This window comes from Perissodus microlepis, chromosome 7 (assembly GCF_051167445.1).
Source record: "Perissodus microlepis isolate ML-2025 ecotype Zambia chromosome 7, ASM5116744v1, whole genome shotgun sequence".
NCBI classification, from domain to species: Eukaryota; Metazoa; Chordata; class Actinopteri; order Cichliformes; family Cichlidae; genus Perissodus; species Perissodus microlepis.
Genome location: NC_140467.1, coordinates 62463360 through 62516264, shown reverse-complemented (window position 1 = coordinate 62516264; position 52905 = coordinate 62463360). Strand labels below are relative to the sequence as shown.

The window sequence follows — 52905 nt, the reverse complement described above, 5'->3', positions numbered from 1 at the left end:
TTTACCACAGTATGGTGGGCAGCATAGAGATCTCTCCTTGTGGTGATGCGGAGTGTAGTCTAGCTGACCAAATCAGTGCTTTTCACATTCATTTAATGTTTATTGTTTCTTTGTTTGTTTTGTCATTATTTTATTTCCACATCTGGACAAAGCCCACACACAGAATAAGTTTGAATGAAATTAACACTGGGACACTAACAGTGGAACACTGCCACCATGCGGGCAAATGTGGAAACTGTGCGAACAAACGTTCACCAAATGACATGTACGACTAGCAGTGGTATCTACCGTGTTAAATATAATATGTTAGTTTGCATATGTGAGCAAGCCCGTGGTAGATATTTTTATTAAATAAGTGAAAAAGCGGAACATTTTAAACCCGAAAGGGCCAGGGAGTCACAAGAAGCGGACTGAATTCACGGTTACACGCGTACTTGTGCTTCCTGTAGGAGACTTGGACGCGGTAGGCACTTTGTGGTCATGTTTAAGAATGTTTTGAGCAGATTGCTGACTGAAACCTTCTTTGTTGAGCGTAATGTGAGAAATACGCCGTTATTACGGAGGGTAGCTGCCGTCTCCGCGCCGGTGAGGAGCTTTACGGACGTGAAGGACGAAGCGCAACCGCCTTTCGACGCCGCCCTGCTGGAGGTCCTCGTATGTCCGCTGTCCAAGAAACCGCTCAGGTAACACACACAGACCTGTGCTCAGGTTACTTACTACTATTTACACGCTCTGGTTTACTCTCACTGTATTCTGCTTTTTTCTGTTCCTGTGGTTCAGCCGTGTTGCTCTCTAACAGGACAAACAGCACCACCTCACACGCACTTTCAAATGTGTAAAACAGTTTGAGCCTTTTAAATTGTTCAGTTCTTGTCCAGTTTGAAGACGCAACACTGCGATGTACTTGCTGATTGGCTGGCTTATTAGGGTCTGTCATTTGCCTTCGCAGATACTTTACATCTGTGAAAACAAATGCAAATTATGCCTGAATCTGATTTAGCTGAACATCTGTGTGGCTCTTGTTGTATTCTCCCAATTCTTTTAATCTTTGGGCTGAAGGAAGGACAATACTCGGTGTATAAATGCTCAATCAACAATCATTTATTTCCATACAATTCAACACTTATGAGCATTAGAACCATCATGATGGGGAGACCTGCCTGCAGAGGGTCACAGCGAGTCTCAAAATGGTGACGGGTTACACAGCCTCTTATAGCTCTTAGCGGCCCCCACCTAGTCGTAAAAGCCTAAACATTCACATTCTTTCTCTGTTACGGTGCCTAAGTTATGACCTCGGCAGTTGTTTCTCTGCTCTCTGTAAGGTGGGGGTATGGAATGTGGTTTATCTCTTCTGCCCTAGACACCAAGTCTCCTGCCTACAACCTTCTTTTTATGATTCAACAATAAAGCATGTCAAGAAAACAGTGTAACACATTCACAGCAGATCAAGGATACAGAGTGATGCACACTTATCTAATGAACTACAAAAATGATTATGTTCTTTTAACCCAAAAGTATGATGGAAACTAAGCTACATACACAGCACACCATCTAAACTAAAGGATAATATATGTCCTACAGCTGTTATCATAATTCAACTACTTTGATTACATATATAAGGTAACATACGATAACAGAATAATCTCACACTCTCAACACAACACCTCACTCACATAGACAAACACAACACCTACGCCAGGAAGCTCTTTGTGAACTACGGCTCAACATTTAACACCATCACCAAACAGACTGGAGTTCAGACTCTTCTCACACTCAAAACAAGCATTGCATGTGTGTGTCATGGTTTTATTAAGTTCACATGAACTACAGCTGCTACTGCTGCTGCATTCACAGTTTGTAGGAAATATCAGCACTTCAGTGCTATGAAAGACTTGTATACGTTATTCCTCCACAGATACGAGCCTAAGACCAACGAGCTGATCAACGAGGAGCTCGGCATTGCCTATCCCGTCATCGACGGCATTCCCAACATGATCCCTCAGGAGGCCAGACTCATTCGGAAAGATGCTTCAGACACACCTGCACAGTAACAGAAAAGCCTTCACTTTGAGTTGACCTGAGCAAAAACAAACTGGACGCTGGCTTTAAAAGAACTGTTTGACTAAATAAAACTGAGGTGTTGGATTATTTCAGTTGTATTTTGGCATTCTAGCCAAAGCGCACGTAACACATCATCATCCGGCAGCGCCTCCGAGCCCATCTGCAAACATGTTGTCCCTGTCTGTGATGGTGGGACTGGTCCCCATAGTGTCCCTCTTTGGTTTGTTCTACTCTGCGGCGGTGGATGAGAACTTCCCTCAGGGCTGCACCAGCAGCAGCAGTCTGTGCTTCTACAGCCTGCTGCTGCCCGTCACCATCCCCGTCTACGTCTTCTTCCACCTCTGGAGCTGGATGGGGATCAAGCTTTTCAGGCACAACTAGGCTGGTTTCTCAACACAGATGTGTTGAGTTGCCAGCCTCACACTGTTGTAAAACATCTGTGGCTGAAGTGGCTTTCATTTTTTTAAGCCCTTTGGAGGAAGGTAAAGACGGATGGTGCATGGATGCTTTTTAAAGCTGAAAATATTTTTGTGTCTCATTTAGAGTATGAGACACAGTATGTTAGTCATTACAGCTGTTAAACAAACCCCTGGATATCATTTGCACATAAAGTAGAAGGCTGTATATTTTCTGAGCAAATAATAAAAATCTTTATGCAAATCCACTGTTTCCATACTTGAGTCCTGACTTCACAAAACGGGAACATCTACTCGTTTTAAATGAATGCATTTGAATATATAACAGACTACATTTGTGCAGAATCGACTGTGCTGTGATCTGCAGTGTGTCTCAGTTTTATTGCATTCAGAAAATTCACAAGCTGATATTTAAAAGTGGAACTCAGACAAACTTGCCTGACAGCTCAAACATGACAGAACACCCAAAACTTTTAAGTCGCGCTGCACAACACCGTCCTCAGATGTGTTTTTCTACCACAGTTCATGTTGAACTCATGAAAGCGTGATTCCTCTTCTGATGAATGTTGGGAACGTTCAGCAGGAGCCTTCAGCGTGCATCATAGAGGGAAACGTGATCTGACAGCATTACAGCTGCTGACTTTCTGCTCAAAGACTCGGGTTGAGCTCGAGGTTCAGGAGCAATGCAAATGTGACACACGCTGATGTTGCAGAAATGATGCAGTGTCTGCTGGAAAAGTTTTGGGAATACACAAACTGACGTCTAAGGACTTTTATCTGAATCAAGAGTTACGACGGAGACAGGTCAGAGTGTAGAAACCTGAAGATTCCTGCTTTTGAGTTTCAAACTTTGATTTTAAAGTTGTTTCTTTTCTTCTGTGTTCTCACAGTCATGCTGTCTCTTCTCGATTTTCTTTCCTCACAGCTGCCCATCCTTCTGTGAAATAGAAAGAGACAGGCTGGTTATTTTATTGAATTAGCGTGTCTTAGTGCTCTTTTGGTATGAGCAGAGATGCCCAGCATTGAGCTGCTGACGGTCATTTGAAGTTGGAGAAAGTTGAAAAGAGTCACTGCTTGTTTGATTTGTCAGTTTTGCAGACAACAGCACACAGAGCACTTGTATCATCAGTCATGAGCAAACTTCCACTGGCTCTACTTTACACAATATACGTATATTAAAACAAAAATTTGATGCCTGTGATATTCCAGAGAAAGACCTCAGGCTTTATGTGGCCAGGCTCTGTGTAGTTTGACATTTTACTGAGCACGTATGTGCACATCTATCCATAAACTGGATTAATCATGCAAACTGCACGAATGTGAGATCCACGTGGCTGTATGAGGAGCTGTCAATGCTACGTTTGGTGCCTTTAAAGTTACCCTTGAGGATAGATATTGCTTTTATGACTTATTAGTTTCCCAGGTGAAATATGGATATAGCATCCTGCAGTTGCACCAGCAGCACAGTGGCCAGCAGGGCTTGCAACGCCTGCCCTGATCTCATTCATTAATGAATCTGCGGAGGATGGTCATCATTTCTTCCTCAGTGCTTTTGGTTATCCTGCACAGTGTGGCAAGAAAACAAACCTTCCCATCGCCCAGTAGGAGGCTCCACAGACCAGCCAAAAGTTATTACCAGCCGTGTCACGGCTCCATCACTGTGGGCAGGCAGATGGAGCAGCATGTAAGTGTTGTTGATAGTCTGAATGCTGGTTTGAGATCAGCTTCAGTGATGAAGGAGGACATTCGGTGTGCATAAGGAGATTAAAGGCAGTCTTTAAGTCCCAGCTAGCTCAAACATGAGATAAAATACGCTGCACAGGTAAACTCATTTGTTTTGTTTCTGAGCAAATCAGTTAAGCCAGGACTAAAGTTAAGCTTCATAACTGCATGAATGTAAGTTTTATATTTTACTGGAGCAGTGCTAGTCAATCCTTTCTTTTTTTTTATTCCCTAAATATAGAAATGTGTTGTTTGTTGTAATAATTTGTTTTGCATCAAATATTTTTAAAAATATTTTAATCCAGAGACAAAACTCGGCTTCTGGAAAAGAAAAAATGATCACGTTATGAGTCCTAATATTTGTTCAACTGTGTTGTAAACACAAGTTCTCTAAAATATTTATAAGAATTGATAAGAAACGAAGATCACTAAAACTATTAAAACCTCATTTTAACATGTTTTTGTTCAATAAGCCTCATAAGTTATGGATAAACAACATGAACCTTGTGTTTCTGTCATGTAGTGACTGATGCTGATCAACTGTATTTGGCTTTGCAGTAGTGCAAAAGTCTTGAGTCACCCCTCGTTTCTTTATATTTTGCTTCCTAGGAATCAGACAGACTTTCTTGTTGAGCAGCAGTTCTCTTTCTGAATCTCTTTTAAAAATTTTCTTTGTTAAATCATTTACACTGATCTATGAATCAATTTTGCATAAAAAAATACTCCGAAGCCAAGGGATGAAACAGGGTTGTGTAGATACAACTTAGCAAAGAACCAATTTGAAATTGTATGTTTACACTTTGTTACTAACTGCCTGTAGCAAAAATATCATTTGTTCCAGTTTCTTTAGTTGAATCTCTGCAGAATGCCAAAGATAGCACACTTTGAACTGAGGACTGGTGGGTCTAAAAATACTGTCTGCAGCAGATAAACAGTATCTGAAAGTCATGAGGAAAACGTCCTGCATTTGGATCTTCAGCTGATCCATCTACTGTTCACTGAAGCCTCATCAGAAACGTTCTCAGTGGAAGAGTGGCTGTCGAGAAGCCATTCTTAAAGAAGGGAAACGGGAAGAAAAGGCTGTGAAAGTTACGCAGGAACTGGACTGAAAATCATGGAAACAGGTCTGATAGAGCAATGAATCCAAATGTGAAATTTTTGTCTCAAATCATCAGAGGAGGATTATTTTGTTTCCGTTTATATTTTATTCTGCGATTTTTCTTTAACATTGAATATTTATCTCTTTATTGTCTGAAACAAACTTTAATATGAAGCTGATTCCATTATATCAGCCAATACCTGTTATGTCAGTACAGTTTATTATATTAACTGTTAACAATGGCACAAAACAAAATGCTGTGTCTGAAAATAATGCACAATATTTATACTTCATCTATCTACACAGATAGATAGATAGACAGATCGATCGATCGATCTCATGTATGGAGGTGATTATCAGTATACAAGGCTTGTAAAAACAAACAAACACATTCACTTCCTCTACTTGTAGCTCAGGAAAAAGAGCAAGCATAAACTAACAAAGAAGCTAGCTGCAGATTATATCAAAGAGGTGTGTAAGTGAAATACAATTTATATAAATATACAAGTACAGGTTAATACAAGCTGTCAGTATAAAATATAAATATCACATTTGTTCATTTCTTAAGAGTTTACATAAAAATTACACCATTAGATATGCTGTTGCATGCCTTTTGTTGCCATGGCAGGTTTTGAAAAAAATATTTCAGGGTAATGTTGTGGTGGGATAGATGTAAGACTGGTACAGCGCCCCTGCATTACTGGTCCAGGTCATTGCTGTCACGGCTGGGGGGGCGATAGTGGCTCTGGCAAAACTCCCTGATCCGAGCACAAGCCTCCAGCATCATCTCCTCCGGGACTGTCACCACAATGCGGAAGAAGTTGGGATACTCAAACGCCTGTGAAACGTCAGGAAGGATGGAGTTTAGTAATATGTCGGCGTGAGGACCGACGAATCAGCAGTGAGAGGAAAGGTGATGGCGTCTTACCGAAGCAGGCAGACAGAAGACAGACTGCTCAGTCACCAGCCGTTCGGTGAAGTCCACATCGTTCTTAAAATCTGGGAAGTGATCCATGTCGATCCCAACCTGGAAAATGTAAACACCATGGTTGGTCTAACCTCTGAACTCTGAATGCTGACATCATTCAGACTTCTTTACTGTGTGCACACTTCATTTGTAGTTTCCCACCAGTCAATGAAATCTTTCATTTTCAAACATATTCAGACCCTTTTTGTAGTTCCGAAGTGTTCTCAGCTGTATTCCATTTGCCTGAATCATCTTTAATCATCTGACTGGAGAGACTTGAGAGTTTCTCACATGGGATATCAAATCCCAGGATTTTTATTTCACGTCACCAAAACTCTCAGTAGATCTCTTTGATAAAACTATGGTGAAGCAGAAATCTGCCAACAGTGTCCCCGGGTGCTTAGCGGCCAAACTTTGGGAGAAATTTAAAGCCATGAGGATTCTTCCTACATCTGTCAGTCTGGCCAAACAGAGTAGCCAGGCAGGTAGGTCCTTGATCACAAAGGTGACCAGGAGCCCAAACAGTCGCTCTGATAGAGCTTCAGAAGTCCTGGAGAACCTGCTGGTAACACCACCATCTCACCAGCACCCCATCAATCAGACTTTTATGTTTTGGGCAAAGAGAAATATAAACTATGACAATCTGTCCAAAAGTCCAAAATGTAACTATTTGTTGCCATAGTAGAAGCACTTTGTCCATGTATCTACATCTCATATCTGCACATGGACAAGCCTAAACTCATTATAAACCCCATAACACTCATTACCTGCTGACACTAGCCCCACAGAGAAGCACGGCGGTGGTATCATCGTGCTGTGGGGTGCAGCAGGTACAGGGAGATGAATGATGAATGCAAATAAATATAAATATTGTAGAGATTACCAAAGCTGTAACTGCTGCTCAAAGACCTCATTCAACGTATGAATTAAAGGTCTAAAAGCTTCTGTAAAGTTTCTGTTTTAATATGCCAACTTAAAAGCATTGAAAAGTGTGCTTACATTATGGAACAGAAATCAGACTGATGGAGGGGGAACTATTAATCATGTAGACTTTCTGTGTTCTTTCAGGACACTGTGTGGCATCACTTTAGAAACTCGCAAATCTGATTTTAAAAGTCATTTAAATGGTTAAGTGTGAGTCATTTGCAAAATCCTGACACTGTGGAAATTTCCCATAAAATGTGATAACCTGGGCACAGAGCACAGTTCACTGCAAAAATGATGATGATAAGTAAACTAAATGTGACTGAGAAAATTATCATGGCACAGAAATTTGAATGCAAACCACACGTTCAACACTCACCATGATGTACATGGCTCCTGAAGGCATGACAGGGTTCAGGCCGGGGACGGAGGACAGCTCGCTGAAGCAAATCTCTGAGTTAGACTGAGGAAGCAAAAATAGATAAACCATTCACACAGTGTCATGTGATGCATATTAATGTGCATTACTATGTGATTTTTGAGACAGAATTAAGACATAACAACAAGAATCTGGACTGAAGGAACAAAAAAGGAACCAGGGTCAGCTACTGCTACTCAAATTCCAGTTAATTATAAAGGTGGAATATATTAAAACAACTTCTCTCCATTACCTTAAGGAAGCCGATGGTGTTGTTGTAGAAGCTTTGAGGAGTGTTGTCGAGGATTTGCTCCAGCGCCCCCTGAACGATGCTGCAGGCTCCCAGAATACGCTGGCTGAGTTTTACCAGACCCTGTCGAATCTGAACGAAGAAACGTGTCAGTCGGGTAAATGTAATGTGCAAATTATTGTATATCATTGTGTGTTTGGGTTTGAGTATTGAAACAATCAGTCAACCCTCCCCCATCAGGTCAAATCGTGAGTTACAACACTGTTAACATTTACCAGCTCTCGTGTCCTGAGAAATGAGAGCACAATGCTTTTAAGAAAATGACACCTGAGGTTTGAGACTTACAGAGGAACTGTAAAAAAATAATAATAAAAAGTACCTCAGTTCCAAATATATCATTCCTGTCATGGATGAGGATCCATCCCATCCTCCAGCCAGGCACCAGCCAGCGTTTAGCCAAACCGCCACAGGACAGGATGGGAACATCACTGCTGAGGGATGCCGTTGAAGGAGAACTGCATCCTGGGAAAACCTGAGGGCAAAAACAAGAATAAAAACTTTATATTACATATGCAGATATTTGACTTCCTTTGACTTTCATACGTTTACAGATGTTTCGTTGAGGCATGCTGTTGTTGTTTGGATCAGACTGACACCACAGTGAAAAAACGAGAGGGCTTGGAGATAAGTGAAAAAGAAATCATAGGAATTCTTGGTAATTTTGAAATTATGTTATTAACACGAAGGCTCGGTGTTAAAGAGAGACCAAACTTTCTCAGGCAGATCAGAGGAAGGACGGGAAGACCCAGGGCTGGAGGTGGGTTGCAAAGCAAGTTGCAGATGCACAGCAACTATTGCTGACTGAAGCAGCTCAAAGAGAGCCCTTCATATAATATTTGCCAGTTGGGCACTGAGATCAGTTGATGTCTTATTTATTAATTAAGCATTTCTGTAGTTATGCTTTCTTCATTTCAATCCTATTTGTGTCTGATGCCCTCCTTAAAAAGAAGAGGAAACAAATAAACTTCTGTCATTTACACAGCGATGTATAGTCAGAACTACTTTCATCCTCATGTTCACTAACAGCATGACAGCAGCTGTTTACAGAGTAAAACACAGCAGCGAGGAAAGTGTTAAAAGACACAAACAACAATTAAATCAACTTTTAAGTTTGATCTTGCATAATATTCTTCCTGAAAGTCTCACAAAAATACCAGAGAGAAACAAAAGGAAGAGAGTTAAAGAGGGAGGCCGATGCTGAGGTAACTACAAAGAGAAACGTTTCACCCACAGAAAGCTGGTTCTTATTAAAGCTGCGTGACGTGGAGAAAAGACACTACCCCGCATCCTATTGGCCAGACTGAAGTGAATGACATAACAGCAGCACTAACGTCATTGCATAACTCGTTTTCTGGCACAAATGTCTTAAACGCCTCTCAGATCAAGAGGAGGACAAATGTAAAGCATTGATCAACATAGATGCAATAAAAAGCTTGATGGAGACAATGGAGTAAATGCATGGGCAACTGTGTGCATGGTTTATAACTGTGACTCATAGGCAGGTCAAACATCTCCACAGAGAGCATGTTGACTGTGCAGACGTGCCCCATAAAACCACAATTTATCACTGAAGGGCTTACAGAGGTGAGGAGCAGGGGCACTGACCCACTGCCTGAAACGTCCTAGGTGTTGCAGCTCACAGTCGCCGTTATCCCCCGCTCACTGAAAAACAGGCCTCACCAGTGCACCCTGAGGCCACGTTTCCACCCACCACACGGCCCCCATTCCTCCCCAGGTTCTGCGGTAACAAAACCAAACAGCTGCAGTAATTGCAAGCACATGCAGCCAAAAAAGTGCAAAGTCATTCTGGTCTGCACATGCTCATTATGGAACGGTCCAATGGTGGCGAGGTGGTTTGTGGAAGCACCCAGTAACCCCGACTTTAAACTATTGCACTCACAACAGCTCCCACAAAAACAAGCTTTCAAAAGTTTTTTTTTGTTCAGCTTTAATATCATCGAGCGGGCGAGTCAGCAAGTCCACTGCGACGCAAGGCCTCCCAGTGTTTTTCCACAAAAGCACACATCTTCATCTCAACTCCAGAGCTGAGATGAAAACGTGTGAAGATGGCAAAGGAAATATCACAGACGATGCAGTGTGCAGCATGCGTATACTAAATGCCTCTTAAATGACTGATCGATCGATTGTTTTAGTTTGCACTCATTAGACAGACCAACACATTGTAAAGTGCAAAAGTCAAAACAGCTCAGATGTAACAAAGGACTGGAAGGAAGTCTTTTGGGAATAAATCCGAACAAGACCCAAACTGTCAACTTCAGCTGAGACAAAGATGATCGGAAACTCCTCAAAACAACCCCCACGAACTAAAAGATGCTAAAGCATCATAGTTACTGTCTACTGTTACGTGAGTTTTAAGAGAAAGAAACTCCTCCCTCTTCTTTTTTAAGCTGTTTGGTGACATTTAGCAGAGACATGCCTGGAGAATAAAGGTGAGGCAACAAAGTGTAAATTCAAATATTTCGGGAACCATTTATGACAGAGGTAGAACACTCTACATGTACATCTAATTTTTAAAATATAGTTATTATAAATGTATATGATGCACTTATAGCCTATAAAAAGGAAATAAAGGTGTTCTGACAGATCAATTTGAATTCTCAGTGGAAAATTACTGCACTGTTGCCTCATCTCCATTTGTTGCGAGCTGACAAACAATATGACGGCTGCCAGAGAGTGTGTCTGCTTATCTGTGGACATATTTGCATAACCTTCAACTAAACTTTGACCAGTACAGATTTTCCCAGACTGATGTTATAAGATATCCATGTTAAAATGTGTTGCATCACTGACGGTTTCAAGAAGAGTTGCAGAATAAGAACTTTTCACATTTTATGAGCGGAGATCTAATTTTATTACTTTCAAGTGCGAGAAAATATTTTAGCAAATTTGAGGACAATAAGCTTGTCCTCATAAACATTACGTTACATTATTATTCTTATTATGAGAAAATGCAATACTGATGATAATGAGCAGAGAAGGATTTGTAACTGGAAGATTTATATAATATATTTAGTTCTGAATATAACAATATTTAAGACCCTATTATCCTTCGATGTAGAGTAGACATTGATTGGTTTTAATATGTTGGAAAAGTTTTGCTTTTGAAAAAAATATCTGAAAGAATCTTCAGAAACAGGAATATTTCACAGTTTCTGATAATGCAAAGCTGATGAGCAATCAAACTTTTGAAAGAGCTCCACGATTACACCCACGTGTACAGAAAAACAGTGGGACGGGTTCAGTATAGACCGAGCTGTCACTATATGCTGATGATTTAATTCTGTTTATTAGACAAAAATCTGTTCTAGCTTTATTCCATTTAATCAAACCTGAAATCTTTAAAGAAAACCTGTAAGTCATTGGTCACTGGGCCTAGAAAAACAGACCACAGTTTTGCTGCAGTAGTTCTACTGGAAGTCTGTTCCTGTTAAAAGGCAGGTCTTTCTCCCCACCATCACCAAGAGATGTTCAGAGAGGATCATCTGATTGCTCGGGTCTTTACCTCACTATTTAAGGTGCCCTGAGAAAACTGCTGTAAATTGGTGCGATCCAAATGAAGCTGAATGAAATGTAATATTCCACACAGGTGAACAAACCATCCACTTATTAGATAATATCAACATAACTCCTTTTGGAGCAGTGCTGGTTATACAATGCTGGTACTATTTTGTGAGCGTACACTCGATCAAATGTTCAAATCATATGTTTTTGCTCCTTTTTGACAAAAGTTGCTTTAAATGTCCAAAAACATTTGTGTGACGCTTTGTGGCTTTTACAGTTTTGACAACCAACATGACAAAATGATAAAATAGAAACATGTGAAGAGTATGAGCAAGAAGGACTTACCTTTGATCAGTTCTGATTATATTTAGTACTGGACTGTATTTTTTAACATGGATGCGGTCTCACTTTAAATCTTTATCTATCCACTGCTTGTCCTTGCTGACCTCCCGGCCACTGGCCTGCACAGAGGCACTAATCCCCCCCATGTGCTGATGTGAGGTTGTGCACGCACATCAGCACATGCAGAGCCAGGCAAATGCCACCAATTGGAACAGAACATCTACTGTCATTGTGGTTTAAAACAAAAAGAAAGTGCCTCGCTGGTGTTGCACGAGCCAAGCCCACCTGTGCTGAGATGCAGCTTGTGTCGACAGCTGCTACACTCACCATATCACTGTAGATCTCATCAGCCAGGATGGGGACACAGTGTCTGGAGGCCACTGGACAAAGGAAGAATGGAATTGTTTGAGAGATGTTGTGTTTGTTTGCTTACAAAACTGGAATTCTTCCCCACTCTGAGTACAGGAGTGCAGCCAACCTTTGAGGATCTCCTGCAGGTGCTTCTTGTTGAAAACAGAGCCACACGGGTTGGATGGGTTGGTGATGATTAGACAGGAAGTCCTCTCATCAATCAGGCTCTCCATGTGCTGCAGGTCAACCTCCCACGACTTCTCCGGCTGTGAAAATAATCATAATACATATTTATGCACCGATGAGTGTTTATTACCATTACTTTACTTGTATATTATTTTCATGCCACTTTTACTTCAGTAACTTTACAAATTACATGCTCATAAAATCTGATTCTTTGATATAAATGAATCCAGTTAACAGAAAACATAAATGCTGTGTGTTCCACAGCCTTCACCGTCACCAGCCTCATTCACATGTTTCCTGCTCTGTTGCTCCTTTGAGATGTGGTCATTAAAATATGTGAAATCTTTCTGGGAGAAATTAACAGATAAGCTGACTGACTTCATTTTAACGAGTTTGGTGTGTGTGGCAGATCCATTTGAGTTTACCCATGATTGATGTACTTGAAAAGATGATGCCACTAAAATGTAATAATCATAGCTGTTCCAGCCCAAAAAGTGTTTAGTGTTTAGGCCAGCATTAAAAACAGAGAAACTGTCCCCACACTTACAAGCAGGTTGTAGAGTTTGACCTCGATGCCCATGGAAACAGCCAGAGTTTTATATAAGGAGAAGCCTGGGCACGGTACCAGGATATTGTCTCCTGGGTTGCACAACACACTGATAGCCAGGTCGATGGCCTGACTGCAGCCGCTGGTCAGAATCACATCCTGGAAGAGAGACAGGGTCTTCTTTAGTTCGGAGAATCTGTTAATTTCACACAGGAACTCAAAACAATCCACTGTAACGAGCAGATTGACGCCAAAGCCATTTGTTTTTCGTAAAGGTGTAGTTCACATTTCAAATTTAGGGGCAGACGGTAATGTGTGTGAGGAGTGAGCACCTCTGCCTCCAGTGGAGCCTCAGGGCAGCTGTAGAAGTTTGCCACCGCCTGCCGACTCTGCAGGTAACCTGTCAGTGGACGCAGAGAAAGGATTCATGATTGTATATGTTCAACAGTTTCTTCTGCGCTTTGCTGGCTCTTAGAAAAACATATTTATCTTTGCATCTATCTTTTCACATCATTTCACTTTAGGGATGGCTCACCGACAGAGGGAGCATAGCCGTTGTATTTTTGGGAGTCTATGGCATCCTTCATGGCCTGAAGCACTGCACCATCTGTGGGCAGGTTTCCAAACACGGTGGGATCCCCTGCGGAGCAAAGGTGAAGGTAATCAGCAGTTAGAAAAAAACAAAGAATAAGCATGATGCAAACCCCCAAATCTAAAGTGAATTTTACGAGGAATCTCCTCACCGATAGAAAGTGCGATCATGGGTTTGTCCGGGTTCGGGGTGAGCTTCATCCCATCCACGATGGCCCTGATGGGGTTGAGGGTGTTGTTAGCCATCTCCGAAGGCTTCACCTCCCACCTCTGCCTCCGGCTCTTGGATTTGATCGGGTAAAAGGCGCCTTTGATGTTGACATGGTGGATGCCATTCCCGTGCACCCCATTTCTGTTCACTCCATTTTCATTTAGGGTTTTTCCATTTACCGTAGTTTTGCCACAAACGCCCTTCCCGTTCATCTGAACCATGTAAGACTTGGTCTCCATCCTGGAACTAAAGAGTCCAGCACAGGATTAACAAATGATTCATTTAATCAGACTTAGTCTTGTAATGTGCCATACTTTGTATCTATACTCTCCTAGATTGCAGAGGTGTCAATTTCATATACAATATTTATATATTAAATATATAAAAATATGTATTGATATTTATCATATTTATATCTGTTTTATTTTTCTGTATATATCTGTAACTGTATTACAGACATATTTATTAATATATTTATTTAATGTAAATGTATTTTTTTAAATGTATTTTTTCCCCAGTTTCTGTAAATATGTAAATTGATACAAATGCATATAAATACCAACGCAGAAAAATCCTAATTATATAAATTCATTAGTTCCTTTGTTTATTTTATTATGACTGATTTTATCATCAGTGATTTCTCTGCATTATAGAATGTTTATTTATTTCTATTTATTTATTTGTTTAGTTACTTACTAAAGAGAGAGCTCAGAGTGTTTGTGATGGTGCGGTCACCAACAACTAATAATATATAAATACATACATGCATACATTTACCAATTAATACATAAAGTATGTCAAATTAAAAATTTATTTTAAAAACAATTAAATCAACATAAAAATTAATTCAAATGAATATGAACATTTTACATTAATTAGATTAATTAGAATCTTTATTTGTATTTTTTATGTATTTAATTGCTCTACTTCATTTAACTTTTGTGTTTTTAGTACAATGACATAAGTTGAGTCCAATGAAATACAATAAATGAATTAATCTGGGCCTTTGGGTTCGCCTTTTGATGTTGATGCATTTAATTCCTTTCTATTAAATACATTTAGTTTATTTAATTGTTCAATTCTGTTTTCATTTCTTTAATTTGGCTCCGTCATCTCCGGTATATGAACAAAGGGCTCCAAAAAAAAAAGGGGGGGGGGGGTTCTTGGTGTTTATTGGGCCTGATTACTCCTGCTTACTTCCAGCTGTGTGAACTTTGTGTTTGGAAAATACTAAAATAAAATACTAGAAATACTACAAATCTTCCACCGACAACCTTCATACATCAGTATTATCTATGGGGTTTTTTTTTAAAAAAAAACCAAATATATATATATATACACACACACACATATATATATGTACTATACTATATATACTGTAACAGTTGTTAATGGTCTCGCCTACATTGTGAACAAAAATCTTTTTCCTGAGGTACAAAAAAAAAAGACTTGAAAAATTGAGGTTTTGTGCGTAAAAAAAGAAAAAACAAGAAACAATTTATATATTTTCCTCATCAACGTGAATTATTGATCTGCTCAGATTTTGATCTCTTTTGCTGGATTACATTTTAACTTTCAAAGCTTTTCTGTTCAAGATTGTAATAAATGAAAGTGACCGCGTTCACAGGTTAATATTTCATTGATAATTCATTCATAGATTCGTCGGTCTACAAAGAAGCTGAGTTTTAGTATTAAGTGGTTTAAAGCATAAAGTTATCCAGTTGTAATAAGAGTGCTGTAATGTGTAATATAAATCTTTGAAAACTTGTAATTTATCAGGATGCCACTCAATTCATACGTGATTTTAAATCTGCCAATTAATGAAATTACATAATTTTTTAAAAAAAAAGAAAAATGTTGTTCACTTACCTCATGATTTATTCAAAGTCTCCAAAAAGCAGCAGCGCAGTTTAATCGCTCTCAGTTAAATTAAAGAACAGAAGCCAGGATGTACAAACCGGCTTTATAGCGAGATCCCTGAAAATGGGTGTTGAGCCCTGCCCATTATTCCATTGGTGGAGGTTGAGAGTACCATCACACCCCTCTTACATCACTAACCAGAACCATACCACCACAAAACCTTAACAGCATCAATCAGTATGTGTAGGAGCAGTGAAAGAGAGGAGTTGGCCTCACGCACAGGGAGACCGCCTCAGTGCGTCACGCCAGAATCAGCTGGGGCCAAAGCGAGGGTCCGACAGCAGGGCAGAAATCTATTGATCGTGAAGGCAAACTGAGTCCCACAGCTGGGGACATATGAAGGTCTGCAGGAAGTGAAAGTCATCTTCATCTCATGCCAAAACATTACTAACATTTTAATGCTTTTAATGACCTAAATACACTTTTGTGTATGTATGTGTGTGTGTGTGTGTGTGTGTGTGTGTGTGTGTGTGTGTTGTGTCCTTTACATATTGTTGTGATTTACATTGCTGTGAGTCACCATCTACCGGAACCAAATTCCTTGTATGTGTTTGTGCATATACTTGGCCATTAAACGCACTTTCCATGGAAGAGTCCTTCTTCCATGGAAATGAATGAGTCTAGTACATCCCAGCACTGATCAGAGACCATCCAGATCAAAGCTTTTCCCAGGAAATATCAAAGTGATGTCATCACCTTCCACTGCTTCCTAACTTATAAACAAGGTTTCTTCTTTGCTTTATGCACATAAAACCATAAGACAACAGAAAAATTATGAAAAAAAATTGTGAGAAAATAAACTAGGCTCTGGCTGTGAATCACTGTCTTCCTCCTTCCATCTCCTTCTCTGGTCTATCACTCTCCACTTGCTGTCCACCTGAGAACGAGGCACAATCTGCTATTGCATTAAACTATTATTTAATTATCCACACTTAATAATAATAATAATGATGGATTGGATTTATATAGCGCTTTTCTAGGCACCCAAAGCGCTTTACAATTCCACTATTCATTCACACACTGGTGGAGGCAGCTACAGTTGTAGCCACAGCTGCCAGACTGACAGAAGCGAGGCTGCCATATCGCGCCATCGGCCCCTCTGGCCAACACCAGGAGGCAGGAGGGTAAAGTGTCTTGCCCAAGGACACAACGACCAGGACAGAGAGCCCAGGGATCAAACTGGCGACCTTCTGGTTACAGATGCGCTTCCTGACCCCCTGAGCCACGGTCGCCCCACTTAACAACTCTTGCACCTAATCCATAATAAAGTAATGACAGGAAATGTTATAGAACCAAGAAATTGTGTTTATTATTGTAACACAATTGCAACAACTGATACATGTGTTACTGTGACCTGTCCTGTAATCCAGCTGCTGAGGGATCCACTGCCTTTAGCCTCACACAGCTGCTTTTGTCACTGTTTCCTCCTCCTGTCCTTACAGGGCATGTCTGGACAATAATATAACATATAACAAAAAATCTATACACATAAAACACACACACACGCGCGCACACATGCACATGCAGTGATCTCCAGAATACTGTATATACTGTATGGCCACAAGTTTGCATCATGGTGCTGATCCATAATCCTTCCCTTATTATTTATTCCTAGTGCTATGATAATAAAGTAAAAAGAATAAAAGAAACAAAGTAAAAATTATAAAATAATGTATTTATGATGATTCCGTTTGTTTGGCTGTCCACCCTGTGCAGGCAGAAATCTTACTAAATGTTTAAACTAAAGAGATACAATCATTTTGCTGCTGCAGCATTTTGTCATATTTGAAATATAAATCTAATCTATAATCTGTTTACAGATTATATATACAGTGTGTGTGGTTTTTTTGAATATCGTAATTATAATATTATAATATTCCATATTTATGTGGCAGGGAAAAGCCCTGTAGCTCTTCACGAGCTCGTTCCCGGCTCGAAACCGGCACACACTGCCGTCAAGGGCGAGCATTGGTTAATGGTCATCATGTGACTGATGCAAGCCAGATGCTTTTATTTAGCAAAATTGTGAATAATAGTTAAATGTTTTTGTTGAGGGGCACAGGCAGGACTCCACACGCACACACATAGAAGAAAAAATGCCTCAAGAAAAGGGCACTTGGGGCACCCAACATGCTCAAGCCCCCTCCACCCCCTCTGCACGTGCCTGGCGTGAACACTAAACTGATCATCACGTCTTGTCTTGTCAGGAAGCTGGTAAGGAGTGTGTTGTGGGAGCCGAGCTTTGCTGTAAATATCGAGTGTTGGATTTCCACCTTTCACACCACGGACCACGAGCACCGTGCGGGAGTCGGGAGTACTCTCTGTTCATTATTCAGTGTAAATAAACTGACTGTCACTCACCGGAAAGTCCTGCATTTGGATCCTGTTCTTGTCCAGAACCTGACAGAGAGCACGTAAAGTCTCCCCAGCAAATAAAACATGATTACTGCAGCACAAACAACTTTCTTTTCTGTTTTGGGACAGATTCATAACAACTGTACGGGCTTGAACTTTTTTTATGACCTACCTGGTTGGATTTTATAAGACTTAAATTTATGGTTGTGCCCTCTTTGATCCAGGCCCTGGAATCATGTGCCCTCAGCCCTGAAAATCTTAGAAATATGGTATCTAACCAGATTCATACTCTGGATGGCATTACCTTGGCCTCCAGTAACGCTGTGAGGAACCTTGGAGTCATTTTTGACCAGGACATGTCCTTCAACGCACATATTAAACAAATATGTAAGACTGCTTTCTTCCATTTGCGCAACATCTCTAAAATTAGAAATATCCTGTCTCAGAGTGACGCTGAAAAACTAGTTCATGCATTTATTACTTCCAGGCTGGACGACTGTAATTCATTATTATCAGGATGTCCAAAAAACTCACTGAAAAGCCTTCAGCTAATCCAAAATGCTGCAGCAAGAGTCCTGACAGGGACTAGAAGGAGAGAGCATATTTCTCCTGTTTTGGCTTCCCTTCATTGGCTTCCTGTTAAATCCAGAATTCAAAATCTTGCTCCTCCTGATTCTTAAATAATCAGGCCCCATCTTATCTTAATGACCTTGTAGTACCATATCACCCTATTAGAGCACTTCGCTCTCGCTCTGCAGGCCTACTTGTTGTTCCTAGAGTATTTAAAAGTAGAATGGGAGGCAGAGCCTTCAGTTTTCAGGCCCCTCTTCTGTGGAACCAGCTTCCAGTTTGGATTCAGGAGACAGACACTATCTCTACTTTCAAGATTAGGCTTCAAACTTTCCTTTTTGCTAAAGCATATAGTTAGGGCTGGACCAGGTGACCCTGAATCCTCCCTTAGTTATGCTGCAATGGCTGTCTTCCTTCTCTCACCCCAACCGGTCGCAGCCCTGAGCCCGGCTCTGCCGGAGGTCATGGGGGTCATATAATTGTTGGGTTTTTCTCTGTATGTATTATTTTAGGGTCTACCTTACGATATAAAGCACCTTGAGGCGACTGTTGTTGTGATTTGATGCTATATAAACAAAATTGAATTGAATCCAACAAGTGTTACATTTGTAGCCAGTTACTATCTGCTAGGACTCACTCTGTTTATTTCAGTCCCTAAATTGAATCTCCCTGTCATGGCTGCGGTAGCACACGTGTGGAGGTTGTGAGAGAGTGCCCAAACGCTGGCGCGAGCTTGGATGCCAGTGAGCTTGGTGGTACAAACAGAAACATAAAGGGCATGAACAGAACTTAAGGATTACCTATACTGGGAAACCTAACAAAACAGACCTGAAACCTGACGAGACAGAGGATGACAACACAGACAAACCAGCAACAAGCAGGAGAAAACACAGGGCTTATATACTCACAGGGGCAATCAGGGAATGGGAGACAGGAGGGGAACTCAGCTGGGAGAAATCAGAGCTGACAAAACAGGGGAAATGTAAACTGAACACACTGACATAAGACACGGACCTTCACAATAAAACAGGAAATACACAGAGACACCAGAGCGGAGGGGAACTGCTAAATAACCAGGGAACTAAACCAGGAACACAAGAAACTCAAAACAGGACAATTAGACTTTTAAAACATAAATTAAAGACTAACAAAGTGAACTTTATACATAAATCATAGTACAAAACACAGAAAGATGCAAAACACTGGGTCAAATGACCCAGGACCATGACACGCTCAAGCTTTCTCGTGCTTTTTAAAGGAATGAAAATGTACAAGTCCAACTTTAGTGATGTTAAGAGTGTAAGCAGCAGCCAGATGCTGTCTATCAAATGCACTAGATTATCTGATCATCGGTAAGTGATGAGGTCCTGGCAGTTTGGAGATCTGCAGCATTCGTGTGTATTAACACAACGCCAAGAAGGAAAGACAAAGTGCTGCTGCTCATCCATCTCAGAGGTCATTTCAGAACAAGTCCATCATTCTATAGTGAGAACTCCCCAACGAATTCACCCCAAGGTCAGACTACGCAATACTCAAGTAAACGGCAAAAAAAAAAGATCTCCATCTCAGACTCTACAGGCCTCGGTTAGCATGTTAAATGTTAGAGTTCATGAGAGTAAAAACACTGAGCAAGTATGACTTAAAAGAAGAAAGCTTCTTATCTTTAAAACAAACATGGCAGCACAGATTAGCTTTGCAAAGCTGCATCTAAACAAAGCACAAAACTTCTGGAACAGACGAGACCAAAGTGGAGATGTTTGTCTATGATACACAGCAGAACGTTTGAAGGAAACAAAGGCCTCAGAGCAGCTGTCAGCACAGTGGAGGAGAAGTGGTGATTTGGGCTCTGTGTGCTCACTGAGTGGTCAGTGAACTCCTCCAAACCGAACCACCTTAGAACGATTTACAGTCTCTGCAGCTCCTGCACATCATTTACGCTTTTACGTCCCGTACCAAGACAAAAAGTTACTGGTTCATGGAGGCTATAAAATACTAAGACTGACGCTTGACTGAGAAAAACATGTTATGCATTCACGTGTGCGGACAGCCAGATCACTGTGTTCTCAATCAATAGCCGACAGACAAACAGAACTTCAAACCAAACACACTTAATGCTCGACAGCTACAGCGAGCACTCTGGCTGGCTGGCAGTGAAGAGGTGGAAACTGCTCTTTATGCAACGGCCCATCAGTCAAGCATCATGCAGTCATTTCAAAATAATGACAATGAAAAGGAGACTCTCCTCTAGCTTTCAGGTCTGAGAGGTGAAGCCAGCGTTCTGTCCACTGACCAGCAGGGAGTGACTCCTGTTTACAAAAAAGCAACAGCCTCTGCTCCATCTTTAATCTGCTGCTGTGCTGTGGATGGTTTCGTCCTTTCACAGAGGGTGGATTGTTTTTGTGGTGGTGATCTCCTCCATATGGAGTTATGGGCACAGTTACTTTGACTGAGTGGCGTCTGGCAGAAGCAGCTGTAGCAAATGAGTTTTATTGAGGGGACCATGAAGTTAATTTGTAAATAAGATTCTTCTGTGGCATCTGAATGAGAAGGAAAGCTAACACGACAGTGGCAGAAGCACTCAGCAGGAGGTTTCATAGCAGGACTTCACTAACCAATGAAAGCTACAGTGGCTGCATCTGCCTTTTATTTTCAGTTCAATTCAAATCAGTTTTATTTGTATAGCAACAAATGACAAGAACAGTTTACTCAAGGTGTTTTATACTGTGAGGTAAACACAATTTACAAATAATAGAATACTTTAAAGTCTCAGCAGGAAGACTGAAGAATGGCTTTTCTTTAGTAGTTCAATGTTATTGTGTGACTTCTGTTTCTCTTGTTTTTGTTTCATGCTTTGGGGAGATCCTGCAAAATCCTGCCTCCTAATCTGAACGAACTCGATGTGTTAGTAAAAAAAAGGTTTGCAAAGTTGGCAAGTTGTTTAAATGTCCTGCCTCAAAATGCTAAAAAACAAAAACTGTGTTTATTGGCACAAACAGCCAGAAAAAAAACTGTTTTCCCTGTTTAATTTCTATCATTTGATTTTTTTTTTTTGCTTTTTCATGTGTGAGGAAATGTGTCTTATTAGAAATACAAGAGCCAGATAAATCTATACTTGTAAACATATATAAAACCCTGTTTCTTGTTCATCCCTTTAACTCACAGATAACCATAAAAAATATTGTTTGAGCAAATAAGAGAAAGAGTTACTAATCAGATATTTTGGCTTCTTGCAAAGTTTCGTGTGGCTGTCGATCAACAGAAGGCCAAGAAGAATAGCCGAGACCATAATCCTATTTAAATAAAGAACAATTACTAAATTCATTTTCAGCAGGGATGCACCAGCATCTGGTGATATCAGCCAATAGACTGATGTGAGTGCTTCATATGAGTCACTTTATTTTAACATCAGCGAAAGCTCAGAAAGTTAAAATATGATTAAAGAAGCAACACCAACAATGAAAGAAAGGACTTAAGGTCTTATGGGAAAGCTCAGAAATGACCGTCTCTGGGACTTACATCAGACACACACAGCAAAATGAAAATAAAACAGGACGCACTGACAGTAGCTGAAATCATCATCATCGTAATAATTCCGTTTTGTTTATAATGGCGAATAACGATTACTGTCACCTGTGATTTAGATTGTGTTGTAGGCGGTAACAGGTCACATGCTGATCTCTGTGGCAGATATATTGGATTATAGAAGGTGGCAGCATGAGGCGTGAAGGTTTTCTGTCTCTGCGTTTGAGGCAGCAAAACCGAACCGGTCTGTTTGAAAAGGAGCTCTGCTGCCTGTCCAGTATGTCCAGTATGTCCAGTATCCGTCATGGAACAACACTGTCACGTCCTCTCCACCACAGCCAATCTATTCACTCAGTTAGGGTACCAGCTCTCATCATTTTGGCGCACACACTGAAGGATCTTAACTTCCTTAGGAAGTAGAGCCTGCTCATCCCCTTCCTTTGCTTCTCCACCACATCACTGATGTCAGTAAACTCTGCGTCTGTGTTGGCCTACATCTCCATAAAGAAAACACAAGGAAGAAAGAAGCACGTCTGACATCTGCAACCTGTTAGCTTTGCAGGTTCTGATTTTACAGGTTAAAAAAGCCTCCGGGGACGGCGTTTAGCTGCACACAAACTGTGGTTAAACCACATCACAGGGTCCGAGTTCATCACGTGACGTACATCTCATCTTCCTTTGTACCCTGTCCTGTAAAGGCCTGTATTCAAGCACACACTAATGAAAAAAAATCACATTGCAAAAGATAGTTACTGACCATTTCTGAATGGCGTTTAATTATATTTCACAAAAATGCAAAATAAAGCAAGTCCGTGATCATTTCAGGCTTTCATCGTTAATGGTTTTTGAGATATACAAGCACAAATGTGCAAAAGGTGATGACTCAAAAACCACAGACGAAAGTAGCAGTTCCAGGTAACACTGCACTAGCTATTTGTTCTGTTTATCTTTTTATCCTGGCTCTATCATTCAAGGCCAGGATGAGCTAAGCTAGTTAACAACGTCCTCATTTTACCCCCCACCATGACGCTGCGCTTATTTACTGTTCCCTCCAATAGACCTGTGTAAATACGCATCTGCAAACAGAGTGGGTGGGGACGATGGTTGACCTCGGTGCTGACCCGTGACTTGTAGATGTCCTGCAGAGGAAAAGTATACACGACTACCAGTGATTGGTCCTTGGACTACAGAGAAAAAAAACAACTAGAAGCAGTGCTGGCAGTGACGCCAGGCGATAGAACCAAAAGCACTACAGCACAGCTCAGCAGTAATACTGTTAAAGCCACACGACACCACCAACCAGCAAATATTCATCTGTTTTAGTCGGTCTGTCATCATCCTGCACTGGTTCTCACTGTTGCCAAAATCCTGGTTTTGAACCCCACGCGGGGCCTTTCTGTGTGGAGGTGGCATGTTCCTCTGTGGGAGTACCCAGAGTCCAGACTCATGCAGTTAGTGGGGTTAGGTTAATTGTGTGTGTGAATGTGAGTGCGATTGTCCGTCTGTGTGTGTTAGCCCTGGACAGACTGGTGTCATAGCTTTGTGCACTGTTTGCATTTTAAGTTTAAACAAAAAAACAACATAAAAATAAAGAGGTGTTAGGAACCTGTAACCTGATGAGAAGTGCAAATATACCCATAATCAGATGCAACCCACACAAATGAACAGTTTTTTTAAGTATTTCTAAGACTTGTCAGAAAAGAATTTTTGATACAGCTTTTCCAAACATCCTGGTTTTATTTCAGATGCTTACACGTTTCACTGTGGGGTGTTCTTTGGGTTGTACGCCTCTCTGTTCTTCCTCCAAACATAAGCAGCGTCTCTGTGGCCAAAGAGCTCTAGTTTCACCTCATCTGAACAAACGGACGAGCTTCAAGTCTGCGTTATCTTCTCTTAGTCTGCAGCCTCACAGTCCGTTCCTGTGCATCAGCTCAAAGCTTTCTGAGCTTCTATACTGTGTGTAAACTGAAGATAACCCTCAGGTGTAACTTGATTTTACAGCTTTGACCATCACAGAGTTAGAGCACATCGTTAACACAGCAGTGCTCTGTGCTGTGGCTCAGTGAAAAGGTTTGCACTGGTGCAAATAGAAGTAATGTGTGCTTTCTATAAGAAGCTGGTTCCCCACTTGGAGAACGTTTTGAGAAAAACTTTACATTTAATAGGGGGTTAAAAGAAGTGTGTCCTTGTTTTTAAGTCATGTGAAGTGAAAACAGGAAGCCAAAAGTTGGCTGTGCAAATGGAAATTATATAATCACAAACATTTACCTCGGTCTGGACTTCCAGGTGGGGTAAAAGACCTGAAACGTTGGACCCGCTGACGGAGCCAAACAAAACACATTACGAAAATACAACGATCCCCTCTGGGTTATTTATTCTCAATTATATAATCAGAGACCTGTTATGATAAACCAGAACACTCGATACACACCTGCTACAATAAAGCTGCACCATACAAACGTTTACAAGAAGCTTTTCTTTCCTTTCAGTTGAACGTGTTTGAGGGCTACCTTCTTCAAATTTTAATAGGGAGACAAATCTATTTAAAACAATTCTATGTTCTGTGTTTTGCACATCTACATTCAGTTAGTGTAGAGGAACCATGTTGGCTCACAAGAACAGGCAGATCATTAGAGAGCACTGATGGCTGTATCTTCACGCGGCATCTAAAAATACTCTAAAAACTCCTCGAGTACTCGAGCAGGAGAAATTAGTTCAACTGCTGTCAGCGTGACTGAGCACTCTCGCATTTTCATACTCTAACAGAAGTCTTTTCTTTTTGATGTGAGGTCTATAATCAGGGTCACGGTCAGGTGACTCCTCTCCGTCACTGCTTGAGGAATCAGTGGAGTAAAGAGCGTTCACATCGAAGGAAGAGTCTTCCTCCTCTTGCTTCCTCCTTTCCTCGCCGTCGCTGCCTTGCTCCACGGGCTCTTCCTGCCCGGCTGAGGCTTTCCTTTGGGTCGATAGGTGACACTGCTCAGAGCTCAGCCTGGTAAGACTCACGTAGGGTTGTAGCAGCTTGGAGTGCAGCAGCACACCCTGACTGGGCAGCGATAGCCTCAGCTGAGCTCTGAGGCCTCGGCTGGTTTTGTCCCTGCCTGCATCAGAGGAGGAGCGTGAGGAGCGTCGGGCGGTTCCTGATCCAGGTCTGCTGTTCTTTTGTGGCTGACGATGGCGAAGAGAGCTCCGAGGGACGACTTTTTTGGATGACTTGGAAGATGGTGTGATTTGATTGGCAGCACAGGCGGAGAACAAACTCTCTGACTGAGCACCTTTCTGAGGAGGTCCAGAGACACTGATGTCACTGGCTGTGGCTGGAACACCCATCTGAGAGGTACTTGGGTCCTGAACAAGCTGCTGGGGGTTTTGAGCAAATGCCTCCAAATCCTCCTTGTGTCTGTTGGTACTGCAGACCCGTCTGAGCTTTCTCTGTTCAGTCAGGGTTTGACACCAGGCAGAGGGAGATGAACTGTTTTTGTCTTTTACGTTTCCTGAGGTGTGATGGTGTGGAGAACTTAGCATCTCCGAACTGGAAGAAGCTGCCAGAAGAAGCTGCTTTAGTGATGCGTGCTGGTGTTTACAGCTCGTCTCGAAGGAGCCGATGTTCACCAGTCGGACCACCGGTGACAGCAGAGCAGGCAGTGGAGAGCCCCGAGCAGACGAGGCCTGAGGCAGAATTTGTGCTTGTGAGGTGTCGCCTGAGGATCCGAGTGACCCGGAGCTGCGCCTATATTTGGGTTTTGCTGTTCTGGATGCTTGGACTGCTGCCCGAGGAGGGCTGGGGGTCTGCGGAGGTGGCTGATCGGACGGACAGGGGATGAGGTCAGATGGTGTGAGGTCCTGCGATGAAGAAGTAGAAGACGACGACGGGAAGAGCAGGGGAGATGAGGAAACGTTGGGCTGAAGGAGAAGCTCCTCCGAGCATCCCCGCAGGATGCTCTTCACCCATCGCTGGTGTTTGGAGCAGAACTGAGGGGTGGGGGCCGCCTCCTGAACACTTGTGCTGCTTCCCTGACTGCCCTCTTCCTCCGCTCTCTTGTTTACCTCATCTTCCTCCTCTGGTTGCTGATGTCCTCTAACGTCTGAGCTCCTGTCCGAAAAACTGAAGCCGTCTTCGGACACGTCGCGAGGAGCCTCCTCTGGATGAACATCTGGATTAGTTTGGCTTAAAGCCGACTTAAAGAGTTGAGGCGACCGAGATATCGACGACTGACGACAGGAAGCAGCATCTAAAGAAAGAAAACAGCGACACGCTTGATACTGATAACAGTGGATATTCATAATTTCACACAGAGAAGATCTAATCCTGCTTGTGTCCTAACAGTAAAAATATACAGTTTAAAAGGAGAAAATGACATAAATAAAAAGAAACAGCAGAAATAGTAAAAGCCACGACTCAAAGCTAAAGAAAATCTACCCTAAAATAAAATAAAATATAAAGTTATTATCTTTTTATAAGGTAAACTGACGTAAGCTGTTTCTTACCGCAGTGCAGCAGCTTCTTCAGGGTCGCAGCTATGGTGGTGGAGTCAGAGCTTATCACCTCTAAAAGTAGCTTCTCCTCTTCAGTCACAGGGCTCTGTTTCTTCAGGATCTAGTGAAGCACAAATGTTCAGTTATCACAGCGAGACATTCTCACTGTTGGCATTTCTGCTCTTCTTCATTTCCCTCATCAACATTCTTAAAGGAAACCTGTGGAGTTTTTGACCACATGAGGTCGCTGTAGAGCCAACGGGACAGTTTATCTACATTCAAACTCTCATTTTTACAAACGCATCTTTAAACCCTGCACACACACACACACACACACACACCTTATCAATGTAGGTATCTCCTTGTAACACAGCATCCAGCTCATGGAGATAATGCAGCAGCCTGTCCTCGACTTTCTGAGCATACCGTTCCCCATACTGCTCGTCCATGTCATTCTGCAAGACAGACAAAAGGCATCATCCCATGAAATTCAGCATAATGAGTGCAAAAGTCTTGAGCCATACCCCGTTTCTACGTCCAGATGGGCAGAATCAACTTTTTGGGATTTCCTTACCTGGATGATTGAGCATGCAATCATGAAAGACGTGTTTGGGAATCACTTTGTTGGTGCAAAAATATGATTTTATGTCTGTCAAACTGCTTGAACGATTCATGCTAAGTGTAAAAAAAAAAAAAACATTTCTCTGGAAGTGGTACAAGGACTGAGAACGAGCAGCCAATGTCCAAAGTTCTAGCACATTACTGTTCCTCCACACTTGATCACTTTTTCAGGTTGGCAGCCCTACGACTCTGCAGCTCACGGAAAGATTTTGTACATCGTAGCTCTGCAGCGCACCCTGCTGGCCACAGTTAGGACCGCTTCATTTTTGGCCCAGCTGGGATGAGTTTTTCTCTACTAAGAATTCTAGTTGTACAAATACATGCAGGGTTGCCTTTATGATAATTCCAAACATTCGAGGTTTGATCAAACCCGACTGATTATTGTGAACAGCACTGTGTCTCAAAGCATAACTTTGGGGAAACTGCAATGCCTTTATCCAACAAATCCCAAACTGTATGATTTAGAAATGTGCTGAATGTGCATGAATCACGTAGGCCATGAATATATTGGGACTGAAATGTATATAGAATATTCTGGATCTGTCTCATAATCACTTAAAGGAGATTTACCTTAATGTAATGTTCAAGTTTGTCTTTGTCCATAGCAAGTGTTTGTGCCAGAGTCCTAAAGTCCAGGTGGTTCTTCCTCATGAGGAACATTTCTCGTTGGCTCTGTGCAAAAAACACCAGAACACATAGAATCACCTGTTGATATAAGTAAAGTTTTTCATGCAGGCAACTGTAACTGTTCCCAAAAGCCAGTTCCAGGTATGCTATCACATTTTTCAATATGCAACTACACAAAATGTTATGAACGATTTACTTTATTTACAGAATAAAAAAGCCTCGCTCGAGGCTTCAGAAAGAGGACTGAAAGAGAAAGAACGGGTGAGGTCACAGCGATGAAGTACATCTATTATATACAGTCTATGACAGCACACCACCAGTGTGCCATCTGTGAGGAGGCAAAAACTAACAAATAGTTCGATTCAGTTTTATTTATATAGCGCCAAATCGCAACAGCAGTCGCCTCACAACACTTTATTTTGTCAGGACAACATACAGAGAAAACTCCATCAGTCAAACAACCCAGTATGAGCACTTAGCGACAGTGGGAAGGAAAACTCCAGCAGAGCCAGCCTCACAGACTGAGGGAGGGGCGGCCATCTGAGCAACCGGTTGGGGGGTGAGTGGAGGGAGGCAGGAAAACCCCCCACAAACTATGGAAGACATCCAGAGTTTGATGCTTCCTGTCTGGTGTCTGAACTTTTCCTTTAACTTTCTTGAATATTTATTATAAAAATGTATCATTTATATTCTTAATCCTGCTTTAACACAATCATTTTCTATGTGGGATCAAAAAGTATGTATCTATCCATCTTTCTTCCTGATGTCTAAGGGGTTCATTTAAAGGAAACAATCGATGCAACATGTATAAGACATTTATGAGAGCTCAATCAGCCACAATAATAAAATCATTGACAGGTGAGGTGAACAACAGCCATCACTGTTCCAGTGCTGAGTTCTGCTGGGAAACCTCGGTCTCGACATGTTTTACCACCCAACCAAACACTGCGGCGGACAAAACACACTCCAACGGACAACAACACTGCTCAAAGGTAGCAGCCTCCCTCAGCAGGACAAGACAGCAGCAGCACATACAAGCTCATGAACACAACAAAGCCTCCAACTGGACGCGCCAGAACAAGTCCGATCCTGTAACCCACTAAGCCTTCAGACCCAACAGGACACCCCCGGAGGCTTTGTGCCCCAGTGGTTCGGAGCTGTTCGGTGAGTTATGCATAATATAAGGCAGGTACTTTTAACTCAGTTTTGGTCTCCACCAGTTCAACAGTGGCTTCCAGTTAGTTCTGGTGCAGGGCAGGTCACTTACACACTGGTCTTGGTACTCGGAGAGTTTGCTCGGGAAGAACTGGCCGATTTTTGACACGGTGTCAACCATTCCCCGGCCCTCTTTGAGCATCCACATAATGACCTGGAAGGAGACACAGGAACCACCAGGAGGTGAGCGTTCACGAAGAAACAACCCCATTTCACATTCCTGTACATGCTTACTGGACCACTACTTATTTCCCTACCATGGTCTTGAGGCCAAACATGATCTTCATGTGTTTGATGGCAGGCACCAGTCTGGGTAGAAGTCGGTACGTGGTTTCCAGAAACCCTATCACCCTCTCAAAGTGCTCCAGGTCCCTGCTCTTTATGATGGAATAGACCTGAGCAGAGACGACGCGCAGCCTCCACGAGTCTTCCAGGCTCAGAGGTTGGGAGTCCACATCTGGCCAGCTGGACAGGTCCAAAACTGTGAGCGCACAAAATGAAGCCAGCATGTCACAAGCAAACGCAAAGGCATGAATACATTTGTTTCTAAGACTTTCTTTATCTCTGCTGTTTGAGATTAGCTTTGCAAGTTTCACGTATATGTTTCTTCTACATCAGTATATAAAACACTCAGACAAAGGTGTTCAATAAAGTTTTTGTTGTGTTAAAACTTTTTATTAAAATCCCCAGAACCAACCTTGTTGTATATCCATCATCTTGTGAGTCCAGACATGCTCTATGATCCACACAGGCAGCTTAGAGAAGCTCTGCATGCGTCCAGCCCGCAGCTCCCCTCCGTCCATGGCTCAGCTCCGCGGGCTGTGTGGAGGGAGACGGAGGAGAGCATCAGCCCGCTGCACCTCCTTAAACCCCCGAACCACCACAGCTGGACATGTACCGGCAAGTTGAGGATGTTACGCATCTGAACATCCCCGGCTCTCAAACTTTAAGTTTTTTAAAAAAATGTTGCAAATAACTTCCTTTGCGTGCCTTTATTTAGCATTTCAAAATAAAAGCTTAGGACGCAAGAAACCCCGTCTCTCTCTGTAACACCAAGTGTGTCATATTTGCTTCATATTTGAGTTTTTCAGACTTCGTCATCGGTGTTATTTTTTTCCCTCCTCGAAAAACTAATAGATTGTACAAAGATTCAGCAAACATGATACCAGGTAACTTTTTAAAACCTGAACCATAAAATAACAGCCAGAAATCTTTCATTTTTTGATAATGGAGTGTTTGTTGAACCTTTAGACAAAATATATCTAAAAATATATCAAATTTTAATCTGCATATATGAGTTTTAATTTGTATCACATTTGCTACATTAGCCATATGTTTGCAATTTAGTAATTAAAAATGTGTCATGCAATTTATATCATTTTTTGAGGGTAAAAAAAAGTCGCGCTGATGATGTAGAAGTCTCAAAAACTCACAAAAACACATGTATCAAATACGATATGCTTGGCTTTAAAGGGTTAAAACTCAAGTACAAGTTTAATTGTGAGAAGATTCAATTCAATTCAACTCGATTCTAAAATAAAAAAAGTATCATTATTATTTGTCAACTATTTAATGGTTCAGGCTTTAAACATTTACCAGTTTGAGATGAATCTGCTGTAAAGTTGAACACAGTACAATATAAAATAAAAAGGGGAAATAAATGTTAAAGCAGTATATGGATATATAGAGATATAAACTGATGAATATTAAGGTGTTTCCGTCTTTCTTCAATAAGTTTATACGTTATTAAATTTTAACTAACTAGTTAACTGTATAAAAATTGCTCAAAATCAGTCATCAAGATTTAATTTCCTATGATAATTAATATCTATGCAGCCAATAAATATGTCTAGTGATTCTATTTGTTTGTTTTTATTACAAAACATGTTTACGTGAAGCAATCATCTGATCCGAGCCACGGTCTGAGTAACTCACTCACACATGCACTGTATACTTAGATCAAGTCCTTTGCACTACTTTTGAGCACTTTGTTCACCCACGTGTGCCTTTTCTACTGGCCATAATTGGCCCATATTTCGTTGTACATGCACAATGACAAAAAAGGGCTGCTCTATTACATAGGTAAGCACATGGACTTTTATTGTGAAAGCGTGGTTGACCAGGAAGAACTTTACCGGAGCCGTGAATGTCTCTGCCCTGACTTCACCCTCCAAACTATGCGGTCTTGTCTAATCCACAGCGGAGCTCAGACGGTTCTATCAGGTAACGGGAAGCTGCACGGCTTCATTTTTGTTGCGCTCAGTCAGTGCTGACAGTTATCTGACTTTTTATTTTTATTCATTGTTACATCAACATGCTAACGACCTAGCTTCAACAGCTCACGGTCGCTCTTGAACTGGCGCGCGTGTTTCGTTGCACCCGGACAAACCGCTAGGTGGTGTCTGACTTAACGCTAAACAGGTGTTTCTCTAATTGATGTGTGCTGAGGGTAATATTAAAGAGCGTGATGTAAGAAATCACGCAGCGATATAAACAAGTTCAAGGGTGGCTGGTAATGCTAGCAGCAGTTTGTAGCTCTTGGGTATAAGCTTATATTTCAATGACAGAGCTAACCATCGAGCTCTCTGCATCAAACGGTGATGCTTGAAAATATAGAAGGCCATAAGACTTACCGGACGTGTTAGTTAAGTCATTAAAATAAAAAGTGTGTCCACTAAACACTTAAAAAGATTTTTAAAAAGTTCCAAGTTGCGGCCCTCTCGTGTTAGCCGGTGTCCGCCATCTTTGTTTTGGTTCGGAAACAGAGGTGCGACTTGGGAAATTGAGTTTTTTTGTTATTCTTCATGACGGCACCATTACCAGTTTAGCAGTGTTGTTACGGCCGCTTTAGTTTTTCAGACATCACAGTTTATTTTCTATTTGTATGGTTACCTGTGTGAATGAGAGGAGGAGAAGATCGGTGAGTTTAAATACTTGGGTGGTTTCCAAAGCCTGTACAGTACACAGGGAGGTGAAGAAGAGCGTGCAGGCAGGGTGGAGTGGGTGGAGGCGAGTGTCAGTGGTGATTTATGACAGAAGGAAAGCATGCAACTGAAGAGAAGGCTTAGAAGGTGGTGGTGAGATCTGCTGTATGGTTTGGCGATGGTGGCAGTAACAAAAAACAGGCATGGGGATGCTAGAGATGCAGTGGCAGATGTGATGATCTGTGGTGACCTCTTAAAAGAAGAAGAATGAGCAGTATTTTAAACCTTCTTACTGATGGAAGTCAACAAAGTCTCAAAAGACATCTTTGCTTTCTCTGACCGACCTAAATGGCCTCCTTTTGTCTCTTTGTCTCAGTCCCACCATGAACACGTCCTCGGTGTCTCTGCTCCAGCTCTCCTGGACCGGGTTCAGACTGTATGCATCTAAAGGCCATCGCTCCGGAGCCCTGAGCCTGATGGCAGCAGCTTCCACCCGTCTTCCACACACCTCACCCTGTAGACGCTTCTTATCCAGCAACGTCAAAGTGCGCTCCTACCTGCAGTACGTCAAACGCAAGATCATATCCCCCCCCAGTCCTCCGTACAGCCATGTGTGTCAGGTAGGAGACCCGGTGCTGCGTTCACATGCAGCTGCTGTGGACCCTTCAGCTGTAACAGGACCTGAGATCCAGCGTGTCATTAAAACTATGGTGGCAGTAATGAGGAAGCTTGAGTGCGTGGGACTGAGTGCGCCTCAAATTGGCGTGCCACTCCGGATCCTGGCTCTGGAATATCCTCAAAAAATGTTTGAAGAGAGCTCGCCTGCCACGAGGGAGGTCCGCGGTCTCTCCGTCCAGCCCCTAAGGATCTTTGTGAACCCACAGCTGAGGGTGCTGGATGGTCGGACGGTGCTGTTTCAGGAGGCCTGTGAGAGCATCTCGGGCTTCTCTGCCACGGTTCCCCGCTACCTGTCTGTGGAAGTGTCTGGTACGCATGCTTAAAGCTCAACAGTGACACATCTCATTTAAGAGTGTCCACATTTGTAAGGTGTGCCTTTGTCTCGGGCTTCTGTCTTCTCACCCTGCAGGTCTCACTGAAAATGGCGAAGCTGTAACGTGGCAGGCTAGTGGCTGGTCGGCCAGGATCGTCCAGCACGAGATGGACCACCTGGACGGCGTCCTCTACATCGACCGCATGGACACAAAGACCTTCATTAATATCAACTGGCAGGCACACAACGAATAGAGAGTGAACACCTGCTCAGGGCAGACTGGCTAACTGGCGATGCACATGTGAACGTGTCTTCTGGTTTCTGTGGACCACAGATCTGTACTTTGACAATAAATGCTGAAAGGATGCAGAATGGATCTTTAAATGTTGTTACCTTCCATCATAGTGAAGAAAGGATACGATTGGGCAGGACTCAGTTAAAAGGCTCCAACAGCTGGAACACCAAAACACTGATGTGGGCTAAAACATTGCTACCTTATAAAGCGTGGAAACTGGTTTTCAACACATAAGCAATCATTTGTGTCATTAAAATGTTAATTATAGAAGTTATGAAAGCTGTTTTTTTGTCTACAGGATACCCGAGGGGTGTGGTACGAAGCAAGATGAATGACTTAGCCAGCTTTGTCCAGCTTAAAGAGTTTTCTGTGTCACAAACTTCTCAAACTGCTAAACCACTGTGGTAATGATGAACACGTAACCTGAGTTTCAGTTTAAAATGAAATGAATTTGAATTAAAATGTGCAAAAATCACCAACTTTCCAACAGTTTAGCATTTTACTGTTATATTTTTATTTTCTGACAACATCCCTGTTTGGAGTAGGGGACACTCACAAGGATCATTTTGTGGAGGGAGGAGTCACATGACCCCGCAAACTGCGTCTTACTATGTGAGCACGCGTCAAACCCGAAACAAAAAGGCTAGCTTAGCAAAGTGGCTAACCATTGTGTTTTTCCTTCATATCTCAAACTGAGGTTTTGTTGAAACAGCTAAGGCAAAGAAAGCCTGACTGTGTTCAACTTCATTCTCAGGCATTTAAAAATTTAAAAGTAAATGTCGGTAAATGCCAGAAGTTCCTCTAATGGCCACTGGGGGCCGGTTCCAAAAACGAGTCAGTCCATGATGTCATCTGCTGTTAAAGCAGCAGCACCTCTGTGAGAGCACTGTAACATCATGACATCGACAACCCTGGACAATCCTGGCTGCTGTAGATGAGTTAGCAAAATATAATATCAGAAAAAATGATCCTAAAAAACATTATTACTACTATATCTATAGTTTAAGTGTGCTGTGAAGACATTTGGGAGTGCTTGAGCACCTGAAAAAGGACGAAGCAGCATCAAGCTCTGGCTACTGTGACCTTTGTCCAAATATGAACATTTTTGGTTCCAAAAACCCCCAATAACAAATAGATATAATATCACTTTGAACCACGAGATGATGCAAAGTCCAATCTGCCCTCAGTCATCATGAGATATTCTAACATTAGCAACTATGTGCTAATGCAGCATCTGTCACAGCACAACAGCAGGAATGGTTATAAAAAACAGAGACAGACTCGGATTAGTTACAAGACGTCTTTAAAGACAGCAACACAAATTCATTTCAAACAGAAGTAAACATAACGCTCAGTGAATTACTGCAGGAAAAGTTTCTGGTAGAAGGCTGACCGGGTGGTTACAAAAGGTTTTTACAGAAAGAAGTGTTATCCTTTTGTTTTTGCACCGTGTATGAATATCACACAGACCCATGACCGCCGCCGAGGTCGGCGCTGCTGTGCCGGGCAGCTACATTTCTGGGAAGGGTGCATGTCAGGCTACATTGCAGGATTAGTACAATGCAGTTTGACAAATCATTTGGTGTAAACAAATGTTTGTCCTAAACGTGGAAAGACTCCCTTAAAGTGTTCCTGAGATGTTGCATTAAGGCGACAGTGGAAAAGCTAGGAAAACAAAGCTTCCAGCTGCCACTGACATTTCAGAAAATGTGCTTTAGACAACAGTGAAGTCACCTTAAAGGCAAAAACAAGCAGATTTCAGCACTCGGCCAAATGATTACTCTAGAAAATAACTTCATAGTTGCAATAATCGTTAGTTTCAGCTGTTTTCACCTTTCACAGCAAATTACAACAAAAGAAAAAAAAAAAAAAAAAAAAAAAAAAAAAAAAGAGGAAAGCCACATAACCTGCCAAAAAGTAATATTTGAAAATTTCTCTAATACAGAAAAATGAAGGTTCTTAGTGTTAGTTATGAAGCAATTACATTTTAAATGCTGTGACTGATTTTATATTAAATCATACCCACCACACCGCGGCGATCACGCCAATTCATCCCATGTTACACACGTTTACCACACATACACTTTAATGGCACATTGACCCTTTTACTGCAGTCTGCTGCAGGACACAAACATAAAACACATTTGCTTTTGCGTCACGAGTTACCGCGAAGCGACCTGCGAGCGCAAAACCACACCACACAGAGGCTACATGCAAATATCAAATAAATGGCACAATGGCAGAACTTCAAGGCAGCGTTTTCAGTTCCAGTACGCAGATTTAAGTCACTGTAATTTTGCTAAATGCATCTCGTAAGTGCAAAGCTTTTCAGACCTTTATCACACAGATGTTGACTGGTCAAATGTTTGGCCGCAGCTGCACGTAAGCGGATTTCTGAACCAACAGGCACTACAATATTCGTTTCCACAGTATCTGCACAGGACCAGAGGCTTTCTGGAGCACCACTTTTTACAGGAGGAGCACTTTCCCAGCTGTGTGCTGCAATGGAGTGACTGGCAGGATTTCGCCATGTTGCAGGATTTCAAGTGGAAGACTCTGCACTCGTGGCACAGGATCTGAGGGTCTGGATTTTTGAGATCGCAGCATTCGTGGTAGGCGATGGCAGGAGGGAGTGCAATTATTGATGCGGGGTCTTCACTCAGAGGTAAGGAGCTCACTGCTGCACTGCTGCCAGTGAGAGTGGGTGATCTGAGGCCTCCACTCTGCATTTTCTTCACTTGTTTCACGTTGTGGACATTCTTTCTGCAAATCTTAAGGACCGCACAGGTCTCATCGTGCAGGGTTTTGCATTCAGAGCAGTAAGAACAAGAATCTGCGTTCTGGACGCACCTGCAGAGGTTGTAGTCGCCATCCTCGCTCTTCAGAGCCTCGATTGGATCTACCTGCAGACTTTGAGGCTCAGAGTTTGTTTTACCCAGCCTCGTAGCACCAGGGGAACGCCAGCTTGGCCTCTTGCTGTCCGAGGAGTTTCTGCCGGTGAGCGGCTCTCGCGGTGGGAATGATGCTGTTGTTCCGTTGCTGTGTGTTTTGACAGTGGTGGGTGATACGTTGTCCGCTGTCGTCCAGATTAATGAGCAGGGACTCTCTTCATTGTTGACAACCATCTGCGGGTCCCCTTCATTAACCGGATCGGTGTACAGATCCACGTCTCCATCGGGCTGCTCCATTAGGGCCTCGCCAACTTCCAGCATCTTCTTGGTGTTCTCCACAGCAACCTGTAGGGAGATATAAGTAATAAAGTCAATTAAGGCATTTCATATCCTACTGTTGCATTTATTAGCAGGAAGAAAGAAATCATACAATTGACACTTTTCTTTGCTAAACATTTTGCCTCACAGTACACCCTCCTGGACCAAACATAGTACGACAAAGCAAGATTAGTGGGTTAGTGAGGAACGTTTTTAAAGGGTGGAAGTTAAAAACAGCTTGCTTGAGGCAGACAATGAAGCGATTGGCTGCACCAAGGCTGCAAAAAAAAAAAAAAAAAAAAACAAAAGATCTCAGCATCAGCGTCACATACCTGCAGGCCGTTTCCTCGCTGCCTCTCCATCACTGCGCTCAGCTCCCACTGGGTGTCACCGCAGTGCTTCCCCAGCGCTGTTGTAAGAAAGTGGCACTCGCAGCGGGCCAGGAAGAAGGCGCAAGACAAACAAAGGAGGGTATCCGAAGAGGTGGAGTTCACTCTGTGCGTCTGGAGATGGAGCTGCTCAGATGATGACGCGCTGAGCTCGTACCCCAACAGGTTGAACAGGTTCTCGATCTGAGCCGTCGACAGCACCGGGGTGATGTAGTGCGTGAACGTGCCGGAGTACATCTGGGACACAAAATGTAAAACTTTAAAATCAGATTTGATTATTTTAACACATGAACTTTTTTCTCCTTCTGGCCCACCTGGATTACAGTGTACTCCTTCCTCCAGGGACCCAGGTACAGGTTCAAGGCTGCTTGCTCCAGCACCTCAAAAGCTTTGGCCAGGCCTTGCAGGCCTCCTCTGGTTCCAACTTGTCTGCTCCATCCTGCTGCTGTGACTGCCTTGAGCGACTCCTCCATCACCCTCAGTGGATCCACACCCAGGCAGTGGATCTCCTGAGCATTTCCCTCCTTCATAAGTCCCTCCACCTTTCTCCACAGCTCCTCATCTCTGCACGGCAGGCTCGAGCCCTGTTCCACGATTTGGCGCTCCAAACTGCGATCGTAGGCGCCCGTGAGATCTACGTCTCTCTTCCGGGAGAAGCTCATCTCTTTCATCCATTTATTAAGAGACAGAGACAAAAATAAACCAAGATGATCCTAATAACTGAGTCACACTTTTTTCTTATTGCTGTGCATCGACCTAACAGTGCCCACTGTCAACGGATGTCACTGAGGGAGTGTCCTATGAATTGAATTACACCTCATTTCACTCCAATGGGATTGACAGCAAGTGGAACCTCCCACAGACTGTTCTAACGCCACATCAGAAGCACTATATTTCTCTGTTCTGTTAGTAACTATTCAATAAAGAGTTATAGTGTGACTAAAGTTAAATACACACACACACACACACACACACACACACACACACAGGTGTTTTCTAGGCTCCTGCTATGTCTGCAGCACATGCTGACGTAACTGTGGCCACTGGAAATATAAAACATTTCGACCTTTAGCCTCATTAAATAGCACACTATCAGCTGCGACTCGTTTTGAGAACATGTTAATAACGAAAGTGAAACTTTACCATAAGCGAAAATAAGTTGACTCACTTTGTTTTTTTACATCTACCAAACTTTAACGTGTTTTCAGGGAACATCGGGGAACTTCAAGCTCATCGACGAGAACCTTTTTTTAACAGCCCCACTTTAGCATTAGCTTAGCCGCGTCTACTACGCTAGTTACCCAAGAGAACTTACGGGTCGGACAGTGAACGCACCCCCCGCCCGCACATTGTAAACCGGCTTGTTTTCCTTACTTTACCCAGTTTGCGGTGAAGTGGCGCCGGGAAGCTTGGCACCGAGCTGTTCTTCAGTTCGGCCGACATATAATCCGTCGACGAAAGCGAAATCAACTTTTGTCAACCTTCCAGTGTGATGTCAGGCTCAGTCTGTGTGGGAAAATACCCAGGAAGTGCGAGGAAGCGGCTGAACCTCCCCAAGGAAGATGTACATTTTTCATATTAAGAAGACATCTATGTCGTTTTGAAAACAGGCCGAATTACACGTACGCTCCCGATAAACTTGTAAACGTAACGATTTAAGTTTTAAAATGTGTGTTTTTAAGCCAAAGCGCCAGGCAATAGAAAACCGGTATAATTTGTAGGAAAACTCGGACTGAGAGAACATGAAGAAGGTAAGTTCGTAGGTATGCGAAGCTAACGTAACGCAGCTGGCTATAGGTGGGCCAGTCTGGCTTTGTTCGATATAAAACGTGTGTCTGACACACAGACTCACCTGTTTCTGGCACGTAATCAGCTGTTTTGGCGACTCCGGCCTCACGACAATCTGCTCGTTTATCTGGGTAACGTAAACATTGTCACGTGGCACGGGATTTCCAGTTTATACAGGGTGTGTTTGGTAGTTGTTCCTGGATGTGCCGTTAGGTGGGTGGAAACAGTGGAACAATTACTTTAAATTAAAAGAAAAGTGATGTAAAAACGGGCTGAAATACAGAAAAGGTGGAAACAGGAAGAAGCTGCAAAGTGTGCTGCCGAATAAATCGATTAAATCAACAGTTTTCTTGCGTGTAGTTTCAGCCACTAGATGGCAGCATTTCACCTGCTGCGGCAGCCTCACCGCTGCATGAACCACTGACACGGCACACACAAACACACAAACACACGTCTTCCTGTCTTTGTGAGGACGTTTACTGACATGATCACAGGTGAGCAGCTAGTTTAAACTTTTTGGAGGGTTTTCCTGGTGCGATGGGAACTTATCCATACATTATACAAATACATTGTAAAAGTATTTGTTCTGTGGTTGTTTTTAGGGCGGATTTAATGTGTTTCTGTTTATATCTAGTTCTGAGCAATAGATTTGTGAGAAAAGTATAAATGTTGTATTGCACTAACGAAATATAATTCCTGATAATATACCACAAGTTCATTACCCAAAGTGACAAGAGGTCACAGAATGTCCCAATCAAGGCTGTAAATTCTCTGTCAAAATCTTGTAACACCTTCGGGGTTTTGTTTGTTTTGAGCCCATTTGATGCAGAGTTCAGATTAACATAGAGTGTATATAACAGATGGATGTAACCATAATCTCTGGTTTACAGAAACCTTTTTGCTGCTCCCATCTTAGTTTGCCACAAGCTGACATCACACACGGGGCAGACCTGACTGCACACTCATAAAGCGGTGTACTTATGAATGAACAGCCAGGCCCATCATGGAGCATACGCTGCTTTACCACCTTTCTAGATCATTATGTGCAATATTATGTTAAATTCAGTAGTAACTTAAACTGGTCATCGAGCCAATAAACTGACTGCCTGAATTAATGGTCACAAATCTGAATTTAGCCTCACCCCTGAAAGGTGCCCTCACGCTCAGTACATGTTCCCACTTCCCACATTTAAATCTCTCCACCGGTCCTTTCAAATTTAGCCGTGCCAGGATACACATACACACGGAGACAGAGTATGGGCGTGGCTTCAGTGACCCCGTAGACAAGGGCGGACCCGTGATCCTTTAAAGCATCCCGGTCCGGCCAGGATGCTCTGCACAAGCCAGCAGCTTCACTTCGCAGCGAGAGAGTCATCCTCCACCCTCCATCCTCCAGCAGGTCTGTGCAGCTACAGTCGGCATGTCGAACTCGGACAGGGTTGTGTTAGCTCTCGGAGGAGCGGGAAAAGTGGGCTCCGGGATCGTTAAAGGACTGCTGGATAAAGGTAAGCTTCTCTGTAGCTCGAAGGACATTTGGCAGGGAAAATAAACTGAGTGAAATAGAGGAGGACAAATCTTTGGGACATCTATGCGTTTTTACGCGCAGGTGTCTTTCCCCTTGGCTTTTACGCGTGAGGAACTCCATCATTATAAACCGCACTGTAAACACTTTACGGGCATTTTTGTGCGGTATGGCCACTTTTAATAAAAACAATTATTACTTATTTATACTTTATACTTATTATTATTGTTTTATTGTGTCTGAATTGTTAGACAATTAAATAATGACCCGCCATAACTGATCCGCCCGCGTGCGTAAAACTGCCGGTCCACTGTATTGGGGGTTTCTATGCCACGCTCTACACCGACAGGTCCGCTTATCACATTTTTATGAGGGCAAAATTAAATTTGAGCGCGCAATGTGACAACTGATCTACCAAAAATCCCCTTCCACTCTCATAAAACTAAACTGCAACACAAATGATCTATAGTTGATAACAGAATGTTGGATTAATAATCATAGACGTGTCAAAAACAACAGGCTGTTCAGCCTACTGTACAGGTTCCTTTAATCTTCCTTTAATCAAGACTTAGGGGGAGTTACCAATATGACACAATGGAGTTCTCATAATAATGCTTCATTGTCAATAAAAGCATGTCCCATCAGGAAATGTTTGGAACAGTAAAGACAGAATAAACATTCTCAGGCAGTTGTGTGTGTGTGTCATTGTGTGTGTCATTGTACAGTTTGGCTTTGTCATATCTGGGATTGCTGTGTGGGTGGTTTTATCAGCACAGTCTCATAAACTCATATCTAAATTGATCTGAACTCCTATCATCATCATCATCTTAAACTAAATTACAGTTTATGGCGGGAGTTAAAAGAGCATAATTTCAGTTCAGCTTCATCCCTGTTTGGATTCTGTTGTGTTCCTAAAGCTGAAGTCTGTTGTGGGCATTTACCGTTCTGTGCCTCCAGGAAGGAAGAAGCTGAGATGAGAGTTTATTGGTTGCATGCTCACAGCTTCTTTGTTTGAACTGAGCAGTAAGTTATTGTCGACATCCCGGTCAGATTTCACTTTCTGATGACCTTGACAGAAGCAGCACAACAACACAGGTTCACTCCATCCTACTGTCTCTGTATTAAAGGTCTCTGTGTGTTTGTGTGTCAAGGTTTTAAAGTTGCAGTGATCTCCAGGGACAGCAGCCGCCTGGAGAAACTCCGATCGTTTGTCTCTCCCAACACAAAGGATAACCTCACCACTATAGTGGGAAATGTGGGTAAGTCAGGTTACTTATCCTGCCTGTCTCTGCTCCGAGGATTGTTTGCGCTTGTCCACAGCTCTTATCACATAATTACTGATTCCTCCCTGGCAAACACTTTAAATACAAATCCAAACTGTGTTTAGTCAGAATGTGCAAAAGAGAGCCTGCAAAGTATGGGAGTGGCAACATACTGCACCAGAGCTGCACTAAATCTGTAGAAACCCTCACATGTAGTGCAGCAGTGAACTTAATATTGCAGGGAAATCTTTCTCAGGTGGATACAAGCACCATAACTGGCTCATTTACTCTTTTATCAGAAAGCCGGTTAGAGATCTGAAAATGAAGGACTGATTTTCTGTTTTGGTTGTTTTTATTTCCAAGATGGTCACCAACTCTGATGAGAAAATCTCATTTTACCATCATTCTTAGTATCAGGTTGTTTGTGTGTATGAGCTATCTTTAGAAAATACTCAAAAACCTCTTTGCGCCATTTTTTTAACAGTGAGCTCAGGAATAAGGGTGTAGAGGCAGTACTTATGTTTCAGCCACATCACCTGAATGAACTCCAGGCACTCCTCCTGGCACTCCTCATTACTAACTTTCTGTGGGGCCATAGGTGAGAGTTAGAGCTGATCATCTACTCATCAGAAGGTGGGTGGTTCAATCCTGGCTTTTCCAGTCTGCATGTTCAGCTTGGACTAAAGCCCAGATTGCCAAATTGGCACGTTCCACTGGACTGTTTGCTCAGTAATGGAGGGCAGACAGCGTCTTGTGCAAGTTCACACTCCGCAAGTTAGAGTTCGGTTCATGCAGGTTAAAGCGAAGCTGCATGAACCGAATTCATCATTTCATCAAAGCAAAGCTTCAGGAACTTTTACCATAGTTGTTCATGTGCGCTCTCTGGTAATGAGTTCTTCTTATCATCACACACTCTCAGGTATTTCCTATGACTCCAGTGTGACCCTTCAAATTTGTGCCAAGTGGAGCTGATGTTGTAAATTCTTATTTCAGACTCAGGTCGTCCAGCTTGCAAGAAAATGTAAAAAAAAGTCTGTACTCGTTCACTCACACAGTCTCCAACTGCTCATAGAGCAGTAATGGTGCAAAGCCTGTGAGCTAGTTCAGGCAGGCAACCTCAGGCACACCAACACGCCTGCCTCTCCTCACGTCCAACACCAAACACACCCTCTCTGTTTGGCGGCCAATTTAAGCTGCAGAATTTTCCATCTGAGCCTCTGACATGTCAGTGCTGCCCCGCATCACCGCCTGCTGGTTCGTCCCCTCGTATTTGTACTGAATAATCAGCTTAGAGACATGACAGCAAACTCTAACTAGAACAAATCGATCATTTCAAACTGCTGTAATTGCACAGTGGTAGTGAGAGGGGGGGATTAAACCCAACCGACCTCCTGTCTCAGAAGTCTGTGGGCTTGTATTCAAGTACAAATCCTCCACCGTCCAATGTGATAAAGTTCCCATTTCTTCTGTCATCATTTGTGTGCATCTTAGTGACTGTCTCAGAAATGATTTACTGACCTGATAACTGCTTGTTTGGGTTTAGCAAAAGACTGCACCTTGGGGTAACGAACATCACTGCATCTTAAAGAAAATAAGAGTCAGGAGCGACGTCCACCTCTGCCGTAACCTATCAAGTGTGCGTCCTGTGCAAAAAGGAACGTTAATGGTGATTTGTTATTTTCAGATTTAGTCAAATTATTGTTTTCAGCTGCTGATTTATTAGGTGGAGGTGCAAAAAAAAAAAATCCTGTATTTTTCCCAGTATGGAAAGGGCTTACACCCCATAAACACACCAAACATTATTAAGAAAACTTCAGTGATAGTTGAGATGACATCACAGCAGCAGGTGAGGAAGGTGTTTATCTTCTACTGCGATGTATAATCAGAGTTTTGTTATTCCCCAGTAGGGCTGAAGTTCTATATCGATGCCGATCTCAGTGATTCATTAGAGAAAACAAGTTTGCCTGTCCTCTCCTGAAGTCCAGCGTCTCTGTTTTCAGGCTCAGAGGAGGAAGCCGAGCAGGCGAAGCAGGCCCTGCTGAAGGAGGTGGGGAAAGTCACCGACATAGTTTCCTCTCTGGGCTTCAGCTGGTGGCAGGGAGGACCCCCACACACCCAGTCCCTCAAAGATCTACACTGGGTCAGTACACACACACTTTCCAATATACTTATTTAATTTCTTCTCCCTCACTTTAAACTCATGCAGCATGTAAACACTTACAGGAGTCATTGGGGTGCTGTGATGTTTTCTTTCCTGTGAAATCTGCAGGTAATTGAGACGTTGCTTTTCAGCACATTTGTGTCATGGAAGGCCTTCTACCCCCTGGTGAGGGACGACTCCAACTGTACCTATACGTTCATCACAGGTGAGGCATCGCAGACAGCACCCTCCGTCGCCACGACGTCCACATTACAGAGAAACGCAGTCGTATTGCTGATGTCGCTTATGTCTCCTCTCCTGTAGTGAAGACGTGTGTTTGCTCAGTGGGATGAGGCGGTTTGTGTGTGGCGCAGTGCTACTTTGCCTTTGTTCTACTTCTCTCTAGTAGTACTGAGGTAGCATCTGCCAGACCTCAGGGCGACGTTGCTGAGCTCTGCTTCACCGATGCTTCTTCTCTCTCTCTGTGACTTTGCTCAGAAGTGATTGGGTAGCATGGAGACTGTTTGGGGATGTGGTTAGTGGTAGCTGGATGGTAGCATTACCATCTTTGGAACGATAGATTCAGATTCAAATTTACCAAAAGGATCAGAGAAGTTTTTAGTCTGGCTGAGCTGTTTGGTTTTCTCTCTTTATTCTCTCTGTCCACTTGGGGTCAGCAAAACAGCTGCCAAGTTATTTTAATCACTGCATGTTCTCCGACTCTGACAGACTCGCTGCGTCCGTGGGTGTGCCCTGCCTCTCGTGCAGGGTCACCTGCGATAGCTGCTCGCCGTGCATTCCTGGTGTGTTTATGTAGTGTTTTGCTGCTTTGCCACAGGAGGAGCAGGAGAGAAGCTGCTGATGCCTGGTACAGGCTTCCTCACAGTGGGCGCTGCCAGCACCCTGGCTTTCTGCCATGTCCTCCGTGAGGAGTACCCCGAGGTGCCCTGCAAACTCAACCAGGTGAGATATTAACGGGATTGCACAGCAGGGCCTCAGATAAACTGCACAGAGTCGGCTAACATGACTCGTGACCCTTTAGACTTGACCAAAAGAAGTCAGCTTGCAGCTCAATTCACATGCCTGCCTCCACAATCATCTACGTATGTAATTCTCTCTGCTTTCTAGTTTTCACACGCACAGCCCTGAATTTCTTTGGCATTTGCTCACTCAGGGGAAATCTGTAATACTGACACCACTTTACCACCCATGCAGATTCAGTTCTTCCTCGGTGCCTTTGTGAGAACCAGCTCACATTTCAACACATCCACATTACATAACCTTATTCTGTAATCTTGAATGACAGAAGTTAATCAGGCATTTTATCTAAATAGTGCATGTGCATATTTCTGCCTTTGTGCAAACATGCATATTTAGTCAGGAATATGCAAAAAGCTTCGTGAACTTGGCTGATAGAAAAACAACTTTGATGAAATCAGCCCTTATTAATCAAGACTTTACCTGATCTCCTGTATAAGATCGGAGAAGTTGATCTTTTAATTACGCCTGGCAAACTAGATGAGCTGCTCGTCTCTATCTCCACAATCTCTGAACCTGATGCATCAGATGTTTTCGTACATCTCAGAAATCGCCTTTGGAAACTGTTGAGAAGTGGACAGGGACTTAGTAGTTGTGAGATGATTGGATGAGCCATTTCACAGCTAAAACTTGATCTTACTACCAGTGCTTCCTCACAGGACGCTGATTAACTCAGAGGTTGAAACCTGTTTTATGAGGACAGGAGGAGCCAAAGCTCGAAGCACAAACCCCGACATAAGTAGACGACCTGCTCTGCATCCTACAGTCATCCCTCTATTGCATTCAGCCCCTCTCCTCTTCTCTTCTGACAGGTGAAGATTAACACAGGTGTAGCCACTCCTGATCACATGGCGCCCGGCTTCCTCAATCATCTGGACCTGGGCGAGGCTGTTGCCGCCCTGATCGAAAGACGAAACACCGCCCACAACGTTTTCACCATCAACTGCCCTGCAGACTTAAAGAGCGTCCTTCTGGAGAGGAACCTTTAGACTCCAAAAAAAAAAACCCACCTTCCTCCAGCCTCACCTGGACAGGATCGCACTGCTTCTTCTCCTGCACTCTCCAGAAATAGTCTCCTTTGATTTCCTGTCATACAACTCTGAAACCCATCCATGCTAGGCGTTGCATATTTTCCTGCCTGTTCTCACATCGTTAGCAAGTTTTCTCTCAGCATGTGCTTTTTATGGGATATGTAAGAAAACCAACGCCATCTCCCTATTATCTGTTTCTGTGCGTTGTTACATAGTCTGTTCTGCCATCAACAGAAGACGTGACACATAGCTCCTTCTGCTAAATATTTTTGGTATAAGTAAACGTCTTAAGGCCAAATAATCAGACAGAGCAGGTAAATAATGACTTCACATTGATAACGACTGTAGCCAAGTTAGCCAAGATCCCAACAACTGGTCCCAAATGTAAATATATCTACAGACAGAGACTGTACTGAGTGGAAGCTTTGACCACTACGAGTTTAACAGAATAATGTTTTAATAAGCAGCTCTACAGCAGCATGCAGGTGGCTGTTACTACCAACAAAGCCCCAATGTCCAAACATAGCTCTTAGGAAATCGACGCAAACATGCAAATAGCGCAAGACAAAAATCTTCTTTGTCTTCAACGAGGTCGCCGGGCCTCAAAGAAGCACTAAATGTAACTGTGTTTCCATGGCAACACAGCTGTGGATGTATCTTGACAGACTTTAGGAGTTCAGTATGCTTGAAATTTATCATCCACGACTAAAGAGAACGTGTTGCTACATGATCCCAGTGGTGGAGTTAAACGTTTACCATCGCTGCATCCACTTTCTCCCTCTCGCTTCTCTGACAGCTTCAGTGTTTCCCGCTGGTGTAATCGCACTTCACTCTGTGAAGTTTCTGGATTTGTTTTAAAGGAGTGAGAGGAAGTTACATCACATCTTTTTGCCACCTCATTTCAGAAGCTTTTAGATCATCGAGGAGACGCTTTGTTTGCAGCGTGCTTTAAATGAGCAAGTTCATACAACATGTCAGACTGTTGGTTTTGGAAAGCTCAGATACAGTCAGATGATCCAGCCAGTGCTTTGATCCAAGTATAGCAGCTAAACTGGATGAAAATTGAGACATTTGCCTGGTTACAGATTCAGCAGCTTGAGCAATTTCAGCCTCTTTGTAAAAGTAACGTTTTACAAACACAAATAAACAAGATATAGACAATACTGCTGACCCTGTGTACTTTTTTTTCAGGTGTATCACTGCTCAGAGGTGTGGTGTTCCCTAGAAAACTTCCCTCAGCACTGGTTAGCATTGTGGCTTGTAGGATGTTCTGCTTATCCAAACTCTCCGGTTCGCCCCATAGTCCAAAGACTTGTACGGCAAGTTTTAGTTATTGTAAACTGCTGTAGGTGTGACCTGTGGTTGCCTCTTACTCACTGTTAGTCATTATATGGAGCTCAGGGTGTACCCACCTCCTGTCCAGTGTCAGCTGGGATAGGTTAAAGCCTCCCATGAACCAAATCATCGTAGACGGAAGATAGAAGACCTGAACAGACTTCTTGGGGAATATCATGAATAGTTTCTGACACTTTCTGTTGGTTACAATTGGTATTTTCTTTGAACCCTGACTTGGGTGAAATCAGTAAAGTAAGTAAAACAAACCAATTTTAAGCCTGGGGTTGGACTCATCAACAATGATGAGTTTAGACCTCGGAGGTTTAAGGCAGCATTTTTCACATTTGTCCAGCATGATCGGTGAGATGGCATCACACCCATCTGGTTTATTCGTTTTAACTGGCTCGACATCACAAATGTTTGTGTCCAAAAACCTCTCATTTAGATCTGTCAGTGCAAAACTTAAAAAACAAAAGTAACTTCCTGTGTCCAGTGTCTTTCTTATTCTCCCCTCTTACTCTTAACTCTCATCTAATTGTCAACACCGTTAACAAAACTGCCAGAAACAAAAAAATGAGCAGAAAAGAATATTTTTTCATTTTAATTTACAGACACAGAATATCAACCAAAAGTTTTGTTCATGCCACTCAGTTCAATAAAGAAAACCTGTCTTAGTACTTGTTGGAAAAACCATTGTTGGAAAGCGCAGTGTTTGTTTCTTGTAGTGGGGGCAGGTCGGTACACATCTCAGGAGGGAGTTTGGTGCTTTACAGAAACTCTAAATCCTTCAGGTTACTTGGCTGCTGCTTGGCGACTCAACCTTTCAGCTTCTTCCACAGATTTGTGAAAGGATAGATGTCTGGAGACTGGTTAGTCCACTCCATGACCCTAATGTGCTTCATGCCAGAACACCCATCCATGACCATCTTCAGTGTCCTGGCTGAGGGATGGGAATGGAAGATTCTGTGCAAAGGTGTGCTTTCTACATCTAACAAGTTGAGATCAGGAGAATCTGTAACTGATTTCCACACGAACACACTCTGTGGGAGCCAGAACCGTGGCATGATCTGAAAGCATGAAAACTTTATGTAATGTGCTTTTCATCATTTTGGGTCGATCTTCTGCCTCTGTCCATTAAAATGAAACTACCATAACATTTAGAGACTGTTCATGTCTTTTGTAAGTGAGCAAACTGAAGTATGCAAATACTTCAAAGCATTTGAGCTGATGTTAGGGTGGGGCAGCCTGGACATATTTACATCAGGCCTAGCGTGACTCTCTGTCCCGTTCACAAGCACCAGCTCGACCCCCTGTGGGCCCCTTTATCTGCCAGCCATTATTCCAGACAGCGTGTCCCTTAAATAAACAGCGGATTGCGAGAGGGCATTGTTGTCTTGTATGTCGTCACGCAGACATGCTGGCTCGAGAATGTAAACTTCTTATGCAAACAGATTTTTGCCAAGGATAACTGGAACTGGACCAGGAAGCAGAGAGAGGAAAGTAAGAGTAGGGTAGTAGTAGCCTCTGGAGGGGGCGGGGAGCCAGTGCGCCACAGTTTTTGTTATGAACTTGTCGGCTGACGGCCCAATTAGGCCAAATTATAATTAAGCAAAGGGAAACTCATTGGGCCCCATCTCCTCTTCTAGCTCCCTGCTTTTCTCTCCCTTCTGAAAAGGACAAAAACGGTCAAATACGCCCACACAAACAGCCACGTTTGCTCTGCCGGTGATTCTTTTCTTCAGTTTGCTCCAAGCTTTAGCTGTGGGACAGATGGCCTCACATTGGACTCCTGAATACTTACAGTGGAGTTCATGGTCCACCACTCATCATCCACCCACCACCAACGTTCTTATCCTCGAGTCAAGTCGGAAACAGTCTTCCTTCTGTAGGGCACATGAAATCACAGCCCATCCAACCCGTTCACTGTCAGAGGATGTGCTATAAACCAGAACACGCTACAGTATTTGCAGGGATTTTTGTTTTTTGGCTGTGGTGCAGGAAGTAGAGCAGGTACTAAGTGAAAGGGCGGTGGTTCAATCCCCGGTTCCTGTTGTAAACACGTCACCGATGAATCCCCGAGAGTGTGTGGTGTAGAAGCACTTCAGGCAGGGACGTGAATGGGTGAGCTTGCTTTAGTAAAAGCCCTCTGAGTGCTCAGCTAGAGCAGAAAAGCACCAGTCCACACCGTCATTTGCATTTTTGAGGATAAAAATGTTTGAATGATAAATGCCAGATAAATAGATTTATTTCAATAGTGCTGAGCTGAACAGGATAAACGGTTCCAGAAAAGCAGTTTGGTGGCGTGTGTCAAATTTCCCATCTGCTTCTGATTAAACACTGGAGCAGCTGAGACGAGAGGAATTAAAATTTTATATCAGAAGTTAAAAACAAGCCTCGATCTTGGCACCGCGCTGCTCTGCCTTTCGTGAGAGCGGCGAGACCTCACCGAAGCAGCGCTGCAACTTTCCATTTTTGACAAACCGACACACCGCATGTTGACTCATGGGGCGACACCAGGCTGATAGTTTAGCTGGAGAGGCAGGTTTTTCCCTCCTGACATATCATCTCTCCCTGCCTGAGGAGGCACTGTGGAAAACAGGGTCAGAGAAGTCACCAGCCCATAAACACAGTGTCTGTGCAACAACAGCTGTCAGCATGCTCGATACTTTGGAAGTGATTAATATCGGTTTACTCACTGCAGAGGCTCGTGTCGTATCGGCGGCCAGCTTTGAGATGGGGGGAGCAGAGTCGTGCTATCTCCACAGGAGCGTGCTCCACAGCAGCAGGACACAGACGCTGCAGCGCGGCTCGTAAACACGGCTGTACGCCAGCGCTTCATATTAACCGTCTCCATTATGAACTCATTGGTTCAAAATGTGGATTGTTAAAGCGGTTTACAGCGTGACAACAGACTGAGAGAACATCTCGTGACAGCAGCCGTGTTTGGTGGAGTCACTTAGACCCAGATTTGTATCAGGACGGGTTTTTACTCAGTAAAACATTCACACGAGAAAATCTTTTGCTTTGGGACCATCGCACTTTGACTGTATTGTGGGGTTAGAGATGCGTCCATTAGGCGTCTGCAGGTTGTGCAAAATGCTGCAGCACGTCAAGTCTGAGCACATTACCCCCACATTACCAAAAACTAAGTATAAATTTAGAGGTGACCGTGCTTCTGCTGTAGCTGCTCCAAAGTTGTGGAACGATCTGCCCGTGCACGTTAGGCCTCTTCTCTTTCTGAGTTTAAAACTCTTCTTAAAACATATTTATTTGCTGAAGCCTTTGGCACTCTTTACGGGGTTGACGCAACTTGTTTTATCAAATTGTTTCATCAAGAAGCCGAGGAGCTCGCTGCCCTTGTTGTCTTGTTGAGTTGCAGAGTAAAGGTTACGATTCATGTCCTGATTTTTTTATTCTTTATAGCGGAAGTGAGCAGATTAGAAATGAGAATATCAGAGGGACGGCTCAGGCCGAGCAGTTCGGAGACAAAGTTAGAGAGGCGAAGCTGAGATGTGCAGAGGAGGGACAGTGGTTGAAGATGGAGCTGCCAGGGAGGAGGACAAAAAGAGGAAGACCTCAGAGAAGATTTATGGATGCGGTGAAGGAGGCCGTGCAGAGCGTGATGGACGAGGAAGCTGGGATAGGGTGAGAAAGAGGAAGGTGAGCAGCTAAAAGAAGAAGAGAGTAGTCCTGTAACATCCAGCCCTCGACATGCACAGGCAGTCCTCTCTTTTCTTGGTCCTTTCTGAAAGCCTCCCTGACATTCGACCCTGGTTTATCATTTACTTTCTTTAATCTGGACACTTTAAAATGGTCTAATAAATAATTTCACTTTGTTTTCTCTCACACATACTTTAGTTATTCCACCACCAACAATGTTAGTTAACCAGGGAAAAGCACTAACGTCTCCCTTTTAGCCTTTTAGTTTCAGCTACATTTATGCTGACACACGTCAGTTGTGTTTGTTTGCTCTTCATGGGAACAAAATCCCCAAAAGGTTCAAACTTTTTCAGACAAGATGTGTGTAACACTGCCGTTCTTGTAAACGCTGCTCTGATTTTAATGTTCTCCACACCTTCAGTGAGAGCGAAAACAGCAGAACACCGGCAAGAGAGAAAACTGTTAAAGCGAGTGCATGCGCTCCGGTTCATGCAGCAGCGTCAGTGATGAGCCACTTGTCCTGGGTCAACCCTGTAAATGAACTGGAAAAGGGACAAAAAAAACACAGAGCGAGGATGGAGGGCGTGCTGGGTGCTGCAGCGGTCTCTGACTGATTCGGAGTGGCATGTTGTTTTTTCCTCGAGTTTACAGGCTTCTGCTGTTATTCAGCCATGTGCCCATCACATCCTCCTGCTCGATCCAGGGTTCATCCTCACACAGACACCTGAACAACCGAGCGACTTAAAAACCAAACTAGGAAAAACACGTCAGCTCCAGTTGGGTGACTTTTGTTTCCCTCTGTTAATAAAGACCAGACATCTTCCAGGATGTATCACTGATTCACGGATCACTAATAAGAGGTTACCAACCTCCATATAGCTTCTTTTTTAAATTGCAAAAGCAGGAAACTCTCCTGCACGATAATCAGACCACATGTATGAAAACACACTGATCTTTCAACTACACTTTGAACCAGGCAAACGGTGCTGTGATAATCATCTGAGCTCATGCACACTGCTTAAAGAAGTTAAAGGAACATTTTAGGAGATGAAAAAATAAATCATGCTGGCCATCTTTACTGATATGGACTCGATAATGTGTTAGGGATGAGCAGATGGCACATCATTTGATGGAAATGAAAATTATCAACCTACAGAGGGCCCAGAATTCAAAGTAAAAAAAAAAGATGTGGTAGGTAGGCTGGTCCATTTTGCCAACATGCAATTGCAGCAACTCAAAATAGCCCTGACATGCTCGCATGCATGCCAGGGCGTGGCTCCTAGTAAGGAGACGGATGGTATCCTGGGGGATCACGTCTCAGGTGTGGACCAGGGCATCACTGAGCTGAGGTGCAACCTGACAGTGTTGGACTGACTGATAACGTCCCAGAGGTGTTTTATTGGATTAAGGTCAAGGAGAGTGGGGGCCAGTCAACGGTTTTAATTCCTTCACCCTCCACAAACTGCCTGCATACTCTCTTCACGTGAGGCCGGGCATTGTTGGGCCTCAGCCAGGATCCACTGCACGGCCCGAAAATAGCTCCAAGTATTTTTCATCTCGATACCTACCTACACCTCATGCTAACTGCAGTGGCACTGGCCTTATACAACTGCAAAAAACTAGTGAAAAACATCAGTGTCCTCCGCCTGGAAAACCAGCCATGTTTCAGGGTTGTGTCATTGTTATCTTCAGTAACTTTGAAGCAGCTGAAACTGATTAAGCCCCTTAACTGACCAGATCAATACCCCAGAAGTTTAATTTGTTGCTGTACTTGAAAAAAATAAAAAAAATTCCTGTAATTATTTTTGAGTTAATATTTAACCAGTTAAACAAATTTCTCAGCCAACTGTAGCAAAAGGAGCCTATAGAGAATTTATCGGGCTCGTCTTGGAAAAGAAAATGTGCCGATTACAAAAAAGCTGCCAGACCAAAAAAAAAAAAAAAAAAAAAAGTGTGGCAGACCAATGAATTACTGGAATTTAAGCCACTGAAACTGAAACGTAGCACAAACATTGTGGATAGTCTGTAGCACACAGCTACATTAGTGATATGGAAGCAAAAACAGCATAAATGTGGTAAAGAAGCCGTTTGGTGAGGCCGAGCAGACACCTGCTTAAGACGACGCGCCAGTAAGGCTTCTAAATGAGTGAGTTAAAAAATAATCCTTAGAGTTTGTACAAACGCGTGAACTCCAGAGAGGTTCTTTTCTATCAGACTGCAAATGTACTTATTAATGTTGTAAACTTGGATACTTGAACATGTGAAACTGACTTGCTTCCGGTGGTCATCAGAGGAACTGCAAGTTTTACAGCTTCTCCTGAAATTTTATACATTTTGGAGCTTTTGAA

The 52905-nt window shown here is 42.9% G+C and overlaps 7 protein-coding genes across 12 annotated transcripts; 4 read left to right on the top strand and 3 right to left on the bottom strand.

Annotated features, from left to right (window-relative positions):
* Positions 1-308: 308 nt before the first annotated feature.
* On the top strand, positions 309-2051 carry pyurf (PIGY upstream open reading frame). The gene is made up of 2 exons (XM_084936561.1): positions 309-683; positions 1916-2051. The coding sequence occupies exons 1-2, from the start codon at positions 481-483 to the stop codon at positions 2049-2051; spliced, it is 339 nt and encodes a 112-aa protein (XP_084792687.1). The 5' UTR covers positions 309-480.
* A 175-nt stretch (positions 2052-2226) lies between these two features.
* Positions 2227-2721, top strand: LOC146384575 (phosphatidylinositol N-acetylglucosaminyltransferase subunit Y-like). Its single transcript, XM_084936562.1, has one exon. The coding sequence runs from the start codon at positions 2230-2232 to the stop codon at positions 2440-2442; it is 213 nt and encodes a 70-aa protein (XP_084792688.1). The 5' UTR covers positions 2227-2229; the 3' UTR covers positions 2443-2721.
* A 2582-nt stretch (positions 2722-5303) lies between these two features.
* tat (tyrosine aminotransferase) lies at positions 5304-15668 on the bottom strand. The gene is made up of 12 exons (XM_084936560.1): positions 15537-15668; positions 13609-13913; positions 13401-13505; positions 13198-13265; positions 12866-13024; positions 12260-12398; positions 12109-12161; positions 8237-8389; positions 7861-7989; positions 7569-7652; positions 6227-6325; positions 5304-6136 (listed from the first exon to the last, which is right to left on the bottom strand). The coding sequence occupies exons 1-12, from the start codon at positions 15539-15541 to the stop codon at positions 5996-5998; spliced, it is 1440 nt and encodes a 479-aa protein (XP_084792686.1). The 5' UTR covers positions 15542-15668; the 3' UTR covers positions 5304-5995.
* Positions 15669-23751: 8083 nt separating this feature from the next.
* On the bottom strand, positions 23752-31717 carry LOC146384573 (uncharacterized). The gene is made up of 8 exons (XM_084936550.1): positions 31607-31717; positions 29671-29792; positions 29231-29454; positions 29026-29127; positions 27702-27803; positions 26852-26965; positions 26523-26631; positions 23752-26266 (listed from the first exon to the last, which is right to left on the bottom strand). Exons 2-8 carry the CDS (start codon positions 29774-29776, stop codon positions 24750-24752), a joined length of 2274 nt encoding a protein of 757 aa, XP_084792676.1. The 5' UTR covers positions 29777-29792; positions 31607-31717; the 3' UTR covers positions 23752-24749.
* On the top strand, positions 31090-33658 carry pdf (peptide deformylase, mitochondrial). 2 transcript variants are annotated; one of them, XM_084936557.1, is made up of 3 exons: positions 31090-31196; positions 32274-32884; positions 32985-33658. In XM_084936557.1, exons 2-3 carry the CDS (start codon positions 32281-32283, stop codon positions 33140-33142), a joined length of 762 nt encoding a protein of 253 aa, XP_084792683.1. In that variant the 5' UTR covers positions 31090-31196; positions 32274-32280; the 3' UTR covers positions 33143-33658. The 2 variants fall into 2 exon arrangements, with proteins under 2 accessions (XP_084792683.1, XP_084792681.1); XM_084936555.1 differs by lacking the exon at positions 31090-31196 and adding an exon at positions 31700-31893.
* Positions 33659-34469: 811 nt separating this feature from the next.
* Positions 34470-38735, bottom strand: spata2l (spermatogenesis associated 2-like). Of its 4 annotated transcripts, none has more exons than XM_084936552.1 (4): positions 38634-38735; positions 37096-37445; positions 36725-37018; positions 34470-36419 (listed from the first exon to the last, which is right to left on the bottom strand). In XM_084936552.1, the coding sequence occupies exons 2-4, from the start codon at positions 37441-37443 to the stop codon at positions 35523-35525; spliced, it is 1539 nt and encodes a 512-aa protein (XP_084792678.1). In that variant the 5' UTR covers positions 37444-37445; positions 38634-38735; the 3' UTR covers positions 34470-35522. The 4 variants fall into 4 exon arrangements, with proteins under 4 accessions (XP_084792678.1, XP_084792677.1, XP_084792679.1 ...); XM_084936551.1 differs by lacking the exon at positions 38634-38735 and adding an exon at positions 38161-38270; XM_084936553.1 differs by lacking the exon at positions 38634-38735 and adding an exon at positions 38156-38266.
* Positions 38432-49004, top strand: LOC146384570 (peroxisomal trans-2-enoyl-CoA reductase). 2 transcript variants are annotated; one of them, XM_084936559.1, is made up of 7 exons: positions 38432-38532; positions 39791-40074; positions 41243-41350; positions 43354-43493; positions 43623-43719; positions 44332-44456; positions 45344-49004. In XM_084936559.1, the coding sequence occupies exons 2-7, from the start codon at positions 39990-39992 to the stop codon at positions 45518-45520; spliced, it is 732 nt and encodes a 243-aa protein (XP_084792685.1). In that variant the 5' UTR covers positions 38432-38532; positions 39791-39989; the 3' UTR covers positions 45521-49004. The 2 variants fall into 2 exon arrangements, with proteins under 2 accessions (XP_084792685.1, XP_084792684.1); XM_084936558.1 differs by lacking the exon at positions 38432-38532 and having other exon boundaries at positions 38945-40074.
* The last annotated feature ends 3901 nt before the right edge of the window (positions 49005-52905 follow it).

Excerpts from the sequence above, each read along its gene's own strand:
- pyurf (XM_084936561.1), top strand. The coding sequence starts at position 481 with ATGTTTAAGAATGTTTTGAGCAGATTGCTGACTGAAACCTTCTTTGTT. Across the intron at positions 684-1,915 it reads CTGTCCAAGAAACCGCTCAG|ATACGAGCCTAAGACCAACG; the intron begins GTAACACACACA and ends ATTCCTCCACAG.
- LOC146384575 (XM_084936562.1), top strand. The coding sequence starts at position 2,230 with ATGTTGTCCCTGTCTGTGATGGTGGGACTGGTCCCCATAGTGTCCCTC.
- tat (XM_084936560.1), bottom strand. Across the intron at positions 13,506-13,608 it reads CATGATCGCACTTTCTATCG|GGGATCCCACCGTGTTTGGA; the intron begins GTGAGGAGATTC and ends TTTGCTCCGCAG. Across the intron at positions 12,162-12,259 it reads CCTGCAGGAGATCCTCAAAG|TGGCCTCCAGACACTGTGTC; the intron begins GTTGGCTGCACT and ends TCCTTTGTCCAG.
- LOC146384573 (XM_084936550.1), bottom strand. The coding sequence starts at position 29,776 with ATGGACGGAGGGGAGCTGCGGGCTGGACGCATGCAGAGCTTCTCTAAG. Across the intron at positions 26,966-27,701 it reads AACTTGAACATTACATTAAG|AATGACATGGACGAGCAGTA; the intron begins GTAAATCTCCTT and ends TCTGTCTTGCAG. Across the intron at positions 26,267-26,522 it reads GAAGAAGCTGCTGCACTGCG|ATGCTGCTTCCTGTCGTCAG; the intron begins GTAAGAAACAGC and ends TTCTTTCTTTAG.
- pdf (XM_084936555.1), top strand. The coding sequence starts at position 31,874 with ATGAGAGGAGGAGAAGATCG. Across the intron at positions 31,894-32,273 it reads ATGAGAGGAGGAGAAGATCG|TCCCACCATGAACACGTCCT; the intron begins GTGAGTTTAAAT and ends TCTTTGTCTCAG. Across the intron at positions 32,885-32,984 it reads CCTGTCTGTGGAAGTGTCTG|GTCTCACTGAAAATGGCGAA; the intron begins GTACGCATGCTT and ends CTCACCCTGCAG.
- spata2l (XM_084936551.1), bottom strand. The coding sequence starts at position 38,224 with ATGTCGGCCGAACTGAAGAACAGCTCGGTGCCAAGCTTCCCGGCGCCA. Across the intron at positions 37,446-38,160 it reads GCCACTTCACCGCAAACTGG|AGATGAGCTTCTCCCGGAAG; the intron begins GTAAAGTAAGGA and ends AATGGATGAAAG. Across the intron at positions 37,019-37,095 it reads AGGAGTACACTGTAATCCAG|ATGTACTCCGGCACGTTCAC; the intron begins GTGGGCCAGAAG and ends TTTGTGTCCCAG.
- LOC146384570 (XM_084936559.1), top strand. The coding sequence starts at position 39,990 with ATGTCGAACTCGGACAGGGTTGTGTTAGCTCTCGGAGGAGCGGGAAAA. Across the intron at positions 43,494-43,622 it reads CCCTCAAAGATCTACACTGG|GTAATTGAGACGTTGCTTTT; the intron begins GTCAGTACACAC and ends TGAAATCTGCAG. Across the intron at positions 44,457-45,343 it reads TGCCCTGCAAACTCAACCAG|GTGAAGATTAACACAGGTGT; the intron begins GTGAGATATTAA and ends CTCTTCTGACAG.